This window comes from Diplotaxodon limnothrissa, linkage group LG23, assembly GCF_057381915.1.
Source record: "Diplotaxodon limnothrissa isolate DT_005_m linkage group LG23, D_limnothrissa_male_GT1.1, whole genome shotgun sequence".
NCBI classification, from domain to species: Eukaryota; Metazoa; Chordata; class Actinopteri; order Cichliformes; family Cichlidae; genus Diplotaxodon; species Diplotaxodon limnothrissa.
The window spans coordinates 26,431,301-26,492,248 of NC_140617.1; the positions used below are offsets into that span (position 1 = coordinate 26,431,301).

The 60,948-nt window shown below is 39.7% G+C and overlaps 2 protein-coding genes across 2 annotated transcripts; both read right to left on the reverse strand.

Moving 5' to 3' along the window:
• Positions 1-21,757: 21,757 nt before the first annotated feature.
• On the reverse strand, positions 21,758-41,207 carry LOC146608212 (major facilitator superfamily domain-containing protein 6-like). The gene is made up of 7 exons (XM_085348055.1): positions 40,986-41,207; positions 37,466-38,969; positions 31,887-31,984; positions 29,588-29,749; positions 29,325-29,423; positions 28,272-28,558; positions 21,758-21,982 (listed from the first exon to the last, which is right to left on the reverse strand). The coding sequence occupies exons 2-7, from the start codon at positions 38,965-38,967 to the stop codon at positions 21,758-21,760; spliced, it is 2,373 nt and encodes a 790-aa protein (XP_085204181.1). The 5' UTR covers positions 38,968-38,969; positions 40,986-41,207.
• A 3,309-nt stretch (positions 41,208-44,516) lies between these two features.
• Positions 44,517-45,584, reverse strand: LOC146608213 (uncharacterized). The gene has a single exon (XM_085348973.1). It carries the CDS (start codon positions 45,582-45,584, stop codon positions 44,517-44,519), a length of 1,068 nt encoding a protein of 355 aa, XP_085205099.1.
• Between the last annotated feature and the right edge of the window lie 15,364 nt (positions 45,585-60,948).

Sequence of the window (60,948 nt, forward strand, 5' to 3'; positions counted from 1 at the left end):
TACAAGAACGAATGAACATTAAAGCCGGCATAGGCGAGAAATCTTAAGAAATCTCATGTAGGAGTTCCCAAACTATGAGTGAAATTGTTTTTAAGCATTTTCAGTCTGTGTATAAAAGATGGACATCTCCCGGGTCTGAAAAGTGAAGCTGACACTGGAGAGCTTTAAAGCTGTATTATTTCTAATAGTCATGAGGAGATGAGACTCTGTGGATGCAAATGATTTCATACCTGCCACTTTAAGACCATTTCCATTCTTCTGTACGTGACCCTCACACTTTGTTATCAATAATTATAAAAGAGAATTAGTGAGTTTTCTGTGTTCATCTAATGCTACCATTAATTTCCAGTCTACACACTTACAACCTGGCAACACCCAACCCGATTCTAATCTGAGCAGACAGATCGGTGGATACTTAGCTGCTGTTTGACGATCCTAGGTCAGTAAAGAACAGGTTTTTGCAAACACACAAAAATAAATAGCAGCTTTGATTCACTGCCGTGTGTGTGTGTAATGGAAGGGTTGTTGACTTTGGTAAACTTTAATAGTGCAAAAAACAATGCAAAAACAGAAGCAATGTGTCTTTCCAACCATAGGCAACAAGTGTTTCCATCAAAACTTTCCAACGTATTGTGAGATGACTGTGAAGAGACAACGTGCAAGATTGTAAAAACTGACAAGATACAAAAACAAGAGAGCATGGTGATAATTTCAAACATCACTTAAAAGGCGTTTGCATATTGCATATTTAACTTTATGAAATACAATATTTAATAACTGCACAAGTGTAACATTGTATCAGGTCAGGTGTATCAGGTCAGGTTTCTCGGTTTCCCAGCTCCACCCTCACTCATCATATCTACTTTTAAAAAGATGATTATGGTCAAATTGGTGATGACAGAATGGTGACGTCTTTCATATGGTATATATTAACAGCATGGTAGTGAAGGGACTTTTAGATTTTCTTTGGCCAGTTTTCTGGAAATTTTGCTCTGTATTACTTGGAAATCTCCAAGCTATGAAGTTACATTTTAAAAAAGCCATATTTCACACTTCTGCAGCTTTTCCCATTGCTGAAAGTATGTAACTGACCTTTAAGGCTTTCATGATCCTGACTACCAGGACAAAAAATGTTGTCCAATCAAAAAAATTTTTTTAATCCCCCAATGTTTGTAAGGTAATTAGAAGACTGAAATAATTTTTTGGGAAAAAAAAGTTTACATTTTTTAGATATCACATGTCCACTGCAGAGGACATTGGAAGGCCAAACATGTAAAAATGAACTTTGATGGCAAATATTTGCTTCAGCTGTTCACCAAGAAGTTTGAACTCAAGGAACTGTAATGGTTTCTTCCCCCAAAACTGCAAGTCATTGCTATACTGAAGCCATGAGTTGGTGATTGCCAGATCAAAAAGTAGAGAACTGCACATACTGTCAATTTCTGAGTGCGAGAGACCATCCTGTAGAAACTCAACATTCGGCAGCAAGGTCCACGTCACCTATATTGGTAGTGTACTCAGCAATTGCCAGTGGACTTGGCACATGGACAAACCTTTTGTTTTTCTTAGACCATCTTGTGTGTCTGTCCTGAGGTTGATTGCCATAGGCAGAGGATGCCATGACAACTGGCTTGTTGTCCAACCACTTAATGACAGCAAGTTCAGGTCTGAGTACCATCTCTGATGCTCCTCCTTCTTTCTTCTTCAAGGGCTTATTCCCTATGATCTTCTTCATCAGACAACTCAAGATCTGGGTTTCCCTCATCAAACTGCAATAAATTTCTTTCTGCTTCTAAAAAGGACTCCTTTTCTGGTCATTAAAAAAAACAGAACTAAATGGAGGAAATGGACTACAAATGTCCACTACGGAGGACATTTTTTTAACACTTCAATACTATACTAAAATGAAGTTAGAATTAAGCATACTATGTTTTAATGTGTTATTAAGAGACTTATTTAAAATATGTTAACAACATTTATAGCTAAAAATTGCTTAATAAGCAGTTTTATGCACTTACTTTTCTTCTTCCCATAAAATGTGCTTGCAGCGATGGCTGCCATGTTCCTTAATGAAAAAACTAAAGTTCCCAAAGCTCCACCCCTTCACATCTGGTATCATTGGAAAGCCCTAAATGTCCTCTGTAGATACCAAAAGGAGGCAATTCTGTAGTATGCAGTGCATGGGAGATATTCAGGTTTAGAAAGGTACTCTACAGAGGACAAATTTGCATTGCTGGTAGTCAGGAGGTTATTGTTTTATTTATAGTCTATTTTATGAACCAATAAACTTATATTTACAAAAGTAGAGAATAGGAACACAAGAACACGCAGCAGTACCTTTAATTAATATATCTTTTTTTTCTCTTCTCTGAAAGCTAAAATGCAATTAGAGTTTTTAACAGAGACCTTGTATCTTTCTCCCCCTCACATCTGATTGGTTGGGAGAGATCCCTCCTTCAGCAGAAACTAGATCACAGTAAAAGAAAAACTGTCCTTCAGTGACTTTAAAGTTCACTGGAGTGCCAGCTGAAAGCTTTCAGATGTAAAGCGTGGCTCTCCTGCTGTGCTGGCCCTGCATGCTGCGGGGGCCGGAGGAGGGCCCAAGCAGGGCTGGACTGGGCCGGCCTGCTGGGCTGCTGGGCTACCGGCCGCCCACAGAGAGGCCTGGCTGGGTGGGCGTCATCTATGGAGCGATTGATCCCAGCCAGGACAAAAAGTCTCCCTGTTGTCCTGCTTGAGCAGCAGCAGCAGAAAAAGTGCTCAGAGTCACTGAAACAATGATATACGACTGCAGTATTTTGCGTGGTAAAACAGCATTGCTTACTGAGGTTCAATACCACTGCTAATGCTGCTTCTTTATAGGCTAAACCTATAAAAGAGTTTTGGGGTTTTTTCTACTATTAACAGTGCTATCACTAACATTAAAACTATTCATAAGATTTCCAGAAATAACTACCAATTTACTGTTTGATTGTTTTCTCTGTTGATATTTCCAGCTGTAAGATTTTACTGTACTCTACTAGAGTAGCTTTGCATGAGTCACAATTCAAAACAAACTTAATTATCTTATATTGGGCAAGTACTATATATACCAGCTCCTTCCTTTTAGGTTTGAAGCCCCACAAACAGAAAAGATTTGAGCTGAGAGGAACACATAAGGATGTCTCCTCTCAGTGACATAATGCAGGTCCAAGACTAGAACAAACTGTGTGAAACTGACCATTTAGATTGGTCTGAAGCTTTACACACTGACCTCATTCATTATTTGAAATGCTGACCTTGTTTAATATAAACTTCCACCAACGGAACAGTTTTGACAGAAAATGAGAAAAAGGAAAATAGGTCAACTTTAAATATCAGCAGTGAGTTGAAAAGCATGAATCGAGTGGCTTTTGCCACGTCATAAACAGAGGCAGGAGTTCCCCAGGGCACCTGTTTTAGTCCTCTTGGATTTTATATCTTTTTTGTAAGACTTCTTTATAAACTAGTTTTGGCTTGTTGTAACACTTTTATATTTCCACTTCCAGCAAGTTTCATTTTGTTCTTTCATCACTATGTGGTTTATTTTGTCCTTCTATTCTTTGTCTTTGCTTTTATGATTTTATTTTTGATTAGCACTTTCAGACTTTCTCTATTTATACTTTGCAGGCTTCTTTTGTGTTGTCTTTGTCTTTTTAATGACATGTCTGTCTCCTTCTAAATGCAGAACATCCCCATTACCATGAAGTATGTAATTAGTATTAACATGATTAAAACTGCCAAATGACAGCTGGGATAGGCTACAGGCCTTTTGTGACCCTGAATCTGATAAATAGTTAAGAAAACTGATGAATGAATGGGTAGATGATTACATCAGAAATGTGTTGTGATGCAGTCTCTCATGTTCACCTCGAGTCACCCATCCTTAAATTTGCTGACCTCTTAGGGGAAACCTGGTTTGTATCTCATAGATATAAGATTACAAGCGCAGCAAAAGATTTTGCAGCCTGATTGCATTTGTGCAAAACGTCAAAAACAGTACCAACCGTACAGGTCAAAGGTGAGAAAGTTCAGCAGATGGAACAAACTGCAAACCAGTTAATACCCCTTTTGCTAAGATTAACGGTTTCCATTAATGTGGAAAAAGTGAAATGAGAAAGGAGACACAGAAGGTAAACTTTGTGCTGCAGTGCGACTTTGCCATCGCGCCACTCTTCCTCCTTTGAAGTCCAGGCAGCTGTGCCTGGGGAGGTGGGAGGGTGGTGGCTGCTGTGAGTACGGTGTGGAGGTGTTTGCCTGTACAAGGGGAAAGGTCACAGCTACAGAGCTTGCATCTTTTTGCACTTTCTCCTGCACGTCAGAGGTGTTTGTTTAGCTGCTGAGAAAAAAAAAGCACCTGTAGTTTTTTGGCGGTGTGGGCTACACGCTGACAGAGTTTTGGAAACTTTAGGGCAGGAAACTAAAAGCAGCTTGTACAGTCTTTATAAATGACTTATCTCATTTTCTGTTTGCAGGTGCTTTATAATTAGTAAATTATGTCACGGTTTACTCATGTCACACGTTTAAAAGCCTTACCTTTCCTGACATCACCACACAAAGCATCTTACATCATATCCTGTCTCTCTGCTAGATGCAACCAGAACCTCGACCCTTTTATCCCGAGAACAAAGAAGCCCTGTAATCTGACAACTGACTGTTCAGTCTTTATGTTACCTGTTTGACTAGCATTTCATTTGAAAGAGTAGTCGATGATTGCTTTTGCATGTCTGTTAATTGCTTCACATGATGTTTTTATTATATCATATTTTCTTGAAGCGGGTACCCGAGGGTCCACATCAAAAGACACTGGCATCACTAGACCCCATTTACTGGGACTCGACAGCTGCAATAAAATCTCAGGTTCAAGTTTAAAATGTGCTGTGGATTCATTATTAGAATAGCCCTGTGATAGGCTGTTGACCTACTGACCCCCCCATTGACACAGAATTTGATAAACTGATAGATTGATTATCAAAAAAGCAATATTTTGTTTGTGAAGCACAGATTTCTGCAGGACTGTAGGATTATTACTTAAAAGACATTCTAATATAACCGAGCACTCTTGCCCTCTGGACTTCATTTTTTTCTAGCAATTTTGGTCATGTTTTTGATAGAACAAGTTAAGGTGAAAGAAATTGTTAAATTTCTTTGCGCTTCCAACAGGTCCTCTGCTCATAAATGAATGGAAAACCAAAGGAAAAACATGCTTTGCACTTGATCCATGATGCTGGTAAGCCTTTTCTTGATGCTTTTATGAGTTTTAAGTCTTGCACGTAATGTTCCTATTTAGAATATAGTATGACACAATCACCTAACATGCAAAAGATCCCTGGTTCTCAGAAAAGACACAATCCCTGAGATGGTTTGTGTCAGGAAGGTCATCCAGCATAAAAACTGGTGCCAAATCAAATATGTGGTTTCATCTCACGTAGCTACACCTGTGGCAGCATCTGAAAGCAGCTTTTTTCTAAGTCACTATGAGCTTGCAGTGTCCCTCAGTTTCTTAGTCAGGTCTCCCACTTGCCTCTTACAGCTTTCAAATAAAAAGGTGAACTCAAGGCTTTAAGATGGAACTTTACAAACCAACAGGTGGCATGGTGACTACATCCATATTTTATATACAGTCTATGTAATGGTGGGACTTGGAATAGAATGGATCTTACTGACAGCTCAAAGAGCATTAGAAAAGCCACTCAAACATTAGATTCCTACACTGGTCAAACTTTATCCACCTCAAATCCACAGCCAATTTGGAATCACCAGTGGCAAACATGGAAACTCCCCACAGAAAGGCCCTGAGTCACCACCATCACATCCTTTAAGCTCTTATTTGCAAAAAACCTTCAAAATGTAATCACACAAAGCTACGAAAATAAGAAACAATTTGTACTAAACTTAAATGAGAGATAAGCTGAGAGACATATTTTAACTAGAGTGGGATAAAAGGCTTTAAAATGTGACATGTATTAAGGTAATGTTGTAGATACACTAGATATTCCCTTTTGATGATTCCACTTTTGTGCAGATGTGGGTCATGCACTCCATTTGACAGCAGGATCTGTTGGAGGCCGCAGATGTTGATACATCTGGAAAACAAGTTTTTTGTCATAATTAGTCCACTCACTGACAGTATGCACTCTGCAGGCTCTTTAAAGCACTTCTTTCTCATCTCAAGTTAATTACTGCCATAATCCATCATTAACCAAACCATTGAAGAACACTAAGCTCACAGGCAGCCTGCTCTAACTGATTTCTAATGATTAATAGAGCATATCCATTATAAGCACTATGTCTGCTCTCTAATCCATATAGTCAGGCTATATCTAAATGGCACAAGCAGCAAAGAGAACAGAAAATGTGACTCTGAATCATTACATTTCAGCTTTTCTCTGCTACTCCTCTGATCAGCTCACAACAATCAATATAAAATGGAAAGAAACAACACTGTCTGAAAATATTAATCTGTTAAAGGTAGAAAAATACCACCAGCCTGCAGCTACATGCCCGTAACGTCCCATCCCAACGAGACTGCTTTACAGACATCATATTTGGCTGGTGAAATGGTGAAAGGCTCTGGCAAAATTTGGAAGGCACCAACTATTGTGGCCGGTGGATGAGAATGTTAATTTCCTCCCTTGATAATGATGCATGTCGTTCCCAAATGTGATTATACAGACAGAATGGTGTGCGGCACGCTCGTAATGTGCTTAAGATATTTTAAAATACACCATCATGCCTGCACACTGTGAAATATGAAAGGCCCCAACAGAAACCACAGGGGTACCGGGCCAGTTCCCTGAGGAACTCCAGGATCAAAGGTTTAAGAACATAAAGGGAATTTGTGGCATTTGTAACACTTAAGAAGATTATTATTACGTGCAGGGTTAAATTATGAGAGGAAGGGGTGAAGAATCACAATTTTTACATGAGTGTACATTTTTACAGCACCTCAGTCGTCAAAGGAGCTTGCAAAGAAAAGCGTCTGGACTTCTTTAAGTTGCTTGAAGACGTTTCACCTCTCATCTGAGAAGCTTCTTCAGTTCTAAGGTCAAATGGTGGAGAGTCCCAGATATAAACCTAGTGGGACAAAAGGACCCCCTGATGATCCTCTAGTCGCCTGAGCCAAGGTGTGAAACTGGGTGTGGGTCCAAATCAGCCAGAGTTTCGGGTGTGTTCATTGTGAAACCTGGCCCCACCTTATCATGCGAATTCCTGAGATCAGATGGCCCAGGATGTGAGTGGGCGTTAAGGCGTCTGGGAAGGGATCTCAAAACTGGATTATAGATGGCAGAGAGTTGGTGTCGTAAACCCCCGCCTCTGTTCAAAGATGGTCGCTCACAGTGGACATAGATGGCTTCTTTCACTCCTCTTTCAAACCATCTGTCCTCTATGTCCAAAATGTGAACATTGGCATCCTCGAAAGAGTGACCTTTATCCTTAAGATGCAGATGGACTGCTGAGGTTGTCCTGTGGAGGTGGCTTTTCTGTGTTGTGCCATGCGCTTGTGAAGTGGCTGTTTGGTCTCTCCAATGTAGAGGTCTGAGCATTCCTCGCTGCACTGTACAGTATATACTACGTTGTTAAGTTTGTGTCTTGGCGTTTTGTCTTTCGGGTGAACCAGTTTCTGTCTGAGCGTGTTGCTGGGTCTGAAATACACTGGGATGTCATGCTTGGAGAAAACTCTCCTCAGTTTCTCTGATACACCGGCTACATAGGGGATGACAATGTTGTTGCGTCTGTCCTTCTTATCCTCCCTCGCTGGTGTCTGGTCTTCTTTTCTCTGCCTCTTTGCTGACTTTAAGAACGCCCATTTAGGATAGCCGCACGTTTTGAGTGCTTCCTTTACATGTGTGTGTTCCTTCTTTTTTCCTTCAGGCTTAGAGGGAACATGTTCTGCCCGGTGGTGTAGGGTCAGTCACAATTTGTCTCTGGCCAAGAAACAGAACAACCAACACTAGTTGCATAAACCGCTAAGTTAAGTTAAGTTTTGTGGATTTTGCATCTGATTTCAGTAGGCGGGTTTTGCAAATGTAAAATTCCCTTCTTTTTAAATTCATTACAAACCTTTTGGGACAGACAGAAGGGAATGAGGACAATAACTTCCTTCATGTTTTGGAAGACTGTAAGTCAGCAAGAAAGATTTATAAGCCTTATGAACAGTGTTGGTAAGGTTACTTTTAAAATGTATTCCGTTACAGAATACAGAATACATGCCCCAAAATGTATTCTGTAACGTATTCCGTTACGTTACTCAATGACAGTAACGTATTCTGAATACTTTGGATTACTTAATATATTATCATGCTTTTTACAACAACGTGAATGTACTATTGCTGTGATTTATTACTATTACTGAAGGTCCGCGACTCCGAACTGTAGTAAAGGGACCTCTGACGGCGGGGTCCCTGTCGGCTCGTAGCCGAAAAATAGCTTTACTTTGTTGTGTGGGTCAACTTTTCTTGTGAGAGACAGAGAGAGGCGTTGAAAGGCTGCTTCAACGGAACTTATTGTTTTTGGAGGAAAGCACGAACACGGTGTACAGTCGAGTCTTAATAGCTTACTTACAACTGGGCTCGTCAGGCACTCTTCTTGGCTGAAGTGGTTATTATTATATTTACATGCTTCCAGCTCCCGTTTTTCCTCGATGACAACTTGTACCTTTCCACTCCCCTTTTTCTCCCTCCTCGCTCACAGACCCATAACGTGTATGGCAGTCCATTCTCCCTGCAACACGGACTACACTGCCCATGATGCTACATTCTTTAGAGCTATGCTTGTAGCATTCTGCCTGTTAGCTTAGCACAACAACAACAACAACGAAAAGGCGCTCTCTCACCCAGGAAACACACAGTCACCGAGAGAGAGAGAGCGTCGCCCTGTAACCATGGCAACCGTAACGCTGCCGCCTGGAACAACAGACCGTAGCTGTCAAACAAAACCCAAACAGTCCTGACCCGCGACAAAATGAAACAGGAAAGTACCGCAGTGTAATCCATTTATTTCAACAAAGTAACTGTATTCTGAATACCACCTTTTTAAACGGTAACTGTAACGGAATACAGTTACTCATATTTTGTATTTTAAATACGTAACGGCGGTACATGTATTCCGTTACTCCCCAACACTGCTTATGAATAAGAATGTATGTGCCTCATTTACGATTATTATTACACATGTAAGAATGTTAAAGTTGATATGATTTATTGGACACAGTGGTGCTGAGGTGCAAAATGCAATAACACAGAAAACATAGTTCAACTGTTTTATTCTGTTTTGTTATTGTTGTGTTTTTTGGTTTGTTGTTTTCTTTTAAACTGTGTTATCTGTGTGTGTTTCTGAAGTGTCATGTTTTCTAAACTGTTACGCTTTTGATTTGGTTGTTATTTTGTGGTGTATTCTGCTTTTGTTGTTGGGTTTGTGTTTTCTGAAACTTTCCGTCACTGGTGTAGTGTTGCTCATTCCTTTTTGTTACGTTTCTGAAATGTTGCTCTAATGGACACTGTGAACATCCACGGTCACCACTTCATGCATAATGGACCTTCCATGTGTATGTGCAGGTATATATGTATGTATATGTATACATGTGTATATTTAGTGTGTACATGTGTGTGTGTACTTGTCTATAAATAGGAATAGTAGTGGTACAATAGCTATATCAAGCTATATAGTTTATGTCTCCCATATTTCCAACCATATCCATAATCACATACTGTGTATGCTACCATTGTATATAGTGTATTGTCTTACTTTTTTTCACTGATTGTACTTATTTGTATTTTTGTATTTCCTTCTGATATTTGTACCTATGCTGAGGTGACGCAAAAATTTCCCCATTGTGGGATCAACAAATCTTATCTTATCTTATCTTAATGTTTTGGTTTTGTTGTGTTTCTGAAATGCCCGGTTTTGTTGTGTAGTTCTTGTGTGTTTTCTTTAAAATGTTGTTGCATTGTGTTGTGTTTTCTGAATATGTTCAGTTTGTGGTTTTGTTGTTGTTAAAATTTTTCAATATTTTTATTGTTTGTGTTTTCTGACACTTTTGGTATTTTTTATTTATTTGTGATGTGTTTCTGTCGTTGTGTGTAAGTAGAAGTAGTGGATATTGTCTACAAATGTAAAAACATGTGTAATCTTTAAGTCACTGGATGACTTTGACAAAAGAATATAATAACAGATGAACAGTGGTGATTTAAAAAAAAATTATGACAGCAGGCTATTTGTGATAGCTGGTTATATTTGCTCAGTCAAAATGGGTTTAATTTAACCATAACCTTTAAACCAAGCAGCGTTTGTACTAGTAATCCCACCACAGTGATTTTACACAGTAACTGTGTGAATCCCAGGTTTGACCGGAATAAACACCTTAAATAACTCAACCATAACCTCCAAAGCAGAGATGACTAAAAGACTTACCCTCCATTTGGCCCAGCTGCAGTCATGAATATGATAAACTGTTTGACTATAAAGCATCACGATCACCCAAAGCCTCCCTACAATAAGAAGACAACCCAATTATCATAACATAAGACTCATGAATTTGACTTTGGGTTATAGAGGAGCAGGGGTGTGCTCTCTGGGGACAGGTAACACTGCTCTGCCCTCACTTTGTGTAAACAGAGGCGAGGTTGTGTGAATGCAGCCAGTGGGTTGATGCCAGACCAACCATGACAGCTGTCTACTCTTATATATCGTAGTCTGCTGCACCCGGTTCACACTACAGCGCTCTCACTGCTCTGCACACAGATACTGTTAATGTTACAGTTACAGGAGGCGCTAATGATGTTAAGGGTGGGGGTAAATGCCATATAAACACAGGCCTTCAGTTTCATTATGGCAAATGTTTTCCAGCAAACTGTGCTTATAAACTAGAAAATTATCCATTAGTGAAAGAGACACAACCAGCTGTCTGCTTAAAAAAAGCTGTGGTGGATCCACAGCAGTAAATGCCCATGCTGGTCCACTAATGGTAGGCGTGGGTTTTCTGTGGGGCAGCATGGTAGGGAACACTGTATCCAGATGTGCCCAGTGGGCCCAAACATTAACCTCAGCCTGCACACACTTGGTCTGCTTTGAGGCCCAGGTGTAGCCCTAAGTGTGGGCCTACACTGTGGGTATACGGCCACTTCAGAGCTCCACAGTCACATGTCCTTAATAATTGGTGGTAACATTGCTCAATATGGCCAATTTTCAAGCAGCAGTGGCTCCACGGGGGCAGTTAAACTTTTGTAAATTTTTACCAGCACTTCACTAACTACTACTAATACTTGTGTTTTATATAATAAATATTGTAATATATAAATATATATGTGAAACCACAGCAGCCTCCTAGCAGAGGACCAAAAGAATTCTTGTTAGCAAAACGTCCAAGTATTTTATTTATAGCAATCATATAAAAACCATAATATGAATTACTGAAAGTAAAACAAACAAAAATGCAAATGTTAACTTTTTTGTGTCTTTGCTTTTTTGTATAAAAAAGATACAAAGCATTTGATTCTTGCTTGTAATAAATAAATATTTATTGTAAGATATTTGACCCCCTTTTCCCTTCAAACCAGTTTAAATTCTTCATGGCACAGATTCAACAAGGTGCTGGAAACATTCCTGACAGATTTTGGTCCATATCGACATGACAGACAACATGTTGCTGCATAGTTACCTACAGTTTGCTGATTTTAGCTTACAGGAGTGGCATTTGGTGTGGACTTCTGAGGCTGTAGCCCATTGGCTTCAAGGCTGCTAATAATGTGTCATGAGTGTAAATAATATAATATATAATAAGCGACTTCTCTAATTCATGTCACTTTCATTGACACGTATCAGTGCAATATTTACTTTTTTCTTTTGGACTAGACTTTCTCGATTGTTGTTCTAACTTAAGAAGGGATTGATGTAAATTTTATCAGCTGTGAACTCATTTTTCTAGTTTATTCCAACACCGCATAAACGCAAAATAAGCCAACCTGTGTCTTTTATTGATTAGCTGATTGGCCAAGCCGCAGGATGAGGGAAAAATCCCTTTGGGATTGTGTCAGAAAGGGCATCTCAGTTAGCACTGGATAAAATTAGCTCTATAAGCTAATACAGAAAAAAAGTGCTGCTGCCTCAGGGAATCCCATGTTAAGCTAGCAGATAATGACTAAAAATACTGAGTTAATTAACATTTCTATAATAGTTAGGTTTTAATAATACATGAATATGATAAATGTTTAACTTTATTTTCAACATTTGACAAATGAATGGTGACACGTGTTTAACCTCCTAGGACCTGACGTCCACATATGGCGACATCACATTTTGGGTTGTCTAGACCACAATACTAAATTTGCTCTTTCAAATGAGCCACATTGCTTAAAGGGGCACAATTGTTTTTTCCCATTTTGCTTTTTGTACTCAGGAAAAATGCTGCTGTGTTCAGACACCCAATAAAGAGGTTTTCACATCATTACTCAATTTTTTTTCCAAATGTTTTACTGAATTTCATAAACATTTTCCATATAAAATACTGCAAAATTTCAAACATATAAAGCTGACTGAAGCAGACAGCCTCTGCTAAGTGTTAGCTAGTTTATTACCCAGCCAGTAGTTAAAGCAAAAGCAGATAAAGTAAAATAATAATTACAAATAATAGATTTAATATTTATACAACATTTAGCTATTAATAGTACATAAATTTGATGAATTGAAGAATCAGAATTTAATTTCAATGACTAACAAATGATGGTAAATATATATGACAATATAAAAGAGACCGATGGCTAGCTGAGCTAATTCTATTACAAATTACTGTTTACATTAGTATAAATTAATGATTCTATTACTTTAATATAGACACATCTTTGAAGGAAATGAATTTAAAATTAATCCTTAAAAGAGTCAGAAGCGCAATAAAAAAAAATGTAAAACACACAAAAATGTGATTTAAATTACACATGTAAGATTTTTGATGCTCATCTTTTTAGTTTTAGTTTTAGCACAGTCATCATCTTTATATTTAAGTGTTTAGAGAAAAGGAAGAGAGTCAAGGTGGACTTTTTAAAAGAAACTGTACTCCGTTTGATCAAATGAGCTCCAAACATAAAGACTATAGAGGTGCTGCTTTGCATTGAAAGAGTTTTCTTTTTTTATTTATTTACTTTTGCTGGAGATTGGTCGTCGTTTGTTTTCTGTGTAGCATCACATGGCAAACACAAACAGAAACTGGGATTTTCTTGTTATGAAATTTTCTCACGATAAAGAACTGTGGTGTAAACTATACGGAAATTCACCACCTCATGGGACTTCTTTTTGTGTGTAGCACTAAAATGAGCCTGTGTTCTAAAATAGGCACAAATTTCTCAGTCTAAAAAGAGAACAAGAGGCATGCAGCCATGTGATATTTTGTCTGCAACATCCTGCCAATAACATGACTGGCTGTGGTCTTCAGTCTGACTCAGACTTGACTCAGGTGGTCCATCGCTGCATGAGGTCTAACCGGGGGTCGTCTGGGGGGTTTTGGAACGGAGTCAGCGCCGGGCTCATCTTTAACCCGTGACCTACTCTTCTGTCTGCTCAGTTACACTTCACAGTTTAGTCATTTAGCTCGGTGGTCTCCAGCAGTTTGCCTCGCAGGGCCAAGAGTCTGCAGGTTTCTGTTGTGAGCAAACACTGTAGCAGAAGCAGCAGCAACAGCAGCTAGTTTCACTACCTGGTACAACTCAGAGAGCCTCAAATAGTCAAAACAAGACGTGATGGTGTAGCTGTGGCTTTGGCTTGGAATAAATGAGTGCAGTTACTCATTATATGTTTAAGTATCATTAAACCACATTAAAATGTGAAAATTATGAGCATATTTTATAACTGGTAAGGATATTGTCTTCTTCTATTATCTCAACAACATTCAGTCATTACTAATTTTTAGACTTTTCCTTAAATGCCAAAACCTGTTCCCTTATCAGGCCTAAAAAGTCCTTCAAATTATGCTAAATTTTGTCAAAAGACGTATTTAATGAGCAGATCTTACTTTACTTTAAAAGGTCATGGACTAAAAATATGCTACTTTCAGCACATTGTACAGTAGGTACTGAAATAGGGTTTCAGCTCAAGATTCCCTTAGAGGATTCCCAAACAATTTATTTCTTCTCTTCGCCCTTCAAAGTTTGCTTATTATCTTTCTCTTACATACCTCTAAAATTTATATATATATACTGTGTGTGTGGAAATTTGATGAGGAGTTAGGAGCAGATCTTGCTTTATTTTAAAAGGCCACAGGGTTTAAAAGGACCTGGTGCCTCACAGAGGTCGAATGCAAATATAATCTAATTTCCTCAGGTTTCAGTGCATCAAAGTCTGCATTTCTGAAGTCTAATGTTTACTGTGTTCATCAGCAGTGTGCTTGTTTAGGCATGTAAATACTGTTGTAGTGAATCTTTGTGCTACGACCCCGGTTGGATGGCTTGATGAATGGATTTTTGGATGAATCGTCACTCTTTGATCACTTTTGGGGAACTTTGATGCGTCTGATACAAAAATGCGCTGCTGATGGTTTCTAACTACAAAAATCAAGAGTGACTGGAAGAATAAAGCATGATCAAACACACTCCAGTTCAACGCTGTAGCTTGGTGTCAAGCTTGAGTTGATTTAACTGAAATATTTTAGGGTCTTTTTTGGGGAGGGGATTACTTTCAGGTGTTTACTGTCGTCACTGTTAATGAGAAGCAACCCTACCGCAGTACTTCTATGTTTTAAAAAGATGTTTTTTGGAAAATCCAGAACCTGCATGTTCTGATAGCATACGGATACAGAGACCTGGTATTTGTCCTTGACCCTTCTAAGGCAGGAGTGTCAAACACAAGGCCTGGAGGCCTGTATGCCCTACAAAGACACTAGTCTGGTCTCTTGGACAGCTTTGGAAAATGTGAAGGATGGCATAAATATTGGACTTAACTATATTTTCATGAGTTCTACAGCTTCCTCTACCATTAAAGTCCTCCCCCATGGTCATTTGACACCAAAGCAACATTTTCTGTCTGTAATTATAAAACTCTCTGTTTTATAATTACAGAACAATCTGAGCAATGAGCTTCCAGAACTTCTTCTGTAATTTTACACGTTTATTTATGTTTATAACTATTAAACCCAAAGTCATGCAAACAGATTTCTTTCATTTTCTATTCTGAAGAAAAACTGAGACGTACTGTTGAAATTGCACTTGTTCGTTTATAATTATATATCTCTGATATCTAATTGATCAAAATGATCAAAGTGGACCTTATGTGGAAGAAGGGTATGCCTCTCTCTTTACTAACCTGTGTAATCAATACTCTTCAGCTGTGAACAGCTGTGCAATCGATAATGCTACAACACACACAAACGCACGCACTCAAATTTATTTATATTTTTATACTGTTTTTTGTTAGAAATTCTCTTGTTTTATTTTTGTACTAAGAAAAAAGTTTTAATAAGATAATGAGACTGCTTACTCACACTGATTGGGACTCCACACTGGTTTGTACTTTTTGTATAATGACAATAAAGATTGTGATTCAGATTTTTCTGACGTGGCCCATGATGTATAATCAGTTTGAGAGACTGAAACTAGCCAATTAGAAAGCGATAACAGTAAAGGTGACTCAGCATTCGATCACTTTCTTCATTTTGATTTTCAAAGCCTTTGATGCATCTACGATGCCTCTCTAGTGAATTGCACCACTGATGGTTTACAACCACTAAAAAGAAGAAAATCAAGGGACTGAAATAGAAATAGTTTGGGAATAACTCAGATCTGTTTTAGCACCTTTCTATGGGGGTCTTAAAACCACTTTCGAGAGCCTGGTAAGCTTCCTTGGTAAAATCATCATAATGATGAGAAGCAACGCTCACCCAAACACTAAACCATAAATTCTGATAGCTCAGGGTTAGAGGCACTAAATGTATTTGCAACCCTCAAATTTCAGGACTGGGTATTTGTCCATGATCTCTTAAAGAGGCTGGGAGGACACTGGCTGCACACACTTCAGATTTTAAAATGCTGGAAACTAGAATATGAGAGCAGAAAAAGGGGAGAAAAAGAAACCTAAATTAAAGCAATGACAGCCAGCGTGACTCATCCTCTCATTACTTTCTTCACTGCGATTTTCAAAACAGTATTCAGTCTCTGATGACATCATATGATGCATGTCTCACAAATCAAACTGCTGATGGTTTCCAACCACAAAAATCAAGAAAGTCAAGGGACTGGAACAACAAAGATTATGGGTTAATGTGTTCATGCTTAATCCCATGAGGTCTAAGTCACCATCTTTTCTAACCCTGACATGATTTTATTTATTTATGGTTCTTTTAAAATTGCTTGGCAATCAGGGGACACATAACCTTTTCTCTCTTTTTTTTGCTTCTCACCAACACTCAGGGTTAGGGATAGACTGCACTTTGATCTCGTTTTTAAACTCGGGTTTATTTAAGCCAGAACTTTTCAGAAGATTTTGAGGCTCAAAACTCGATTCATGTGTCCGGGAAACCTCCTTTAACCCTCTGGAGTCGTCATAATAATGAGACGCAACAGTAATCCTAACCCCTAACTCTGTGTTTTACAGAAAAATAAAATAAAATAAAAAGAAGGACAATATTTTTACTACTATTGTACTGATAGCACAGGGTTAGGGTTACTGAAGGCTTGTAGCTGTATTTGCAACCCTCGACCGCGCACTTGTCCCTGATCCCTCAAGGAGTCTCGGTGGACATCGGGCGCCGTCGTCACCTTGACTCAACAGTTCCTCCTCAGGGTGTCTGTCTCGCCTCTCTGTCACGGCACAGTGAGGCGAGGGAACTAAAAATAGCTTCAGGTTGTATCTGGGCAGCAGCTGGCCAGGACTGAATGCTCTTTAATATCAATGGTAATTGGTACAATTAAGAAAATAGGCTCTGGATGAGGCTCTGTAGCATGTACATTAACATTAGCTTTTGTTCTTCAGCTTAAAGGGAACAAAGCAAGAGCAAAGGAGCAGGTTAGGGGAAAAAGAAAGATGCTAAGATGGTGAGGCGGTGAAAAATGACCTTCGGGGTGTGAGGGCCTTATTTGACTCCTGAAAATTAGGAGAAAGCTGTTAGTTTACAGCAAAATGTGTTTTAATGTGGCTTTTGGGGACCAAAACTAAAAACTGGCAGCATTTATTTGCATTTTTACCCCCTCCTCCCATTAGTCAAATAATCAAGTTGCAAGATGCAGTAATGACCAACATGCACGACTCTCTTTGTTCAACTAATTGGAAACGTCTGCAGGTCAGCGCTGCAGTAATTCCCTGCAATTTCCAGAGACATGTCAGGGAACAGAAAAGCCGGCCTCTTCTCGACCTTCCGCGCCATTTGAATTAAAATGTGTGGCATTGTTCTGCAGCTCGCGGTCATGACACCTCAGAAGAAAAACAACACCATTATACTGTTCATTATTAAGGACCACGCAAGACAAAACAACAACAACAGCATCAACAGCACCGGGGCTGATGAAATTTCTCCACGGATATCAGACAGGCTGAGCGTGCCAAGACGGGTTTTGATTTTATTTCTTTTTTTCTTCCTTTCCTTTCCTTTTTTTTTAACAACAGCACATAGTCTAGTTTTTGAGGAAGCCTATTACTGTCCTCCCACACACACCCATCAGTAGCAGGCGCACCACGACCTCAATAACCCTCCACACACATATAGAGGCTGGCAGAGTCCATTTAAGACTCTGTAAATGCACCAGAGCACTACTGCCATCAAGTGGCTGCTTTAGCACACAAACGCTGAGCACCAGTGCAGAAATACCTCAGTGTGAATGCTGCACACTTGCACAGATGAACTATGAAACATTAAAGTATTTAAATCAATCACAACACCCCTCATTTCAATAGAAAAATAGTCATATAGATTACACTGGAATCATGTGGCCTTTTACCTTTGGGGTACTTTTTACTGGAGTAGATTTCTGAATAAACGTTTCTTTTACTTACGTGAAACCTACTGCAATAAAAATTGCACTAATTTTAGCCACATTAAGGCATGCTCCTTAGAGGAATGTTTGGTTTTTCAGGTGATGTGGTCTTTCTGGCTTCATCAAAATGTAGATCATCTCTAACTCACTCAGGGCGTCAGGTCAGCAGCAGATGTTGAGGTGATGGTTTTCAGCCGGATTGAGTGTGGCGTATCCACTCTAGGTTGGGATTAGTTGCTTTCGCAAGACGAGGAGTTTTTGTATCGTTGGGTCTTGTTCATGAGCAAAGGGGAGGTGTAATTTTTGATTTACTGGTGGAGTTATAGTGCTGTGCAAAAGTCTTGAGCCACCCCTCATTTCTTTATACTCTGACTTTCCTGTCATTGTTTTTTTTAAAGCGGCCTTGAGCAATGGCTCTCGAGACTTTCCGGTGGTCTTTTAAAGTTATTCTTTGGACATTGGCTGCTTTTCACTTATTTTCAGTCCAGTCCTTTTACCCGACCAGTTTCAGAGAAATGACTTGTTGATTGTTAAGCCGTTTAACACTGACCTATGAGTCATTTAAGTATTTTTTAAAAGGCTCCTAACTTAACAGACATTCACAATTTGACTCACTCTCCAGTTTGTGTCTTTAGAGAAATTTGGGGCTTATTCTCATATCTGGTTTTTGATTCAGTGCAGTTCATATACATTAAAAATACCCCAGAATATTTCAAATTACTCAACACCAAACACACCTGTGAAAGAAAAGCAATATAAGGCTACTCATTTACACACTCATTTACATCAAGTTAATTAAAACTGGATGATTACTGTAATAAAGGAGTGATATTGGCCTTTTCCAAAAGTCCTTTAATTGACCGCACATCATTACAGTACATCGAATAGCTTCGTCTTTAAGGCTTTCCTACACATACGGCACAAAAACACTCAATACTGAAAACTATTTGGCATGAAAATAAAAGACAGGAAGCAGAGAGCGTGTCAGCTGTTGGCAGTGTAGTGTAGCACAGTAAAGGGGTCTTTGCTCAACATCGCATCATAAGAAGTTAGAATAATAATGATGATTAAGAAGAGGCACTTCTTCATCACAGCTCCTTCAGTGAGCTCTGACGAGAATTAACACTCAGCAGTTCCTCCCACGAGACTTCAACAATCTGATTTGTCAAGGAGCAACAAAGGTAGAGGATGTAACGTCTTTATGTGGACCAAATCTGCTTTTCCTACATTTTTGCATCCATCTTCTGTTCCAGTGGCCAAAACCCACGTTAAACATGGACAAAACGTATGTACAAGCAACCCTTTTGAGCCGCAAACTCCAAACGCCATCTTATCAGTTCTTTTGCTCTTTATGATATCAGTAAGAGCAGACGTCCTTACATATTGTCATCCCTACTGGGGATACACTAGGTTTGAGTGTGGGATGCTGCAATGCCTTCAAATCACATCAGGAGTGTTTTAGAAATGTAATCTTCTGGGTCTTTTATTTTGAAACTTTATCTGATTTCTACGCCCGAGCATAGAGACACTTCTGAAACACGTCTGCTGGAATCAAAGCGCTTAAGTGAGTGCAGTGTATTCCCAGGCTGGTCAAAGGGATGAAGTGAGACCCATTTTAAGATAAATACGGATTATTTTGAACTGTGAATCATACAAAGCTACTCTAGTAGAGTCCAAGAATGAAAATATTCTTCCCATTTCCAGCTGTCCATTTTTAAGGTACCCACAACCTGAAACGGCACTGAAAAAAATAAATTAAATGTATTTAAGGAATTTGAAAAATACAGTTTTAAGTATTACAGCGATTCCCAACAGACAGACCACAGATGTAACCAAATTATTGTAAGCTTATGTAAAAAATACATTAACAACCAACAGTACTTGTTTTTGTAATAAACAGTTTTTCAGATAGTTCTTCTAACCACATTATAGCTATATCAGTGTCAACTGTCATATGAGGGGCAAACTAATTTACCATCCCCCTGAACGTGACGGAGCTCGTTCTGGTTTTCTTTTATGTCTCGGTTATTCGCTTTATTCCCGCGACATTTGAGACATGAAATATGGAGATTGTGTTAACACCACACATGATAATCTTGCGAATAATACGGTGCCATTAACTACCTGAACTGTAATTATATTTCATGTGGTTGCCTTTGCATTAACCTGAATCATTCTCATTGTACAGTTATGGTTACAGACTGTCTACACTCATTTTATGCTTGAATGAATTAAACCCAATTTTAATAAGCACCAGTTTATTATTTGCATGTCAGAATCAGAGAAGTTCTCACAGGAGAAATCATCTATATCTTCAAGAAATTTCACAAATTAATTTTTACTCACGCACTGTGAAGGTGTGCCGTCACAGGCTGTGCGTATTATTATTATTTCAAATTTTTATCACCAAAGTATTAGAAAATCAGTAAAAATCTAATTTATTTATTCTCTTTAATAAACTTTTTATTTTTACTGCAACTAGATTTGCCTGATTTTTATGCACTTTTTCACCAATATATTTGCAGTATTTGCAATTTGATTCATTATTTTATGCAACTGTTTTATTTCGGTTTCCTTTTTTTGTGCAACAGTGGAAACGTAGGGGAAGAACACAAAAAAAAAAAAGACAAAACTTTGGTGAAAGTGTGCACATGTAATGTATAATTTACTGTTTGTTATTTACCTCTAAATTTACATTGTTGTGCCTCATCATGACTCTACAAAGAAAAGGAGAAAGGAGAGGTCATTTCTATGAGGAGGGAAGAGAAAGGTGACATTTTTTTAAATTACAGAAATCTTTGGGGATCGTAGAAAGAGCTCCAGAACAACAGACATTAGTTAACTTTTAGAGAAACATTAAAATGATACATTAACTTAAATGGGTTAAACTTCCCCAAGAAAAAAATAAACACTGATTTTTAGAAAAGCAGGCCCTCAGTAGAAAAGATAGCCTCCGTTTTATGTGCATTAAAAAAAATGTTTCTGATTTCATTTGTATACTAAGTAATCACAGGTTGAATTTAAACTTGTTGTAAAGCTTTTCTGTTTGCTGTATTTCTCATTCAGTATGTGGTAGTTTTCACGGTTAGTTACTTATGCTGCTGCTTCAAATTAAAAGCACTCAGCCAGACACAACTGAGAGGCTTTTATTGTGAATTTAGCTCCACACATTCGAAGCGTGGCCATGAAAATGATCTACGGCACATTCAGATTGAGAACTCTTGTATTACAGTAGAATTAACAAAACAAAACAAAAAATCCCTGCCACAAGTTAAAATCCCATGAAGTCATTTGTGCTGTCGTCCAGTCAAAGCTGCACGTTGTATCATTACTTCTTTTAAAAACACTTCAACAGTTTTCTTCCCATTTTAAACGTAAATTAAGTTAAATAACATATCAAGAGGCACATTTACAAATGAAGGAATTTCCTTCACAGTCCACTGGAAGGTGTTGCAGTGCGCAGAGATCAGTTTCAAACCTGCTGCAAAAACCATCCATTAATGAAGTTTAGAAACCACTCCACCTCTAGAATTAAACCATTCCCAGCTTGCTTCCAGTATTCAAGGATAATCCCCCATTTCACAATCATATGTACACACTACACTAGCTTTTAGAATAATCTGGACACAGTGTTTATAAACTGCAGAGGAATCACTTCACCACACAATAGGATTTTAACACTGAACTAGAGGACAGATGAACTTGTTTAGACAGGTCACTTTGCAGTAATGAAACACACTGGGGTTAAAGCCCTCTGTGTGTGCATTCAATAGTTTTTAAATGAACACTCAATGTGGGTTTTCTTCTGTGAAGACCGTATTGTCTTTGGGCGCTCCTCCGTCTGACGCAGGGTGCGTTTGGTCTTTGTCAGAGTCTGTGTGTGAGGTGTGGGCGGTGTCTGCTTGCGTGGGAGTTTCCGTGGTGGATTTCGGCGGGTGTGCGCCGTCATCGCTCGAGTTTCTGTGCGAAGTTGCCACCGCCTCGTACTCAGCCACCGCCCGCTCATTATGCACCTAGCAACATGAGAAACAAAAACATTGAGGGCGGCTGGCAAGAAGCCAGTTGAACATGTGGCACAATTGCCGAACAACAGTTTAGGTTACATCTGCTAGATCATGTCTAACTGCTTCCAACAAAATGCTAGCAGGAAAAACCTGCCTGAGCTGTTACTAGCCAACAAAGACATGGATACAAGGGTGCTAATGCTAACACTAGCTGTTTACATAACATGTTAACTATGACAAGTATTTAAGAATTGGGTAACCTTCCCTGAACTTCCTCTGCTACTCTGACTGCCTCCAGGTCATCTTCAGACCTCAGCTCTCTCGTCCTGGCTCTGTTCCAGGCGCTCTAAGGAGCCTGCACGGTTCAGGCTGGACGGCAACATCGGTGCAGTCTGAATGTGTTTGTCGGTGGTTAATGAATAAAAAGATTTCCCACACTGTTAGTGAGGCTGCACGACTGCAACGACACCTCTGTGCTTGAATTTTAAAGATTTGAACCAAATTTCAACCTCGATGAGTTTCTCGAGTGATGTTAAAACTATTATATAGAACATGTCATTATTGATGTTGTTTCTACATTTTAGAGCCATAAGCAATGCTCAGTGTGTTCAAATATGACTACATTAGACATTTATTCTGACCCAGGAGGAAAAAAACTAGAAGATGGGTCTGGTACCAAAATGTAGGTAAAAATGAGACCCTTCAGATGCTAAAGACCCTTTAAAGTTCACCCGAAACTTTAAAGGGTCTTTTTGATATTTTCTCTGTTAAATCATTGGAAAACAGATCGAACCTCCAGGATACCAGTTCTGGTTCCTGTTCCTCTGCTGGACACACATTAGAATGTTGTCATTTAACTACAGATGATGCTTTTCCATGAGATCAGATTTTTGGCTGTGGATGTAAAATTGATTTGGCTTCAGTTTTTAAAAAGGGCATAAATGTTTTTTTAAATAAGTAAATCTCATTTACTTGAATGTATTACAAATTGTGCATCTGTATGTATATTGAAGGCCTGTAATCACCAAATAGTCATAGTATACGTAACTTCATTAAATAGCCTGAAGTTATTGTACAAAAACGACAAAAGTGGCTCCTAGATGTGAGCTTGTGTTTACTCCCAGAGCTTACTGCAGTGTTTTACAGTTTCATAACTCCAGTATTGCAAACAGACTCTCACTCCCACACTATTTAACTTGTAAAAAAGACATTGACTTGTAACTAAAAATGCTAGCCCTTCGTCATAAGAAGCAGCTGCGATCACACAGCCACTGAATACTGCACACAGGTTTAATGTAACTTAAATTTATCAAGGACAGATTAAGAAAATTTAATGAAATGCTGTCATATGATAGTAAATATTGTGGAAAAATGATTAGAAGTAGGAGCTTTAAATCTCCCTAAAAGCCGGTGAGGATACGAAAATGAAGAAATTTAACTGCATTAAAAAAAAGGATCAAAATATTAAACAAAGCTAGCTTTTCATTATAAAGTAAATATATGTCCACCATATGTTTCCATTATTTTTAACATCATTGGTGTTTGTTTTCGCAGATGTGGGTGTTTTTTTTTTTGCAGTTTTACAGATTTTTTTTTTGTTTATATCTGTTTGTAAAAATATTTTAACTGTTAAAATTGAATTTAGTGATACAAAAGCTGTTATAATTTTCATCCTACATTTGAAAATTGTAGGATGAAAGCAGCTTTAATGAAAATCTTGTGTTTTATCCCCTTATAGGGGATTTACTGCTCAGCATGGCTTTTATTTTTTTTATTATTTTACTGTGTTTAAACTAAACTCAGAGCAAAGTGCAGCTACGAGTCATATTTAATCTTCAGATCAAATTGATTAAATAAGACTGACAAAATCTGATTTATTTGCTTGCACGGCTGCTACATTATGGAAAAAAAAAAAAAGATATGCTCATTTTTCCCATAGCAAACATTACATCATTTTATCTGCAATTGTAATTATTAACTTAAACATTACACAGTTATTGTGGTGTAATCGCAACAAGGAAATGGGATACATTTAATTCTGTTTCCCCCCCTCTTTTGGATAGTATAATTCTTCATAAAAACTGTATGCATGGTGATTTGTTTTTATAACTCATCTATCTGGATACTAAAGTTAGCGACAGCACATCCAAGTAGTTTATGCTGTGGTTTTGGTGAGTTATATTCCAATTAGTCTGTCACTTAGCACAATTAACAGGTTGTGTGATGCACCCATATAGTCTATGGTAATAAAAGCATGTTAGCATTAGTTGAGAACGCAGTGTTTCACTGTTTGGCCAAGATGCCAACATTGAGTCCCAAAACAAACAGGTGATATTTAGGTTATTTTTTTCATTATTTTTATTTGAAAGGGACTGTGTACAATACTAACATAAATGTTATTTGAGCTACTGTACTAGAGTTAGCTTAAAGCTCATTTGCATCTGCGATACTTTGGCAGGTCACATTTTTACCTACTTTTATGGTCACACAATAAAAAGTCTAAATTGCTAAAACAGTATGTGAGTGAAAATGCACCAACGTTAAGAAAATAAGCATGCGATTTTTATAACACAAGAAAGAGCTGCAAAGCAAAAAAAGAAGGCAAATTTTATTTTATGCATATCATCTTCTTTTCTCAGCAAAGAAAATGATATAAGTATTTTTTAACTATGAAAATTATTAAATGCGTTTTGGCCAGAAAGTCTATAACAGTTGTGTTTTAAAGATATATTATATTTAAAAACAGAATATATTGTTTTGGGAAATTCTGCAGACACCAGTAGTGCCATCAAAGCAACAAAAGACTGAAGTAGCTGCTTTACCGAGCACAGATTATCTAAATACCTCATCAGTCAGGGGTAAAGCTCAGATCAGCTCCCGGCCACAAAAGCAGACCTGAGGCCCCACCCCCAGAGGGTGGGGTTGGAGGTGACATCACCGGGGAGAAACCCATACATGTAAGCGCATCACATGATGTCAAGAGTCAGGTGTGGGCGGTTCACAGACACACAAAGACGTACATGCATGTACACGCCCACACATACACAGGTATGCCTGAGTCACTGTTATCACCCCATGCATGAGAAAACACACACAGAAAATCCTGAACTACACCCCCACCTCACAGACGCACACACACAGTAGTTTTCCATCAACCTTTGCACACAACACCATCTCACCTTTCTTCAGTGTGTGTGGGCAGCCAGTCAGGAGGAAGTGTCAGATTAATGAGTTAAAGCATGAAGAAGAGACATTTCAGACACAACAGATGGAAACAGTGAGTTACTATTACACAACGCCTCGTAATACAGCAGCTACAGCGGCATGTGGCTATTAAAAAAAATTACACACCGTGTAAAATGTCCACAAATCAAAAGCCTGCCCTGATTTAAATCGTGCTGATGTCTATAACTGACAGAGCTCACTTCTAACCGTTTTCTTATTTTTATACTTGTCGATCAGTCTGATTTGTTTTTACTCCTGTTTGGATCGCCAGTAAATTCCTCATCAGGAATATCCTCTTTTAACCAGACAGGCTGGCTGCTATTTTTAGATCTCTTCCTGAAAGTCACAGTCTGACCACTTACACACTACAAAAAGCAACTCGTGCCTCGGGCTGACCCGGATTGCATCTAATAATGAATGCCAGGTCTCGGGCAGTTTTCAGCTTAAAAGTCATCAGTTTAGAAGCATTAACGCTGGCGTTTGGCTATGTTGAGTTAAGGACTTTGTTCAGTTCTCACAAAAACAACAGGGTATAGCAGATGGTGATGATAAATCATGCAGATAAGATGCTGTAGGTTTGAAAATGTGCTAGAACAGGAGCAAAGATCACCCGTGAGGGGAAGAAACATGAAAAAAAAAAAAACATGAATAAATAAAACAATCAGCACAAGAAGCTCTGACAGGCTTCAGACTTTTGGGTTCTTGTGAGTTTTTAAACATGTAAACCGATATACAGAAAATATAGTTTTGAAATTTGCACTGTTAAAATTTTTTATACAAGTTAATTCTATAAGAATTCATAAACTCTGAGGAGACGAGCTGCAGAAGTCTGAAGAAAATCAGGGAACAGGACATAAAAGAAGTTGAAGCTAAGATAGTCTTTTCTTAACTACATTAAACTAAGCTCAATTAAAAAAATAATAATTAAAAGGTGTAGTTTTAGTTTTGTATTTTCTTGACCCTCCAGGTCAATGTGAAAATTAATAATAAGCACTGCTGAAAAACTGCTGGATTATACTTTCTTTGTTTTATTTGACAGCCAGTTGCTGGTTTCATACAGACACCCATGTCCAACTGTTAGGTTACTTCAGTTAAACTACTTTGAATATGCCTGCTGTAGGCTCAGATGCACTTTAACAGGCTGATTTGGATGATAATGACAATCCTTTTGGTTTCATTCTTGAGGATCAAACCATTTGAGATCGATCCTAAAATTGAAACCCAATTTTTCTGCTCAGATTTCTTTTGGACTTTTTAACCTGTGTTTAGCTGTTAAAAACACTTTCAGTCGAAAATAAGTTTGCTTAAACATTTCATCACAACATTTAAAGTCAATGTCATGAAGCTTGGATAACTTTCATTAGTGGACTATAGGGCACATTTGAAAAGCACAGATGCAGAATTTAAACTATATTAAAGCTATTAACACCCCTAATAGCAGCATTCATATTAGCAGACCTGCATGAGTGTACGATATTAAACATGCAGAGTGTTGCCTCTATAATGCATTTGTGTACCTCGCAGCATTAATGTTCACACATTAAAGCCTCCTCTTAGACAAAGACTGGCTTCTCTGTGCTGCCTCCAAACTCCAATCAAGAGTCGACTTATTTTTGATCTTGAACTGCTTGTATATCCCACCATTAGTTGGAAGGAACGTAATATGGAACAAACCATCAGCCCAAAATAAACTTGGGAATGGCTCTAAGCTAAAGAACAGCAGTAACAGCAGCTTAAGTAGCCCAGATTACTGGTTGTTCAACATATTTTGAGAAAGCTGCTGGTGATAATGCATAGCTACAACACAGATGATTGTCTGTAAAGCTCTGCGTAGGACAACCACGCAGGTCACTCCCAATGCCGACTGCCACTGCACTGAACACAGGTCTCGCTCACCTCCTGCCCCGTGTACCAGGTTTGCCTCCCTGTGACTTTAGTTCCAGTTTTGGGAAATGCACAAAGTTGAAGGATCAGTGTTCTGATGCAGTGGAGGACATCCAGCTCACATTACAGAGCCACAAGTACACACGGACGTAACAGGCCCTTCTGTAAAAAGCAGCTACACTGAAAACAGTCTGAGAACTCAAGTCTGATCTGATTAGAGATCAGCTGAAGATAAAATCAGGTGAGGCTTTTGATATTCAGGTATCTGCTCTCAGAACTTTCTGATCACCCCTCGTGTACACACTAATACATTTATCATGTTTGATTCAGCGCACAATGACTTCACTCTTACTTTGAAAGTCCGGGTCAACCAGGTCAGGTTGCTGCTGTGGCATAGAGTTGTCTCAGGTTTTATTCCCTGCTTATTCTAACTGAAACTCCACCTTCTGGGATGTGTGGGGCTGACCTCCAGCTTGACAGAACAAGGACTAGCATCACCAGCTGCACTGGAGATGGAGTACGTCCATGAAATGAAGACTACAGCAGCAGCTGATTGGTGCTCCACTATTTATTATCACTAATTAAAAACGGTATCATTTACTAACTAATTTAACAAAGTGTTTAACATCTACACGCAGATCCTGCCTCACCATCGCAACAAAAATGATCCAATTCTCTGGGAAACACATATTTGTTATATGGATGTCAAATTCTCAACTATGCAATCACTGATTTTAGTTTTTCTTTAATGTGGAAATCTAAACGCTTCAGCTCACCTCACTGCTGACAGAGCTGTCGCTACATTTAGCCACTTTTCCGACCCTTTTTGCTTCGTCTTTCCTAAAAAGACTGAGCTAAAAGTCTATACACTCTCTGAAGCCTCTATACTGAGGCTTCAGAGAGTGACAGACGTGCTGCGGCTTTTAGATTCTGTCAGTATAAAGTACCTTGAGGCCCCCGATACTGCGATATGGCGCTCTACAAATAAAACTGTATTAAATTGACTGCAGAAGACAGAAAACTATTCAGGAGAGTCCCAGTTTAATATTCCCACAACTTGAACCAAACATAACATTACTGTAAGTCTTCCGAAATGACCAGTTCTCACATTTTTATCTCCTAAATCAGATTTTTGCTTTTCTTTTCATGTGCTCATGACTAAAACTCTGCTTGGCTACTGTCTGTTCACCTGCAGTGGGTGAGGGTCTCGAGTGCTGTTCTTTGCCAGGCTGATCATCTCTTTGATCTGGACAAAGGCGAAGGCAATGGTGACCCAGGGGGCACCGGAAAGCATCCAAGCCGGCCTGTTCGGGTCCTCCTGATCCTCCTGATGTTTAGTCTTCCTTACTGGCAACAAGGGAGCCTGTCGCACTGGGGCCGGGCTGCCGTCGGGTGCGTGACTCTGCACCAGGTCGATGGTGGCGATCGGGACTGGACTGGAGGGCACAGGGATGTTCTCTGCTAGCATTTTGTCCTCTGGAAGAAGGTGCAGAGGGAAGAAACACAAAACGACGGGCACAAAAATATAGATTTTAAGGATCTGAATGTGTATCATGTCACAGCAAAAGCATCAGTTAAAACAGTTTGTTCTGCTAATCTAGAGCAGGGTATTCCAGACATACTCCTCCATTCCTCCACCTCTCTTGGTCACTCTCCAGAGCTCATGACCACCGGTGAGGGTTAGAATGTAGACCTACTGGTAAATCAGGAACTTTCCTCTCGATCAAAGCCCTCTCATTACCACATTATCTGTAAAACTGCACCAATCCACGTCACTCATGAACATCCTGACACACTTAGACCCAACCCCAAGGGACAAACCCAGCAAAAGCAGTGGAAACATGACCAGCCGTGATTCAACATCCGGCTCAAAATATCAACAGGAAGCACAGCTTTTGTTTACTGCGGATCACATAGTTTCAGCTTTAATTTTTAAGCTGCTCCTTTATCCACAAGGGGCTAAGGTCAAGGCATTAGTGTTTCCTCCTGGGATCAAACCAGGAATCTTTCACTTGTTAGGCAAATCTGTACACCTCAACACTATGGAGCTACTTTTCATCAATTTCCTTTTAGAAGGTGATTATTATGCTGTGTTCTTACACTTCTTATTAGACAAGATTAGTTAATGCTTTAGTTTTCTAAATATTGCAGACACTATAAACCTGCAATCTACTTAGTGACATACAAAACAAGCCTAATGTGCATATCTGCGATCTTGTTTATTTGTATGCATTTTTCCCACCTTTGCCTTCAGTGTCTCCGGTCAGACACTGGATGAAGGAGAAGATGAGGAGGATGACGAGGGAGGCCATGCCGATTCCTCTGAACGTATCTGCAGCACCTGCAGAGCAAACAGAGAAACCATTAGCAAGGCGAACTCATATATTTCCTGTGTTTCCTACCCTAAAGCAGCTCAAATAAACAACTTACACTACACCGGTACTGCATTTAAACATTAGCCAGTGTGCTGCAAGGCAATTTCCGCCTCACGTGCTCGTTTCATACCAAAATAATTGACGAATACTCCTCCGACCATGGCTCCGCAGCCGCGACCCAGCCCGAGGTGCAGGCCCTGCAGAATTCCCTGTGCCGACGTCCTGAGAGCCGGCGGGACCGCGGCGCTCAGGAAGGAGATACAAGCTGCCCAAACTGAGGCATGGGTCACACCTGGAGGACAAACAGGGACATACAAAGGGTCACAGCTGAATCTGGATCTAAATAAACTCAAGCATCCTGATGTAATCAATTAACTCCAACATCTCAGCTTTAGAGTCATTACATCAGCAGCATGTGTTGAACAAATACAGGCAGAGCCTCTGAAATTATTATGTTTTTTAACAATTGGCCAGATTTTCAACTTAAAAACACTTTCAGTCGAAAATAAGTTTGCTTAAACATTTCATCACACCAATGTCATGAAGCTTGGATAACTTTCATTAGTGGACTATAGGGCACATTTGAAAAGCACAGATGCAGAATTTAAACTATATTAAAGCTATTAACACCCCTAATAGCAGCATTCATATTAGCAGACCTGCATGAGTGTATGATATTAAACATGCAGAGTGTTGCCTCTATAATGCATTTGTGTACCTCGCAGCATTAATGTCCACACATTAAAGCCTCCTCTTAGACAAAGATTGGCTCTCTGTGCTGCCTCCAAACTCCAATCAAGAGTCAATAACCTGCAGATATTGACTGCTGCATTCTTTCTTATTTATTTTTCTATTGTTATCTATTATCTAAATCTATTTCTAATTCACCTTTTTCTTCCTGGCACTTGAGTAAGTGAATTGCTCTACTGTGGAATTAAAAAAAGTCTATGAAAATTTGGCTTTTCATGCATTGCAAGATCAAATATCACAAGTTAAATTATTTGTCCTTACTTCTCCACTGCCAAGTGTCAACCATTTGTGGACTCTGGAGAATAAATAAATGCTGACATATATGTTTAATTAACCTGCAGTGACAGTTTTATTTCTTCACCTCAGCTTCCTCTCTGCAGACCAGCTAATCGCATCGAGGTAAAAAGCAGGCTGCCTCAGCCCTCCCTGTTTTTACACCACATGTGTTGCAAATGCTAAATATACTTTTAGACTTTTTGAAATTGTGTCATACTCAGCGTAACGCTGGACCAACAGGTGGAGCACTCAGAACTGAAGCCCCGATGCAGCTTTCACGTGTTTATTCTGCGAGGCAGAGGTGTTTTCTCAGGGCGGATGTCTCATGCAAACCAGTGAGCCACAGAGAGCAGCTGTTCACTGCTCAAGTCTTCACTGTAGTTTTATTGTATACACTGCATTTCTCACCTTACTTTGCATTGCTTAAATAAAGTCAAAGATAAATTAGAAATACAGTGTTAATAATCTGGGATGCCAATTCATATGGTGTGATGGGAATATAAATATAAAAAAAATATCAAATTAATATATAATAAAAATATTATATATATTCTATTCAATATTAAAACTATTAAAAACAGAAAATTAAAAAACAAAAACACAAAATAAAAAATACAATTTAAATAATTATATTTACAAAAATACAAATAAAAAATGGAAAAAAACTTAAATAAAAATACAAAATGTATATCTAGTAAAAAAAATGTTTTAAATGTATGCATAAATCCGTGTTGCTGCTAACTGTGGCTTTAGTTTCCACTAACTGTGAATCTGAAACTGAACTGACTGAGTGAAGACTGAAGACAGATTACTGCTAAGTGTTCTGTAAACCGCAGCAGCTCCCGAACAGGAAACAAACCGCTCATAAACAGGACCTATGACATAATATAATCAGTCTTTTCCTTTTTAAAACTGATCAGCCCTGTTTTGAGAAAGCTGCTGCTTGCACAGAAAAGCCAGCGTTCATTATCCGGGCTGAAAAAAGTGACACATGGTTTGCAAGTTTGCATTCGACTGATTTGTGACTCCGAGAAAGACGACTTTTTCTCTGTTATTTTCAAGTCCGGCAGCGCCCTGCACATGCTTTCTGACAACACCTCTGTTAATATCCTCTCTGTATGTTGCAATGCTGCTACAATAAAGGAAATAACACAGAGTAATACAGATCGTGCAGTTGAGAATCCGGGCCGTTTCCCTTCCCTTCAGTTTTTTCTCGTACTTTACAGCTTTCTGTCATCTGCTGCAGCCCTGACAGCCTTCTGCTAACCAGCGATACTGTAGGAAGAGAAACGCTGTCTGATAAGGCGCCATGCTGGACAAACAAAGCCATTTCCTGGCCTGCCCTGTCCTCTGGGTCCTGAAGTCCTAATACTCCCTGCAGACACAGACAGAGAAAGGGTTACCTTGAAGGATCTCCATGGGCAGGACGATCCAGGCGTTCTCCAGGTAGGAGATGTACAGGTAGCGAGCTGTGTTGCAGGCCAGCCCGATGTACAGCACTCTAAGGAAGGAAAGAGAAGAAGCATGAGACTTGTTGCAATGAATTACCAACTCAATCCTGAGCTGTTGTTTCTTTGCTTTAGTGATGTTTGGTAAGACTGATATGCATTTTTAAATCCTAATAACATCTTTCCAAGGACTGAAGAAATGTCTTCAACTGTTTCTATCCTGTAAGCATCCCGATTCTTAGTTTTACTGCAAGTATGACCATTAGGATGAACTGGTTGTGATAAGGCCACACCTTCAGTCAGTATAATCGTTCATCATTTGAATCTTTGTTTAAGCTTTGTTCTTTTTTTTCCACGTCAGCAAAGACAACAAATTCATCCTGTAACTAAAAACGAGCAACAGTTCGTCTGGATCTGCTTGCCTTTCTTCTTAAACCCAAACCTGCTGCAGTTTGGGTATCAGACAAAAATAATTTGTCCTATTTAACTGTTTCTTTATTGCAATAAATATTGAAGTTATGACCCAATGGTACAGAGCATAAATGCTGAAAAACTGACAAACACTCAAGCTGGTAAAAAGTCTTTAAAGTCAGCTGACTGAATTATCCTGGTGGTTTTTTGTTGCTACAAAAACAGGAAAAAGTATTTTCGTTATACGAGCCTGTATTTAACTGTTCGCCTCATTAATCTTTCTGTTCTTCTTCTGTGGTGCTGTTCGTACCCATCAAGGAGGCTTTGTGCTGCTATTTCGAGAACAATACAGCACAACACGCACCGAGTTCATCGCGCTCATCACCGGGATTATTTTAATGTTTGCTCATCAGCTGAAGCGTTACTGAACACACAGACACACTCTGTTCTCTGGGTGTGTGAACACTGAGCTCGACAAGCTCTCTCGCTGAAAACAACGTTACAGGGAAAGGTCGTGTTGTCAGCATTTCCCAAAGATAATAACAACGAATGAGAGCTGTTAGGCCTCAGCCACACAGGCCTAGAGATTGGACCGTCATTCCTGGCAACCTCTGGCTGATGGGGAAAAATGTGTATCCCCAAACTGGTTGGCCGCCTTTATTATGAAACTAGTTATAAAGTTTGCATGTTCTCCCCCGTGTCTGCGTGGGTTCTCTCCGGGTACTCCGGCTTCCTCCCACCGTCCAAAGACATGCAGCTTGTGGGGATAGGTTAATTGGTTAATCCAAATTGCCCATAGGTGTGAATGTGCGAGTGAATGTGAGTGTGAATGGTTGTCTGTCCCTGTGTGTTGGCCCTGCGACAGACTGGCGACCTGTCCAGGGTGTATCCCGCCTCTCGCCCTATGACAGCTGGGATAGGCTCCAGCGCCCCCCGCAACCCTGAAAAGGATAAGCGGACGCGAATGGATGGATAGTTATAAAGAGCGCGCTGCACCAAAAATCTTGTTTCGATTGCTTTGGTTACGTGGATGACACCAAATAGTCTGCATTTCAAAAACATTTCAAAGGGGCACAACTCCTTGTATGGGTCGCTTCATACTTTTCACAGCTTCACGACCGCTTAGAGAGTAGTTGGCAAGTTTTTGCAGACAAGTCGGCATCTTCCATGCAAACCACAGGCAACCACAGTAAAGCAATTACAAAGAGGTTTTTGTTGCAGCACCCTCTTTGCGCCCAATATCGGCATTTCCTTCTCTCTCTCTCTCCCTCTCCCTCTCATATTCTAAAGAGTATTCAAATGAAGAAGTATGAATTAAGTTGTGATGATGTTTCAGGCTGCCTTGTTGTCTGATAATGATCTAAACCTCCAAAATATTTCAAGTGTTACAACAAAGCACAGAACAGAAACTTTAAAAATAACAACATTAAATACATAAAGCTAATATATCTGATTTGGTGTGGTGGGAAACTGCGATAATCCTCACAAGAAAGTACATCTTTAGATTCTGGACATTGCGAGTTCAGTCCGTCCTCTAAGATGGACTCCATTAAGTGCTAAACTGAGCCCATCTGAGCAGTAGCAGATGGTCTCTCTGTGCTAACAGGTCGGTTTAAAAGGGTCAACACATTAAACCTTCAGCCCGAGGTCACTTACTGACGTGCTCTCATCGGTTAAAATGAAAGCAAGTGACCACCAGAGAGGAAGCTGCTGCTCAGACGTTGCAGTGAAGCAGGAAGTGTGCTTACTAGACAGAGTCACATCCTGAAAACACAGGAAGATGAAGGGCGTGTTTGCATGAGACTGAATATACACACACAGAGTCACTAATGCAGATTAAGAGGAGCCAGACAGCCTGTGGGCCTGTAAAGGCTGTAACTGTCTTCTGTGAAAAGGTGCTTTCAAAAACAGGTGAAATGTTCTCATTGCTTTAAAATTTCTAAAGGTTTCAATGCATATGAACAGAAAGGAGCTACTGTTAATATATTTAACCAGTGTGTCTGGATTTTACACATAATGAAATAATGACACAGCAAGCTGCTTTTGATTGGCTAAAATGAAACATGGAAAATGGTATTAGGCTTCACAGCTTCAAGAAGCAAAGATGACTTCCAAAAACATTTCTGCTAATGCTTCTAGTCACTTAAAAATCTACCATCAGCTCTGAAAGTGAACTAAAAGTCCCCAGTGTGATCACAGAGAAAGTTAAGGTCTGTCACGTCAACGCAGCCGTATGGTGGCCAGGAGAAGTTCCCAAGGCGCCAATTCTGGAAAGTGCTTACAAGCGTGGACATCTGTCATAGGACTGTATGAAGGAGGAAGATGCTGATCTGAGGAATGAGTTGGATCAGAAAAATGACAAACCGACCCTCAAACAGCTGAAGCTCTCCCTCTCTATCAGCTTCCTACTCCTCGTCTCATGTTGATGTAAAAATTTGAAAACTATTGCTCTACAACATGTTACAACATTTAAAATCTGAGATAGCGAGCAGCTGGATGGTTTTTCATCCTATTGTTGCTTTTTTCCCTGTTTGTTGACATTTATGGCGATGATGTGCCCGATTTGTCTGTCCGAGGCACTGAAATCAAATAGCTTCTGATCTGTGTCCATGTGAAAATCCCCACTGATGTCTTGCATAAGCACCTCTTCATAGTGAGCATTCCTGTTCAGTTTATTTATATTTTTGCTTCTACTTTAAAGTTAAATCAGTCTAAATATTCCCCAGTTTTAATCTTCTAACTCCCAGTGGAGTAACAAAGACATTACTACTTTCATGCCCTGTGTTTTGCTCATGTACTAACTTATATTATATGCTGTATTTATGTTATTCTAAATAAAGGAAAAGTGAAATGTGTGTAGTTTAAGATAATCAGCAGCCTTGAGGGGAATAGAAATACTCTGAAACATTATGAATAAAAATTTCGTTGCTAACTGGAGGTCTGGTAACCACAGTCACAGTCATGTCAGTTAGAGTCCCACTATTTTCACTTTTTGCCAGTGAACAGCTGAGTAAATTCTTCTCTTTTGAGGCCTCTAAAAGTAAAACAGAAAGTACTCCACGTCTGACACCAGAGAAACGGTGCTCATCATTCATTATTCAGTTACATTATAGACCTTGTCTAGCTTCTACGACTGCCTCATTTTGTCTGAGTAATTGCTGCATGCTCCCAACTATCAGTGGCTTCGTACAAGGCTTTTGATTAACGCGAGGAACAGAAATATCAGCATGCCCAGCAGGTGTATTTATTAAGTACTTCAGCTAAATTTGCTCCATCTTCACCTCGCGTAGACTTGAGAGCTCTTTGAAAGTCAACAGCATAGATGGATCTGTGAAATCTAACCCCTTGTTCTCAGATGTCGAAGCTACCCGAAGGGTCCGACCCTGAATCCAATGGCCGCATTGTCCCAAAGAGGAGCGCTCACTTGTCACAGCTCTGACACCAAACACAGCGAGGCGATGACTGAACTGTTTGGACCCACCATTAATGCTATGAATGCACAGTTTAAACGGTTGATCAAGAGTTTTTGCTTTTAAAAAGTCTTTAAAGAAAGCATGGAAGTTGTTTTTGGTCATTTATTTGAGAAGATGGATTTTTTTTTAAACAGCTTACAGATTTCTTTGATTTAATGGTGGAAGAGTTAGATCAGAGGCAGCTGAACACGAGGAAAAAGGAACTCATGCTCCAGCAATGGTAATACAGATGAACTGGCTCTTTAAATAGCCCAGAAGGAGAGATAGTACTGTGTATCTAAGGGGGAACATCACCTATGTGAAACCTAACAGCATGATAATAAATAATTAGTAAATAATTCATTACTTCATTAGTTAATTACCAGATGTTTCTGTCTTGGTTCCCATGATTATCAAAAACAAAAATATTTGGGACAAAAAAAGTCAGAAAAAAGTTCAAAGTAAACGTGATCTCCAAGCAGCCTTAACCTCCTCAGACCTGGCGGCCACATATGTGGACATCACATTTTGGGTTGTGTAGACCAAAATACGAAATTTTGCTCCAAAGTCCAAGTTCCAAGTTCAACTTTATTGTCACTTCAACCATATACAGTTTAAAAATACACAGTGAGGCGAAACAACGTTCCTCCAGGAACCAAGGTGCTACAAGACAAGTTAGTGCAAAAAAAATAATAATATATAATATATCTAGTAATAATATTGTGCAAAAGAGCATTTACAGGTTGGTGTGTGCGATGGTTTGGTGGTGTAGGTCAGTGTGTTTGCGCTTTGTGTTGTGTTCTATAATAATAATAATAATAATAATAATAATAATAATGGATTGGATTTATATAGCGCTTTTCAAGGCACCCAAAGCGCTTTACAATACCACTATTCATTCACTCTCACATTCATACACTGGTGGAGGCAGCTACACTTGTAGCCACAGCTGCCCTGGGGCAGACTGACAGAAGCGAGGCTGCCATATCGCGCCATCGGCCCCTCTGGCCAACACCAGTAGGCGGTAGGGTAAAGTGTCTTGCCCAAGGACACAACGACTAGGACAGAGAGCCCAGGGATCGAACCCTCGACCTTCCGGTTACAGATGCGATTCCCAACCCCCTGAGCCACGGTCGCCCTACAAGGGCCTGATATCCACTTACGAGGACATTATACTGCCACTGTTCTATCAAAATTATAACGAATGTCTTCATATGTGGATCTCATTTATTTTAGGTTAAAAAAAAAAAAAAAAAAAAAAAAAATCTGCTAATTCTTTGTTTTTACATTCATCAGGTCCCAATCAGTCCAAATAGCAAAGAAAAATTAAAGCATGCAATGAATGAGTTTGGGTCTTAGGAGGTTAAGGAATATCAACACAGGAAGCAGCTAGCAGCAACATACAACAGAAAATGTCAATGACAACAAGCCACACAACCACTGACGACGCAAAGTGTGCGAAACCTTTTAAAATTTTTAAGCAAGCGACTAAAGAACAACCAATGAAAGTGAAGGATACACTGGCAGTGAGAGAGTGGTATTACGGTTAGCCAGGCAAGTGGAACCTGGGATGCTCTTTAGCGACCAACTACCAGCTACTAACTGATGTGTGATGAGAAAATCTCTGTATATGTAGGAGCAGCTTTGGTGCTTTGTAGTGTTTGTTCTTACCTGATGTGTCCCACGAGCTCGATGAACTTGTGGCTGGTGAAATACGCAGCGAGCTCTGAGATGTGGCTGAGGACGGAGCAGACCCCAAAGAGCGTGGTGGTCCCGCCCAGGTCCTCCAAGTGCCAGTACAGGAAGCTGAAGACGAAGCCGTAGCCAAAGCCCATGAACCAGGCGACAAAGAGGACGGAGCTGTAGCGCACGCTGCACAACAGCTTGAGGAGGTCACTGTAGTGGAACTCCTGGGTGGTGTTGGGGTTGCTGGGGGTCTGCTCTGAAGTGACTGACTCCCTGTCAGTGTTCGCCGAGTCCTCCACCACCTCTGGAACTTCCTGCTGGTATTCACCGCCTTTCTCAAAGTAAAACTGAGTGGCCACAATCAACGCCACACCCATCAGAACACCAAAGACAATGAAGGCGAGCTGGTAGTTGTGAAGGCGAAAATCGGGCACAGCGCAACCAGTGCCTTCGATCGCCACGGTGATATGAGTGTGGTCAATCCAGATGCCCACCAGCAGCATTGCCAGACCCCAACCCAGAGAGCCCCACATCCTCTGCAGGCCGTAGCGGTCGCGGGCTTTACCGAGATACTGCAGGGTCACCGTGTCCACGATGGTGACGGCGGGAGCACTGAAGAACTCGCCCACGATGATGACAAGCAGGATGAGCAGGAAGATGGACTCCACCTGGTCCCTGTTGTAGATGATCTGGTACTTTTTCTCAGGTGCTGGAGCAGAACTGGTGGTGGTCTGCAGAGTGGTGTTTGGTACGAGCTGGGTGGTGTTTAGTAAATTAAATGGAGAGTATGTTGTGGTTATGTTGGCATCCACACTACGTTCTAGCCTGTGGAGCACGTGGGAATGCTCCACATGCAGCTCCAGTACGTTTCGCCGACTTCTGGTGTGGTTGGTGGAGTTGCTTGGTTGTGTTACATTATCCTGAGGCTGGACCGTTACCACGGGTGGAAGCGGCGTGGAGAGAGAAGCTCCCTTTTCCTCACATATCATTTCCGCAGGTTTGACAAACCCGATGCCGCAGTTGAACATTAACCAGCACAGAACGGAAAACAGCAGCACAACTTTTCCTTTCTTGAAACGGTCCGCCACTACACCCCAGAAGGGGGCGCTGCAAAATTCAATGAAGTAGCGGATGCCGACGAGTAGCCCGCTGCGGCTGGCTGACATGCCGAGCTGCTTGTAATACACGGCCAGCAGGGGGTGCAGCGAGCCGTAGGCGGCATAGAAAAAGAAATAGAAGACTTTGGAGATGAGGAGGTGGCTGTTGATGCGGAGGCACGTCCTCTCGCAGCAGTCCATGGAATTTGGCTGTGAGGCCGCCACTGCTGCCACCTGATCACGTGCCATGTCAGAGCCGGGTCCTGGTGGCGCTGTGACATCCTCTTGCTGGGCCATGGAGAGGGTGTTGAATGGCTCAGCGAGGACATACTTCCTCTTCTGCTCCTCCTCATCATCTGTCAGGATGGCAACCTTGTCGTCGGCTGGCATATCTGGAAGATAAGGAAATGAGGGTTAGAGCAACGCCAGAGTAACCAAATGAGGCTAAATTCATCTTGTAACTACTTCACTGTGAGACATCATTAGTAGTTTTCTGCTAAAATATAAGTTATACCAGAAATCTGCTAATAACACCCAGAAATAACCTGAAAGATTAAGAGAAATGTTTTAATATTAAATAATTTTTAAAACAGAAAAAGAACATTTGTGGATAACTTGTTTGACTACGAGAGAAAACAATAAAAAGAGCAAACCTTGATCACGACATGTCTTTGTATTTCTGTGAAAGGGCTGAGTTCTCTGGAGACTTTCCAAAAACAATACTTGTCTGACTGTGGCCAAAATCAGACAACCGGTATAAATAGATCTGCCTCTGGAGGAACATTTAGGCAGTTCTGAATACTGTAGACAAGCTGCTTTAAAAAAAAAACCCATCTATTCAGAGTAGCATTATGGAATATTAATTTAAGGATTACGGTTTAAACAGAGCTCCTAACCTGAACCTATGTTGGGTAATATAATCCAGATTATGGCTGCCCTCTGCCACCCCTGTACACCATCACCAGGTCCTCCTGTCTCGGGAAAGCCAGGACCATCAGAGGTAACCCCTGCACCCCACCCACCACCTGTTTGACCGGTTGCCCTTTGGTAGTCAATCAGGTCCCACACCTCCAGACTCACAAACAGCTTCTTCCCCTAAGACGTTCGGACTGTCAGCTAACACCGCACCCCATCCCTGCACACTCACCTCACCAGCCATGGTCTGAGTAGCCCTCATCATTCAGACCACTAACAAATGGACTCTATACTCAGACCAAGTCCTTCGCACTACTTCTATGCTCTTTGTTCTCTAACATGTAGTTATTTTTGATCTACACCTGGTGTCAAATACAACCAAATGGTTAAAAGCTATCAAGTAATCTGGTTCCAGATGGGACAAAAGTCTCACAGAATCTGAATTTGAAACTCTCCTGGATGTTTTCTTGATTACATAATCTATAGATTAAAAGAGTCTAAATGCAGCAGGTGATGGTCTAGATCGAGTCTAATGTGGTCCACTAGCCAAAAGAAAAAAACTCTCTTTAATCATATGTTTTGTGTTGCAGACATGTCAAACTGTTTTTCAAAACATTTATTGAAACGGTTTGGTAATGAATGATAATCCAGATTAGAACAGTACCAAGGTAGTGGTACATGGTCTAGACATGGTGTCATGAGGTCTACATGCTAGAAAAACTGTGAATCCAAGCATTCAGAGGTAGAATAAAAGGTTCAAATAGTCTCATTCTGTGTTTTAAATGGCCCTGACGGGTGCTAGGTAATATAATCCATACTAGAAGGGGCTAAATGTGTAGAGTATCGTTCAAATTGGTAAAAAGCAAAGAAATCATCATATTTCTGTGTCACAGTATTCACATATATTAAAACAATCTGTACACTCTCCCATGTCCAAATTAAATCAGTCTAAATGGACGAGTTCCTGGTACTATAATCCGACCTGTGTAACGTCAGTGTTTGTGGATGTACTTTGAAGGTGCTGATATTTTGTTTTTATACAAAGACGGCCAGGTTAGACTCCCTGACGGTCCCTAAGCCTTACTTTGAGATCCACTTGTGTATCGTGACAACAATAAAACTGAAAGCTGAGCAGCAGTCACCAATACAGATATTTCAGCAAACATACGACCTCTGGAGGTCCTCAGACCTCAGTTTGTAAGCCGTCCATCTATCAGTGATGGTCTCCGCGGAAGTGTCAGACATGTTAAACAAAACTACGGGTTATCTAAATTGTATAAAACAAACCAAAGTCGGAACGTTTGAGGGGTAATTTAAGGAAGTGCTAAGGAAGTGCTGGCGCTCATTTAAACCCGGTTAAACACAAAGGAAGTGTCTCCGAATGTCAGGACTTCTACCATGTAACCTAAATTAAACGTTTTAAACATGTATTTCACGAGACTCAATTTAAAATAAAGGACAAATTTAACGACAACGCAAACTAATGTTCTTACCTGCTCAGGTCACCGCTCCCATTAAACTATGACTGCGCAGTTTCTCTTCAATTTTCTCTCTTCTCCTGCGGACATTTTTCACAAAAAACGTTCAAACTACCGCTTTTATTTTCTGTAAAATATTTATAGTCTCCGACATAAATTCATGTTTTAATTCGGGGGGAATTTCAGGTCTTTCTCGTCTCCGCCTGTCTTTGTATTGAGAACAACGGCAGCTCGTCAAACCGGAGCTTCCACCTGTCCAGAAAACAAAGACGCCGCGGTCAAGCCCGCCATTGGGACCTCTACGACAACAGGCCGAGACTTCCAAAATAAAGCTCATGCGTATGCGCTACCTTATTCTGTTTTATTAAATTGTGTTTATTTTTAAATTATTGAATAGTTTGGAGTAATTCCTCTCAGAAATATAAAATAATAACCTTTAAATTAAATTTCACAATTAAATGAAAGACTGAATAAAGTTCATTTTTGTTTTTCTATAATTTACTGTTTGTTTTGTTTTTGAATTATTAAGTCTAAAAAAATGTTGTAATCTGTTCAAGGAACACATAATAAAATGTTACCATAAGCACATTGGTACAGTATTTAGAAATAAGGGGAAAACAGTTTAAAATTAGAAATTAAACATTTCTTAGTGGATCTTGGGGAAGAAATTGTTTTAGAAAAGTTAACATGTTCGGTTTTAGAAAGTTTAAAAAAAACATTTGTTCATTTTATTTAACAAAAATGTTGCTACTTTTGTGTGTTTTGTGAGCCTACTTTTTTCAAAGCTGATGGCACCGTTGTGCTTTTAAGTTTTCGTCACATCCGGTAGTTGCCAGGTGTAAATTCTGGCAACTTGATACCACAAAGCGACTCCGCCTAAACGTCTCCAGTGCCTCAATTAAAGGGGAAAGTGCCATTAATCGCAGTCAAAACATACAAAAACACAGCAATAATTCATTTTTAAAGAGACACAGGCAGTTCAAAATGACTGTAGGACTCCCTGAAGGCTTATTAGTCTACAACAATAAAACATTTTTCACCATAAGGAGCATTTTGCATCTTTCTTATGATCAATATCAAATTATTATCCAATAATCATACAGAAACTCTCTTGTTTAATGCACTCGTGCCCAGTTTTAGAGGAGCTGTAATCAAACCTTCCTCTTTAAAAGGCTTCATATTATAATTTAGCTGTAAAGATCATGAACTGTGTAAACTGGCTCTATTGTTAAGTCAGAAATGTTCCTTCATGATCACCATCAAGTCTGAAAGGTGTCATGTCGTTTTCCATTTTTCTTTGTGACAGAAATTAATTGGTTCAAACACCGTGACAATCAATGAGATGGAAAGGACTTTATTTGTACACCTTCTTTGCTTTACAGAACAAACAGAGCAAATGCAGAAGAGCATAATTCATGCCGTATTTAACAAAGGTGTAAAGACAGGTGGGTGAGGACTGCTGGCTTTAAATACAAGAGCAATGAGAGTTCCTGGAAGGCATCATAAAGTTACATCACCAGGAAACCACACACTCCACCCAGCCGCTTGAAGTAAATAACGTCTCATGTCACACAGTCATTTTCAGAGCAGTAAAAATCTGTACCTAAGGAGCTGTAGTCATACACACTCATGATTATTGATTTAAAGATGGCCATACCAAACTTAAGGCCATACCACCGTGAGCACACCTGATTTCATCTGATCTCAGAAGCTAAACAGGGTCAGGCCTGGTTAGTACTTGAAAGGGAGCCATCTCTGATTGCTAACTCGGAGGATGTTGGTCTGCTCCAACTTTCCGAGTGGGAAATCCAAGTTGAGGGGATGTTCCACAAAAAATTTCCAATTAGGAACTTGGAATTTCTGACTTCCAACTAATTCAGGAGCCCGGTATAAGCCCCAGCACACATAAAGACCCCCGCATGGGCACCTTACAGCCAGCAGCTGCAACCATTGGAGTGAGAGTGTGTGTGCAAATGTTAGACAAGGTGCTTAGGCATAGAAAAAAGCACCTGTATGACTGTGTGGGTAGTGTGGTGAATGAGGCTTGTGGTAAGAAAACACTTTGAGTGCTTAACTAGAAAGCAGTCTTTGACTACCGGTCCAAACAAATGGCAAAGGACATGCCTCTTTGAAGAAAGGTTGATTGACTGGTACTTAAATAGTGCTTTCTACTCTATTTCAAATAGGTGCACTTCAGAGTTCAGCATCTTACCCGATCTACTTCAACATGCAGACTACAGGAACTGTGTTTGGAACGGGCAACCTTCACGATTAGCTGTTAGCCCACTCTACCTTGTGACCCACAACCACTACCACAACAACAACAGTAGTAGAAAAAATGGGCTTTGTTTGGTGAAGTCCTGTGAAAGCTCCAGCAACAGGAGATTGAGGACAATTTTGTCTAGCCTTTCATGCTCTTGAAACTGCTGCAGAAAAGATAGACTGTAATGGATTATCTCTAATATAGCTGTCAGTCAACTGGACCTTTTGATTGTGCTTATGCTGTTGGTGCCTTTTGGAGCATTTTAATGCAATGATCTATTATATATATATTGCTAAATGGTTGTGGAAATCACTTCTGTTCTCTGTGTGTCTGCAGGCTTACCCGCTGGCTGGTTTTTGTATAAATCTATCCTTGAGCTGGTTCCCTCTTATCTGTGTGTATACATGTGTAATCAGCAACCTTCCCTTCAGTCATAACAGACATGCTTTAAAGGGCGTTTTGGGAGATTTTCTGGGAGGGAACCCTCCAAAGCTGGGAGGAGACCGTGGGGAAGAACATTACTTGTTTCAGATCATCAAATACATTTAAATAATAGACAAAGATAACCCAAGTATGAGCATCTACCCACCCCCCCCACACACACACACCCAAGTTGACTCTGAATATAGCCTTCCAAAAAAATGTGGTTACTCAATGTCACTAGTTACACCCAGACCTGATTACGACCACACCAGTTGAATCAAGAAAATAAAATTGAACCTGATTTCAATATTCTCAAAAAGAAACACATTATGTCATGATCTAAAGAAACAGCTGACAATCAAAGTCACTGACATCTAACAGTCTGGAAAGGGTTAGAAAAAGAACAAAAGAAACCTACACAGCATTTCATAAAATCAACATCATAGCAACAGTCAAACATGGTGGTGGTAGTGTGATGGTCTGGAGTTACTTTGTTGCCTCAGGACGACTTGCTGTAACTGATGGAACCACAAATTCTGCTCTCTACCAGAAAATCCTGAAGGAGGATGTCCGACCATCAGTTCATGCCCTGAAATCCTCAGTTAAAAACAGATTTGTTGTGACCACAACCCAGCTTCACATATGTAGAATGCAATGAATGGATGGATGGATACAATCTCTGCTGCCTTCTTGGCCAAGTCACTTTTGAAAAACAGGTTTTTAATCTCACTGAGGCTTCTATCTGGACTTTTTAAACTCCACTTCTAGTCTAGCTATGAGCACTCTTGGTTGAAAATACTATCAGACTACAGTGCGAGAAAAGAAAGAGTGATATATTTAAGTCAGAAACAGAAGTTGCTTCAGTAGTCTGACTCGTCTGAAAAGTCTCCCTGCTGCGTCCAGTGGAATCCCTTCTTCTTCCTCCTCCTCCTCTTTCTCTCACCCATCAGCATGGCAGCCAGCAGGGTGATGATGACGGTGATGGTTATGATGAGCACAGTGACCGTCTCAGCAATGCACAGCTCATCATCCACGTTTATCAGAAGGTAGCCCTGGAGGTCAGGTGGCGAACTGCATGTCAGGTTGTAGTAGTCATCCAGGAAGAGCCGCTGGATGCTGTGCAGCTTCCGGAAAACTCTCTGCAGGTCACAGTCGCAGTTCCAGGGGTTCCCCTCCAGCAGGAGGTGGGTGCTGTAGGTGTGGATGCTCAGGAAAGTCTTGAAGCAGATGGTGGTCAGCTGGTTCTTGGCAATGTTGAGTAACGTCAAGCTGGCAAGTGGCTTGAAGACACCAGTCTCCACCTCACTGATCTGGTTTCCGGCCAGGTTGAGGACTTCGAGAGAGCGCAGCATGGAGAAAGTGCCACTCCTCAGAGACGTCAGCTGGTTGTCCTGCAGGTGGAGCTGTCGGAGGAGGCTCATTGAGGAGAACGACCTCATCTGAATGGTCTGGATGCTGTTGTTGGTCAGGTTTAATCGCTGGATGCTGTCCAGGTGCCGGAAGGTCCGGCTGCCCAGGGTGGTCAGTCGGTTGTGGGACAGCTGCAGCTCCTGCAGTGAGGCTAGGCCAATGGAGAATCCCTCAGAGAGAGTGGTGATCTGGTTCCAGCTCAGATCCAGCTTCTGGAGGAACTCCAGTTGTGAGAAGGCCCCATCCTCCACCACGCTGATGTTGTTGTTCTGCAGCAGGAGTACCCGTAGTTTGCGAGTGGTGTTGAAGGTGCGTTCGGGGATGATGGAGATCCAGTTGTCAGACAGGTCGAGGCGTTCAGTGTTGGGAGGCACTCGGCTGGGGAGCCGTGTGAAGGAAGCCCTTGAGCATATGGTGAACTTGAGGTCTCCACGACAGTCACAGCCCTTCTCACACCCAGAGCTGTGAGACCTGCAGGATGCCTCCGTCACCAGCAGGAGGAGCAAAACCAGCTTCATGATGGCTCTCTGAAACAACAAGGAAGGATTTTACCACTCAGTGACCTCTTTCAGGACTGTGACATGGATACACAAATCTCATACTGTGCAGGAAATATATATAGATTTAGTGTGAAGATTTGTGATTGTAGTGATTAGAAGAGGAAAAAAATGAAGCATTATGTTTCAACTATGTTTTCAACTTTTTACATTTTGAACAAAGAGTAACCCTTTAAACTCTTTTGACTATTTTTCTTTGCAGAATTGGTAGGGTTCATTTAAATTGGTTGGTTTCCAGTCACGGTCCTGGCTTTTATGCATCATCCGCTTTGGCTTTGGCAAGGCCAGTCCAGAAGTTTAATGTGAGGCTGCTTTATCCATACCAAAACCAGTTTTGATGTTTGTTTGGTATCATAGTCATGTTGGAACACCCAACTGTGTCCAAGTTTTAACTGTCAGACTGTTGATTTGAGGTGAAGTTGAAGAATTTGGAGCTAGTCCTCCTCTATTATATTATTATATTATTCCATGAAATTTGTTCAGCTTACATTGTACCAGTACCACTGATAGCAAAACAACCCCAGAGCATGATGATATCACCACCATGCTTGACAGCTGGTATAGTGTTCCTAGGTTTGAAAGTCTCACCTTTACTCCTCCAAACATACTTGTGGTCAATGTGGCCTACATCAGCGGTCCTCAGCCCCCGGGCCACGGACCGGTACCGGTCGTTTGGTACTGGACCGTGAGAGTTGAGATGTGAAATTTATGGTTTTTAGGGTTTTTATCGTTAACTCGGTTTCCCTGGGTCTTTTCCAGTGTTGTAGTTGTGTGGCTTATTTTGAAAGAAATTAGGCATTACCATAGCGACCAGAGAGCATTAAGGGGCAGAGAGGAGGAGGTTACTCTCAGTGTTGTCAGCACTGCTAATAAAGTTACACAATTACACAGTGAATTCGTGTTTATTATTAAATGTACAAAATACCACAGTTTTTGTCTTGGTCGTATCATTTTATTTTGTTGTATTTATCCGCAACACCTTAAAGGCCGGTCCGTGAAAATACTGTCTGACATTATACTGGTCCGTGGTGCAAAAAAGGTTGGGGACCGCTGGCCTAAATAGCTCAATCTTTGTCTCGTCTGACCATAAAGCTTTAGGTGAGTGTATGTACATATTTGAGCCTGTGTGGATTAGAGGAAATCCAATATAAATTCAAACTTGTGCAGCCAATTCTTGTTTTTTAAAGTTATTAAAAATATATCCTGTACAATCATTCCCCGCTTGAAAAAGACAGTTCAAAGAAATCATTATAATACCAAAATTACAGTTACATTCTTGCCCATAAGGAGCAGATGTAAATTTCTGACTACAGCTGTATATTTCTGTGTTTCTGACGAATCGACATTTTTTATAACTGAGAAAAACAACCAAACAAACAGATAGCTGGAGATCTCTACCTATAAATGCTGTTGCCTTCATTTGTTCTTGAATGTACAGTGAGTTAGACCTGAATCTTCTTTGTTTTTATAAAAGTTGTAAATGCTGACTAAAACAACTGTGGGAAAAAAATAATCCTTTTTTTTCATCACAGGAGCTCTAAACTAATCTTGTGACCCTGTGTGGGAGCTCAACTTCAAAGCATAAATCCACTAATCTACAAATGACAGCTTTCAGCAGGACTTCTTTACAGCACTGAGAATTTAAAATTTTCATAAAGACATATGCAGTACTATCTGTGATGAGATAAATGAGAAATCCAGCCTAAACGGCTAAGAGAGAGAGCCACTGTACCTTGATGACACTGCAAACTTTTTAAAGGTGAATTTTTAGATTTTCTCATTTAAATTCATTCAAACTCATTTAAATATCCTCCAATCTGATCTATGATCAGAAATGGGTCAGGGAAAATATTCCTTTATTGTAAAAAACAGCAGTCAGATTTAACTAATCATCATTACAAAACAGATGTTAAAAAATCTGAGATTTTCCCCCCACATTCAATCACAGCTCTGCCATTCAACCAGGGCTGTTTAAATGAACATTCATTTAAACACCACTGGGTGTTAAAACCAAATCAGACAACTCTAACAGAAACAACAAAAACCCTTTACTAACTGTCCAAATAGACAGACCACCTTTGCCATAAAGAGGTTGCGCAGGAGTAACAACGATGGGGGAAAGGAGATCACGAGGCAACACATGGGGAAAAAACATGAACATTTACAGGCGACAAAGAGGAGGACAGGACTATTTATACACCGAGGGCTGATTGAGGAATCACTCAGACAAAAGAAGTAAATATAGCACAGGTTCCAAAAAACTCTAACCCTCAAAGTAAAACAGGAACTAGTCAGAGACAAAAAGAGTTGCATCAACTATGAAGACATACACAAGAGGACTGGAGGACAAAGGCATCAAGCGTATGAGACACTAGAAGAAAAAGGTCAACTTTACACGCAGTTAGAACTTCACTAATACAGAAAGTAATGCTCAGTAAAACCTAACCTGAAACGCAGACTCACTTAAAAAAAAAAACCCTGAGTTATGCCCCACTCTCATTAGTCTGCAAAGCCAGATTGGGTCGCGCCTGGGCTAATCTGTCACATTGCGTCAGAGATCATTTAAATAAGAGCTGCTGCAGCTCTACAGAGTTAAAGAGATGCTGTAATTACACATTTTAGAAGGTTTAGTTATACTGAAGCTATTTTTTTTATTATTTAATAATGCATACTGGACATCTGAAGCCTAAGAGGTTTTTATCTTTTAAAATGTTCAGTAGTTTTGATTTAATTTAATTATTAATATATTTTTTCACTTTTGCTTTTTGGTTGCAGTGCTATATATTATTTTGCAATGTTATTTTTCCTAATATTACAACACTTTTTGTAATTAAAAATATAATGAAAGAAAAAATAAATAACTAAAAAGTTGCTGATTAGTTCTGGTGAAATTTTGCAGTAAAAACACAATTTTTAAGTGAGCTTCTGCCCCTAGTGGGTAAAAAGGCACTGCACGTGGACCTTTGGAAGTAATTAAAAGTTAGTATATTAAAAAAAAATCTAGTTTAACAAATCCACTGGATATAACAGGAATCTCTTGGTTTTCTGACATATTTTCACTATTTTCCTGAACTTGTGTTGCAGTATTTGAATGAGAAATAGGTGCAGTGATTCATTTAGTCTTCAGACATGGTTCTCCATTTTGACAAGATGTTCAAGATATCAGCTTTTTCTCCCTGTTTCCTTCCTTAGGCATGGCTTCCTTCCACTAACACCATTTCTGAGGCTTCAGTGAACAGTAGATGAAGGTCCAGGTGCATCTCTCAGGTTGTTTTGTATGTCTCAAGGACAAGACTTTCAGATACTGTAGATAGTTTTCTTTAGACTGAGACTTGTTCTTTTGTTATCCACTTTTGCAGTTTCCTCAAATCTTTTAAGGTCAGACTGCACACCATGCAAGTTTTTAGCTAAAAGCTCTCTGAGAATCACCTTCTGTCAAAATTCAATTAAAGAAATGGGAAAAAATTATGTTTTTAACAAACAAATAAAAAAAACATTCCTCCAATAACGGTCAGTTACAAGGACTGAAGTAAAAGTGAATGAAAAAACATCCAATGTACAACATAAAACTGTAAAAACTATCAGAGAACTATTGATCAAGACCACTTTAAAAAATGACAACAAAGTCTGGCTGCTTGGAAGCAAAATGCAAAGACATGACAAGCTGTGGCCGTCGGGAGGCTAAAGTGAAGCTGTTGATGGAGAATCACCATAATTAAACTAACTGACAAAAATATTTATCATAAAAAAAAAAACATGGAAAAATATTTTTCATCTTTGCCTGATGTGATGATCAGAGTTGTGATTAAAGGATTTTGGGAGTTTTCCAAGAAAGATTTCCAGGAAATAGGCTGCTGACTGTGGAACTGAAAACTATTCAAACATCTGCCTGCAGGTGCAAAACACAGAGTAAAAAAAAACAAAACTCCTTTTGTGCAAACTGTCAGACTTTGTAAAGCCATCAGGGGGCCGGACTGATTCGTCATAATTTAGTAAAAGCTGCAGCGTCTCTGCACTACTCCTCTGAAATGGACAAACGTGAATTCAGACGTCATGTCAAAAGTAGTCTGATAGATTTTAATAACAACAGAATTTGAACATAAATCCTATAGAATAGAGCACCGAGAGGTTTAACAGCATGTTATAATACCAGAGAAGCATCACTGCTCTCCTGTGTCACCAAAACTGATTTTGTTGATAAAAACAAAAAACTAATAATCATCTATTCATTAAAAAAAGGAGTTTATTGATTACAGATCTGGGAATGAATAAAGTTCATCTGAGTATAGAAAACTGGGTGCAGCGAGAAAGCAAAATCACATACATGACTCGAGCACTCTCACAGTTTTAAAAAAGGGTCCCCATCAGGGCGACGGCAGTAAAAACATCCTTTAAATGAAACGAATGCTCAGCAGACTCATTCACTATGTCGTCCTCTAATAAAATTATACCTGAACATGAGAAATAAGAAGAATGAGGAGCAGATGCAGCCTGTGAGATAAAAACCTCCAAAAAGTCTGTGTTGTCTGACCGTAACAGAATGGTTTCATCTTACCAGCAGCTGCTGCTCCTGCCTGCCCCTCCGTCCGTCTGTCTACCTGCTGACAGTCGTCAACATCCAGCCAGCAGCAGGTGGCGAGTGGACGTGATGGAGCAGAGGGAGGGGCGGGTCTTCACGGTCTGGAGAACCCGGCGAGCGACAACACAAAGACAGAGTGATGGAAAGAAACACAGAGAGGGAGGGAGAGGAGGCAGGACTCGTCAATTATTCACCACGCAGCGCTGTTGGTGTGCTGTTGGTGTGTGGTGTGGGTGTGGGTGAGGAGATGGGAGCTTTAAGAGATTGAAGCCAAACTGGGCCACAGAGCAGAGAATTAGGAGGTCTGGACAGATTTGATTGACCGCAGGCGCCGCTGTGTTTATCTCCCCGATGTTCCTGCATGTTTACAGCAGGGTTCGTACACACAGCTGCATTTAAGTGTGGAAAAAAATTGGATCATCAAAGAAAAAATGGAAAAAATATGTCTTCAGTTGTAGTATTTATCATTATAACCACCCTGAGGAGGCGTCGGTGCATCCACATACTGACCATATACCAAATGAAAAGAAAACAACTGAAAACAAACCGAAAAGCAAAAAACTCAAAACTAAATCAATATATAACAAATCTGTTTTCGAGATTTCGAGATCAGATGTTCCATCACAAGAAAGGGTGATTTGTGTGCTTTCATGATCAGTGTCTGCGTCTTTTTTAAAAACTGGATGCAGAGGAAATTGCAAAGACACTCTTTGCGGATTTGCTTTAATTCAGACACACTGGATGATTTTCCAGCATGAACAGCCTGTTTAAGGTCACGTCAAAGCTTCTCAATCTGGTTTAACTCCAGACTTTGACTCAGCCACTCCAAAACCTTCATTTTGTTTTTTTGGAGCGAGTCAGAGGTCGACTCGCTGGTGTGTTTCTGATCGTTGTTCTGCTGCAGAACCCAAGTGCTCCTGAGCTTCAGAGCATGAACTGATGGTCGCACATCCTCCTTCAGGATTTTCTGGTAGAGAGCAGAATTCATGGTTCCATCAGTTACAGCAAGTCGTCCTGAAGCAGTCAGTCCACAGAACATTTTCTCTGGGTTGATTAGGTGTTCTTGGTAAATATGACACCAGCCTTTGTGATCTTTTTGGTCAGCAGTGGTTTTCTCCTTGAACTCTCCCATGGAGACTATTTTCCCCAGTCTCTGTCTTATTGTTGAATCATGAACTTTGACCTTAACTGAGGCAAGGGAGGCCTGCAGTCCTTTACATTTTGTTTTGTGACCTCCTTGATGAGCCATCGAAGCTCTTGGAGTAATTTTAGTCCATAGCTTCACCACTGTTCCAGGTTTCTTCTTTGTGTGGATAATGTCTCTCACTGTGGTTCACTGAAGTTCCTGAGCCTTAGAAATGGCTTTGTAACCTTTTCCAGACTGATACATGTCACTGACTTTGTTTCTTAGCTGTTTCTTTAGTTCGTGGCCTGATGTGTTGGTGTTTGAGATCTTTTATCCTGCTTTACTTTGTGAGACAAGCTATTTTTTGGCTTGGGGGTTTCTTTGTCTAATATTAACATATGTTGATGGGTTGAAATATGCACGCTTGATAAATATGCAAAAAAAAAACCCAACTAAACTAAGAAATGAGAAAAGGGGGAAATACTTTTCCATTCCACTTTATTAACAGTTCACTATAATTTATATACAACGACTCAGCAAGTTCACTTCAATAATAACCAGAACTCTACAAAGAGCAGTGCAAACTATCAGCCCCAAACCCAGCAGACCCAATGACGCAGAGAGTGATTTAACCCAGTGAACAAAAACAATACAATTTGAGCTCAGGTTTCTCTCTGAAAACAGTAATTCAGGTCAATGAGACAAGGACGAAGGAGCATCAGTGTGTTTTGGTATGAGCGATAACTCCCTCAGGACTCCCATGATGTCCTGAGGACTGAGACTCAGGTGGAGCAGGAAAAGAGCTGGTTTTATTTTCATTTAAAAGCCAAACAGAGTTTGATGTGGTGTGCATTAACCTCTATCTTGTTAGCTTTTAATCTGCACAGAGCAACAGTTTGTGGATTTTAAGAAGTTTTATGTAACTTGATAGATTCACCAGAGGTTGAAACTTCGGAGATGATCGTCTGTTCTCGATGTTATCAAGGTGGATCACGTTTTAAGCAGCGGAGCAGATTATGTTCCAAATGAGACATAATCATGTACCAATCCACCACCTAGTGACCAATCAGATCTGTGTAAAACAGCGGCACCGTTCCTCAAAGTGCCCTCAAACTTCAGAGTCCAGAAACGATCACATCAAAAATGTCTGTAAAACTTTACTCCCGTTTGTTTCCTTCTGAATAAAAACCCAGAATCTTTACCAAGAATCTTACTTGATGATCTTATTTAAATATTCCAGGTATTATTGTTCATAATGAATACAATAAAATCAACAAATACACTTTTTTTCATTCATATATTTACGAAAATACAACAATGACTACGTCTGTGATCACTGTTAAATCTCCTCTAATTCTGCTATCAGTACTTCCTCTGTTCCCAGTACACAGTACTACCAGTACCAACACTCCTTTCACCTATATTGAATTTACTTTTACTTCCTCCTTGTCTCACAAATGTGTCCAGCTGATTGGGTGTCTGTGTTAACAGCTGTCAGACTATCATGGAGCCGGAGGATTACAGTAAGACAGAAACCCTGACAGTGGAAGATGAAGATAATCCCCGAGGAGGAGGATTAGCTTTATATTCTTCCCCTGCTGCTGCAGAGAGGAACATTAAAGTCGCTCTTTATTTCACTAACCAATTTAGTTTGATTATCAGTATTTTTCCCGAGCTGCTGTGCTCATTTTTCATTATTCTCTCTTCTTTTGGTAAATTGCTTTCAAACGGTTTTACAGCCATAATTTCTTTACACTGTATTCATTATTTGCATCAGAAGCTGTAAGTGAAACACGCTGTGATATTTACTGAAGGCTGTGAGCAGATCTGGTGTAGTTTCTGCTGCTGGCCACCAGAGGGCGAAGCAGGTCTGTTAGAAAAGGATGAGACCGCAGGCGGAGCAGCAGCACGAGTAGTAATGGTTCTCAAAATGTGGCTTTTACGTCAATAAAACTAAAATTGGATCCTTTTTTAATTTTTAATGATAATTTTATTGATCATGATGAAAACTGTGGGCTGGTGGGAGTGAACGTTTTTGGCTTTGAGTTTGAGGACCACAGGTTTAGATCAAGCATCAGCCTCTGGGGATGAAAAATTAAAAGAAGCTGACAGAAGTTGCAGTTCCACTAATCACCACCTGGGGTTCGTTAGTAAACAATTTTTACAGCCCAATGTGAACATTTGTTTTGGCCTCTATTGATAGCTTTACTGAAACTCTTTCTTACTTAGGACCGATTAGCATATATGTGTACTTGCATGATCTTCTCATTTACGTGAAGGATGTGGCTTCCTTGGATAACTCTGTGTTCAATCGTCTTGTCCAAGTGTGATAATGTCCAGCTCCAAGAAAACCAACCTGATGGTGTTCAAATCTGATCTTTTCTACAAAGAGCGGTCAGCTGACATCATGTGCACTAAGAAAACCTACTGGAGCTCATGTTAGAAATTATTGTGAGTTATGATTCTTTTCCCTGAGCTGAGCCTGTATTTCATCCACCTGATGAATCCCACTGTAACCCCTGACTGAACGCTATTTACCTTTTATGTGTGGAGGTAAGGTCACCCTCTACAATATAGGCAGCAGAAAATAGTTTTTTTTTAATTCACTTTCGCTGCTTATGTCCTACATAACAGGTCAAACCGAGTACACTCATTAGAGTTGGAATTTAAATTTGAAACATTTTTATCCTCATTTATTAATATTACTTTATTATTATATTAATACAGCACAAGGTTCAGTTAACTTAACAAAAAGTTATTCGACTACTTTTTACTTTCTTACTTTGAGGAGATTTCAGAGCCTGTACTTTTTCACCTTTACTCGAATAAAAATATTTGCTTGAGTATTTTTTAACACAGGTATCTGTACTTCTATTTAAATAAAGAAAGTCTCTAATTTTAGCCACCTCTGGCTGGGAATGGGAATAGTAGTTGTAGCACAAATATGGCAGCTTCAGCAATGAATCAAGTCTGTTTTAGTTGATGCCTAAGAAGACTAAAACCAAGCAGCTTCAAACACCAAACCAGCGTTCTTAATGTCCTCAGCCTGCAGCACATGATGAACCTGAATGATGAGTTCACCAAAGCAGAACAAAGACTGCTGCTGGAACCTGTCCTCTGAGGCGGTGCCATCGTCCACCTGTGAGACGAGGTGAGACGAGGTGAGTACTTATAAATCCTTCTAAAAACGCCTGCTTCCAGCTGTGGAAAGAGGTGCTAGATGAAATTAGAGGGCTTCACACACTCAGTATAGACGCACAACTCTACAGGACAGGACCATCACTCGTCGCTTATTGTCAAAACACTAACATGCAGGTGTGTGTGTGTTTGTGTGTGTGTGTGTGTTGCACTGAGGTGCCAACAGCTCCGACAATGGCAGAGTGACGTGGCGGCCTGTTCACGCCCCTCCTCAGATCCGCCGTGGCAGCTCTGACTGGGTGACAGGAAGAGACTCGGAGAGGTTGTGGAGGTCAGGAAAACACGGGGTGTGCCGGCGGGAACAGATTGTCCCTGCCGCTGTCAAGTCTTCAATCAGGTCCTCTGATTGAAACACAGCGAGTGGACGCCCAGGGAAGTGATGACGAATGTCTTTATTTATTAAATACAAGTGACTGTTAATTACTGCTGTCCCCCTAACTAGTAGGCTGAGTAAGGGCGTGAAGAAGACAGGGTGTTACGTGGAGTTAAAGTAAATAAATAAATATAAAAAAAAAAAAATTAAATGAAAAACACTAATTAATCATAATAAATGCTAATGAAATAAAAGGTGTAAGAATAAAAATAAATAAATAAACTAAAAATTGAAATTGTGGGACGAGAGGAAGAAATAAAGTAATTCTAACTAATGATCAGAAAGAGCAATATTAACAGTAATGAAAGAATTGATGTTTAAAAAGATACATTTAAATGGGTGATGGAAATAAAAGATAAAAAATAATCAATAATGATGACAATATAATGTAAATAAATACAAATATAAAAACAATAAATAAATAAATAGCAGAATAAATAGTGAAATTTGTTATTGTTGACAACTGTTGGAGTCAAATTGTTGAATGTTGTCATTGTGTTACTTAAATTTGTAAGTCTTAGTTCAAACTGTAGGATCAAAGACATTCCTTTGTCTCTGACCACCTCTCCAGCCAGTTTGTTGGTGGGGGAGGCTGAAGTGTTTTATTATAGGATAGATAAACAGATAAATACTTATAAACAAATTAAATTTGTGAGGCAGTGGAGAGACATAAACAACAATAAATAAAGCATAAAAATAACAAATATTGATAATAAAATAAATACAAAAATGTAAAAAAATATATAACAAACAAAACAATAACAATCCCATTTTAATTTTGAGGATTGATCAACACAGTGCTCGTTTAATTAAAAAAAATGAAGAAAATATTTAAATACAAAATTTTAACCACTTAGTTCTTTTATCTCGGGTGCTGAAAAAAAAGAAAGTTTAAAATCCTTTGAAATCAGAACACTTGTGCTGTGATGATGTTAAAGAGTCTGATGGAGGCTCCTCGCTGAGTGTGAACCCATTCCTCTGAATAAACATCATCACTTCTGTCATCGTCACCATCGCCACCTTCATCATTTGTCTGATACTTAATTACTGCTGAGATCAGAACTTCATAAACAATCTGGCAGATTTTTACACACATCTAAGGCTGAGTACTCGTGCTGGTGTGACTGGTTTCTGCTGCTATTATTATTTTTTAATAATGATGTGCTATGTGCACATCATAGTCACAAGTACTTGAGCTACACTAAACCTGCAACCACAGTAAAACTACTGCTGCTACCTTTGAAAAACTACAACAATGGGTCAAAGTGATCAGTCTAATAGTAATGCTGTTCAGTGAAGTGTTCCTCTGTTCCTCCCGTCTGGCAGCTCCATCTCCAACATCCTTTTTCAGATATATCCACTATCCCTCCTCTGCACATGCCCAAATCATCTCAGCCTTTGCCTCTCTAACTTTGTCTCCAAACCGCTCAATCTTTACGTACTCATTTCTAATCACGGACATTCTGGTAACTACCAATGAAAATCTGAGCTCGGACTTCCATGTTTTCTTTTTCTTTGCAAATCTCTTTTTATTAGCATTGCTTTTTTTTTCTTTTTAACAAACAGAAAATACTTAAAGAACATTACATAGTAATCAAAAAAAAAGAGTAAGAACAAGATAAAAACAACAACATAAAAAATTATAAAGACGAAAAGAGGCAGTGGAGGAGTTACAGTGAGTAGGAGATTAGCTCGGCCGCAGAAACCCCATTTCAAGTTAGAATTTGATCATAATTTTGTGAAACCAAAACCTTCATGTTGAAAATTTGTAGAGATTAGAACGTTTGTCCACATAAAGGACAATAATATCGGTTTCCGCCACTGAACACCTCGTACAGATTATATGCAGGTCTAAAGATAAAGTACACATATAATAATAATATTAATAATAACAATAAAAGTTACATCCATAAAAATCCACAGGGGAATACATGTCGTTGTTGTTGAGAGTAAAGTCAATTCTTGCGTCAGAAATGATCAACATTGACCACTTCTTCCAGTTCTGAGTGAAGAGCTGTAGTTTAGTCGTAATGCGAAAGTTATTTTCCCATACATACTTTTTGAATTATGTTTGTCCAGTGAAGGAAAGTTGGGGCCTCGGGCTTAAGCCACAGCCTAGTAATGGCTTTTCTTGCTGCAGTAAGAAGAAGCTTAGTTAAATATAAGTCCTCTCTTTTAACTCTATCATCAATATTTCCTAAAAATAAAGCAGTACAGTCCTCAGGGACCTTGTAACCAAAGACCTTTTGTAAGGTATCATTCACTGTTGTCCAGAATAATTTTAGAACAAGACCAAAAGATATGGGAGTGGTTAGCTGCCACTTCACCACAGCTTCTCCAACAAGGCTGCTGTGTGCCCACCTGCTTGCTCCTAATGTGAGGAGTGATAAAAAAACCTAATAAGACATTTCCAATTAAATTCCCGCCACTGTAGGGAATTTGTAGACGTTTGAAGTGAACCACATAACTGGTACCATGTTTCATCTGTAATTGACAGTTTTAGTTCCTGTTCCCATTTTGTCTTTACATATAAAGAGGTAAATCTTTGATTCTTCATCAAATTAGAGTATAATTTGGATGATAGTTTAGTAGTTTTCTGCTGGTAGGCGTCGCACATCGTTTCAATTAGAGGGTTAATCATCTCAGCCTCAGCTATCTCTTTATTGTAATAATCTCGAAGTTGTAGATATCGAAAGAAATCCCGGTTTTCCAATTCAAACATGTCCTTAAGCTCTTGAAAGCTCCTGACTTTGTCCTTTTTGGTAATTAAACAGAGAGCAGTTAGGCCCCTGTTGGTCCACTCTTTGAAAGCCTTGTCAAATTGTCCTGGTTTAAAACCCCAGGCTCTCCATCTCAACTTCCTCTGGCCATTTTGCGGTTTTAAATGTTTGACAATAGAGCACCATATCTGTAATGAAAACTGGGATATGGGATCGAGTTTTGACTTAATAATGTCAGTTAAGGTATTTTCTCCTAACAGTGTCTGGACATTATAGTCCGTGCTATCTTGTGTCTCAATCTGTTTCCACTTTGCAGTGTATGAATTATCACACCACAGGCATAAAGGGCGTAATTGTGCTGCCTGGAAATATAATTTAAGGTTTGTCCTTTGGCAACTGCAGAGTGGAGAAGCGTACTCTTGCCTTTTTGCCTCCCCATATGAATCTCGACAACATTTTATCCCAGGCCTCGAACTGTTGAGATGGGATTTCAACCGGCAGTGCCTGGAAAATGTACAGCAGCCTTGGCATTATATTCATTTTTATCACATTTATTCTGCTTCTAAAGTCCAACGGGTATGTTGACCACCTCTCCAAGTCTTTTCTAATATCATCCGTGATCGGAAAATAATTTGAAGTGTACAATGCAGCTGGGCTTCTTGTTATGAAGACACCCAAATGTTTTTAGTTTTCCAATTGATATTAAAGCCTTCTTTAATTTCTTTGCTCGGTACATAATTGAAGTGAATCATTTGTGTTTTTGCGATGTTTAGTTTATATCCCGAGCATTCATGAAATTCTGCTATTACTTCCAGAAGCTCAGGAAGGGAGGTGTTCAAGTCCCTCAGATACAATATTACATCGTCCGCAAATAATCCTATTTTATGCTCCCTTTTTCCTATAAAGACCCCTTTTATTTCTACCTCTTGTCATATTGCTTGAGCCAGAGGTTCAATATATAATGCGAAAAGTATGGGACTTAACCCACATCCCTGCCTTGTTCTGCGATGCAGGCTGAATCTTGCTGATAGGGATCCATTTATTTTAAGTCTAGCTACAGGTTGGTGATACACTGCCCTTATCAATTTTATTGAGTCTTGAGTGAAACCAAATCTTTCTAAGGTCTGATACAAGAATCCCCACCCAACCCTGTCAAAAGCCTTTTCGGCATCCAGACTAATAAGAGCTGCATCCCATTTATTACTATCAATGTCCTCCTGATATTGTCCTGTGTTTGCCTCCCTGGAATGAATCCACATTGGTCGTCCTCAATTATATCGTTAATGAACAGTTCGATTCGTTTAGCTATAATTGAAGTGTACAATTTGTAATCTACATTTAGGATAGATATCGGTCTATAATTTGCACAGTTATCTCTATCCTTCCCTTCCTCAGAGTTCAGAGTTCTTAGCAGGATAGGGTTAAGCTTCTCCCGAAATACCTTCTACCATTCTGCGGGGAACCCGTCACTGCCTGGGGATTTGTTGGCTTTCAGTCTATTGATTGCCTTATTCAGTTCTTCTACTGCGATTTCCTTAGTAAGTACTTCGTTTTGGTTTTTCCCGATGGTAGGTAGATCTAGTGAGTACAAACATTTTTTTATTGATTGTACATCTATTATTTCCTTCTTGCAGATAGAGATTTTGGTAGTAATTGTTGAAAATGTTTACTATTTCTTCCGGTTTAGTTCCAACTTTTGAGTTATAGGGTTTCTAATTTTGTGTATTGCTGTATCTATCTGCTGTTTTCGCAGTCTGCGAGCTAATAATTTGGCAGATTTAGGGCCTAGGTCATAATAATTTAGTTTCAAATATCTTGCCTTTCTTTCCGCTTCCTGATTCAATAAATTTTCTATTGCATTTTAACCTCTAAAATTTGTTTCTGTGTTATGGGGTCCTTTTTAGTCCTGATGATTTGTTTCAGCTCTTTTAAATTTTTTGTCAGCTGATTATATTTTTCAATTCTTTTTTTTTTTAACAAAAGAAGCTTTTGCTGTCAAGCTTCCCCACAGAACAGCTTTCATTGAATCCCAAAGAATTAGAGGGTTCACTTCTCCGTTGTCATTCTCTTTAATGAATGTATCTATTTCTTGTTTAATATCATATGTAATAGATTCATTATTCAGAAGCCCTACATTAAGGCACCAAACCGTGTTCCTTGGAAGTGAGTCCAACTGAATTGTAAAAAAAAATCGCATTATGATCTGAGACATCCGCTACCCCGATTCTACAGTCTAACACTGTGTGACATTCTTCCTTTTGCATTAGAAAATAATCAGTCTGGGTGTGCACTGAGTGTGGAATTGAGTAATGTGTGTAGTGCTTTTGTGAAGGATGCAGTAATCTCCACCCGTTTCCTCAAGTGTCAAGTTCAAGTGTCTGCCTATATGTGTTTTGCATCTAGTTTGACTAGTTGTGTCCAAATTATAATTCAATATTACGTTGAAGTCTCCTGCACAAATACAAATTCCCTCTGCCTCCACTGAGATTAGGTCAAAAAGATCTTTAAAGAATGATTTGTGACTATTTGGTGGTGCATATATACAGACAAGAGTCAAGACACTATTTAAGGTTTTGCCCTTCACAATGATGTACCGTCCTTCTTTATCTTTTATTACTTTAAAGAGTTCGAATGACACTATGTTCGCCATAAGAATGGTCACCCCTCTTTTATGGCTGTTGATATGAGAGCTATAATATGTTTTTCTATATCCAAGTTTCTTTAATTTTTCGTTCTCTTGTGGTGACAAATGGGTTTCCTGCAGAAAGATTATATCCTTATTTTCTTTTTTAATTTTTGTTAATACTCTGGCTCTTTTGATTGGATTTCCCAGACCGTTAACATTAAGCGACATCAATTCCAGACACTGTGACATAGTATAGGCTACTGTTGTGAAAGTAAAATGATCCTCCACCACTGACCTCGAAAACAAACAAAACCTAAACCAAAACACGGTAGGACAAGTAGATGAACAATTACAGAGAACTGTAGAATTCAAAACTCGAACAACATTGCAATATGACTCCCAATATGAGGTAAATGACACACCCCCACACAATGATGAGAGGGAGAGCCACACCGAAAGTGAGGGCCCTCTCTTAGAATCAGTGAGAACCCCGATCTGAGTCACACTCATCCTATCTTAAGTTGTTGGCTACCTCAAGGTAGAGCGATTATACACAACTAGAACCATAAAGAACATATTCATTATTCAGGAAAGGCAGATATATATTTGAAATGTTCATCTGCCCCCACACTGAAATAGTTTCTACAAAGTCAAACCCTTCTCTGAAGTCAAGTTGTTCTGCGCTGGAACTCTTGTAGTTTGT

Bases quoted from the DNA above. Each gene is read 5' to 3' on its own strand.
- LOC146608213 (XM_085348973.1), bottom strand. From the start codon at position 45,584: ATGAAGCTGGTTTTGCTCCTCCTGCTGGTGACGGAGGCATCCTGCAGG.
- LOC146608212 (XM_085348055.1), bottom strand. From the start codon at position 38,967: ATGCCAGCCGACGACAAGGTTGCCATCCTGACAGATGATGAGGAGGAG. The intron at 31,985-37,465 runs GTAAGAACAAAC...TTCCTTCCTTAG, and splicing joins GAGCTCGTGGGACACATCAG to AGTGCTGTACATCGGGCTGG. The intron at 29,424-29,587 runs GTATGAAACGAG...TTTGCTCTGCAG, and splicing joins AGTATTCGTCAATTATTTTG to GTGCTGCAGATACGTTCAGA.